A 54,388-nucleotide genomic window follows, 5' to 3' on the forward strand; every position below is an offset into this window, starting at 1 on the left:
CACCAAAAAAGGTTTCTCTTATAAATGTTTACTTCTGGCTTCTTAAGTATATATAATCACCAATTTATTAACTTTATAAAGAGATTTGTTTTTGAGAATGACTATTTTTATTTTATTTTGTTAAAAAATGCCACATTCCAAATAAATGATTTTTAAACCACTGGAAAAAAACAAACACTTGATTGTCCGTCATACTGTTGGAACTCAGCTAGTGTTTTTTAAGCTGACTTAGGTTTTTGAATGGCAATAAGGGGTTGTTGACCTTACAAACCTAAGAGTCACAGTCACCAGGTAGTTACGAGTAATTGCCCTGAGGCAGAGATTGATATTCCACAATGACAGAACAAGCAGATCTTAATCAATAATGTCCATAAAGTCATGCAAACTATAATCCACCAACCTATGGAAAAGAATATTCTGTAGTTTGTTAATTTGTATTAGGAATATACTGTATAATGAAAAAGAGTGGTTGTAGCCAGTTTAGAAGGTTATCTGGGAAAAGTTGTTTAAATCAGCAAAAAAAGAGAGAGAAGATATTCTCTTTATGTAGAACAATCATACATTCCAAATACATCTAAGACAATTGTGGTTTATGCATGTTACCTGCCATTATTATGATATCAACCTTTATTCACTTTGAAAATTCCTATTTTGGATGATAAATTATATGATCAGTTTATCCTTAGGAATCAATGATGATGAATGGTTGGAGGTGAGAGTGACCCAAGTGACCCTTAACTATCTTCTACCACCCTCTGTCCTCAGGATCCCGGCCATTTTGATCTGCCATGATCACTTTCAACCTGAGCAGTTATAACCCAGGACCCTTCATCCTGGTGGGGATTCCAGGCCTGGAGCAATCCCATGTGTGGATTGGGATTCCTTTCTGTATCATCTATATTGTGGCTGTGGTAGGAAACTGCATCCTTCTCTACCTCATCGCAGTGGAGCGTAGCCTTCACCAACCCATGTTCTTCTTTCTCTCCATGCTGGCTATGACTGACCTCATCTTGTCCACAGCTGGTGTTCCTAAAACACTCAGTATCTTTTGGCTTGGGGCTCGAGAAATTACATTCTCAGGGTGCCTTACACAAATGTTCTTCCTCCACTATAGCTTTGTCCTGGATTCAGCCATCCTGATGACCATGGCATTTGATCGCTATGTGGCCATCTGTTCTCCCTTAAGATACACCACTATCTTGACCCCAAAGATGATCATCAAGATTGCTGTGGGCATCTCTTTTCGAAGCTTCTGTATCATCTTGCCAGATGTATTCTTACTCACACGCCTCCCTTTCTGCCGGACACGCATCATACCCCACACATACTGTGAACACATAGGTGTTGCCCGGCTTGCCTGTGCTGATATCTCCATCAATATCTGGTATGGCTTTTGTGTTCCCATCATGACAGTCATCTCAGATGTGATTCTTATTGCTGTTTCTTATGCTCTTATTCTCTGTGCTGTTTTTCACCTCCCTTCTAGAGCTGCCCGGCAGAAGGCACTTGGCACTTGTGGTTCCCATGTCTGTGTCATCCTCATGTTTTATACACCTGCCTTTTTCTCCATCCTCGCTCACCGATTTGGACATAATGTTTCACGTACTTTCCACATCATGTTTGCCAATCTCTATATCATTATTCCACCTGCCCTCAACCCCATTGTCTATGGAGTCAAGACCAAACAGATCAGAGATAAGGTCATACTTTTATTTTCTACCAAAAGTATAGAATAATGCACAATGGAAAAGCTAGGATAAGTGTGTAGTGTATTAATGTAGCAAGACTTATAAAAGCAAACACTATTGAAAGTAAGAACTGCCAGCAGGCACTTTTGCATAACAGGAAAATGGTATGACCTCTATAAAAGACATGATTCTATGTAGAAAAATTATTTGATGAGTTGTTTGTTCATGGAAATTTTACTGCGAATGATCAGGAAAAAGAAGATGAAAACAGAGAGCTGAGTTATTACAAATGAAAAAAAAATTGAAAATTGAGACTTACAGTATTGGAGAAAGAAAATGTGTTAAGTGATATAGAGACACAGAAGAACAGAGACTAAAAGTAAAAATATCAATCAGAAATTTTTATTTAGGGGATTAGTAGATGGATTTAGGACATTTGTAATAATATTTTATTCTAATTAGTTTCAATGTTATGCTTCATTGTAAATCCCTTTAGATGTCCCATCCCCCTGCACACAAAACATTTTCAATACAATTATACTATAAGCTATGATTTCTATCAGCGGTGTTGTAATGGAAATGAGAGAAGTAGTGTATTTATCAATGCCAGGGGTATTGGCACTGGTGCTGGGACAGTAGAGTAGCTTCCAGGCTCCAAGACACATTGAGGAAATGAGCTTCCCAGTAGGATATAAAATAGTTAAAGAGCTAGGCAAAGAACTGGATTTATCATTGTGGGTGCTTAAAAAAACCTTGGCCCCCTTCCTCATTATACATAGATGAGACTTCAAGGTATTTCATTTGAACACTGAAGTTAAAAATGCATTCCATTGTCCAGAGGACTAATGGAGCTCTTATCTATAGAATGTATTTTCTTGATTGCAAGAGAAAGTCAATTAGAAGACACACTTCTGCAGTGAGGAAGGGGATAGGGAGGGCCAGACTACAATAAAATAACATTCATGGTCAGATGCATCCAAATGTCACAAGCATTAGAAGTGAGCAAATACTATATGCTGTGATAAAAAAGATATAGAGTACTGCCTATATATATAATTTGGAAATTTTTTATTGAGTAGATACCATATTCCAAACATTATTCAAAGGATTCAGAATATGAGGTCAATAATAATGAAAGAGAATCTTCCCTGCTTCTATGGAGTTTATATTCTGGGAAGAGTAACAAATAAGAAGCAAGAAAATAAATACATTCATTGTTTTAAAATAGTAATATAACCAATAAGAAATAAAGCTGAGTAAAGTGGTGAATAAAACTGGATGAGAATAACAAAGATAGAGAGACTAGGGAATGCAGAGGCCCTGGGCTGGAAACAGGTGACATGAATGAAGGACAGAAGAGGCTGATGTGTCTGGAGCAGTGTGAGATGGGAATATGAGATGAGGGGTGAAGAGGAGCAGGGCCTGATCTTGTGGGGATGGAATCAGCCAAATCTCATTCTTGGAAGAGGAAACTGAAGAGCACAGAATAAGAATGGCTTTTCCAGGCACACAGTAAGAAGTCATACATGTGGAGTTAGAATAGAATCTCTTACCCCCTAGTGCAGTGATATTCCTTCCCATTCAATGCAGCCTCACTCTTGTGAAACCAGACTATACAGGAAGGAAAAAAAAATACCAGAGCCCGTTTTTTTATTGTTTTTGTGGCTCTAGTTGTCTTAAATTAAGCCACATTTGACTAACCAAGGATTCTGCTTTCTGTGCCAACTTGCTAAAAATACTCACAAATATCCAAAGAGATTATCTCTTATTCTCTTGTGGTTATTTACATTTTGCTGAGAATGTGAATTGGCCAACAGCTGATATTTTTAAAGTTTACTGAAGGAATAATAAATAAATAGAGTCTGGACCAAGATAATTTAAAAGTACATACATCTTTCATTCTGGTAGGAACTCAAACCCATGATTATTCACCGACACGCACCAATGGCTTCCATCAAAGCTTATACCTAGAAAAACAACAAAGGAAGGGATTGTCTCTTGCACTGTCTCCATTTCCTCCTCCAACCCCTGACTTTGGCTAAGTTATCCATTATTATTTTTCTACCCTTCCCAGGAGAGTTTATTTATTTCTCTGTTTTTGTGGACTCTTTGCTGGTAACTCTATATCTCAGTTTTTATATATGATCTTCCTTATAAATTTCATTACCTGCTTTCCTACCTCAGGGGATTGGTACTAGGATTAAAAAACACTCCACTGTAGATGAATATGCTTTGCAGATTTTAAAATGTGATTCTAATGTTAGTTGTTATGTTAGTATATTTACTAATTACCACTGTCATTCTCATCTAGGACACATCACATTTACTAGTATATCTGAGCCATCATTATAATTTAAAATTCTCCTACTCCACAACACAGGGAATAAAGTCAATAATATTGCAATAACTATGTACGGTATCCACTAGACTTATCAAGGTGATCAGTGTAAGTTGTATACATCTAATCACTATGCTGTACACCTAAAATTAATATTGAGTGTCAAATGAAATTGAAAAAACTAATAAAATAAAATAAAGTTCTCCCTCCCCTTTACTATTTATAGAAGGAAACAGATCAGTGTTCTTCCTTCAAGTTTAAATTTACTACCGTAGCTTCCAATGACTCTTTCTGGTGTGACTAGTTGCAAATATTCTGTCCCATTGTTAGATCATGAATGAAATTACATGTTTTGGTTCAGATTCAAAAAGAATAATTATACAAAAATCAGCAGGTAATTTTCTCACTCATAAATTGCCTCATCCGATATCTTTTCCTTGTTGTGAATTCCACATCTCTTATATTAGATGTAAGCTAGTAAGACCCTATCAGTAAGAGAATTGACTTATCTCCCCATCCCAAGAATTTAGAACTAACTCTATTTATAAAAAGTAGTGATCATGAATATGTCCCTCATACCCTCTCTTCTAGATTTTCCACATCTAACCATTCTTTACATCTTTAGCCACACTCACTCTGAGAACTCATTTGCCCCCATCTTGGCCAGATACTTGTACTTTGTACCTAGACCAGTTATTGCATATATGCTTAATGTCATATGCTAACAACAATTAAATATAGTTATTGTGTTCAGAAGAATAATGTAGGGGTATTTAAAATGAGTAACAAAACAGATTAACACTTGCCTTAGAAGAAAAGAGGCAGTTCGAGGTTTTTAATGACTTGTATCTGCCATTTTTTAAGCTTATATTATTAAATTTACAAATAATTTATGTCATAATTTTAGTCTAGGAGCATTCACAAAGCACCTGTTATATAAAAGAAAATACATATAACTGGGTGTAGAGATATAAAGCAAATACACATACTGCGAACAATCAAGTGGTTTATAGTTTAGCCCCAGGAGGAAATCCACATGTAGATTTCTTCAGATTATTTTACGTTTGCAATGACTGGGGTAGAGTATTAGGGAAGCACAATTGAAGCCTAATCAACCATTTCTTGGAGTCAAGGGAAGCTTACTGGAGGAGCTCATTTCTGTGATTATCTAGAATAGCACAAAAACTTTGAGCTCTAAGAATAAGGGGAAGAGAACCTGTCACCAGAGGGGATTGCCTGAGACTGGGTGAAAAACCATGTGTTTCAAAGACCTGCAAGTCCAAGTTGATGGGGGAAACCATCTCTCGTGATGATGGGATTGTTCAGGGGGTTGTATGTGTTGGGCAGTGAGAAATGTGGGAGCTCAAATCTAGTCTTTAGTGGATGTAGGGAACTGACCAAAATATCAGTAGATAATGTCTGTAAACTGTCTCATAGCTTGATGCTATTGTTGGCACTTGAAAGCTAATAATTAATCACACATTCTCTACTTCTTGTTGCAAACTAATTGTAATATAGGCATAGGAGGCAGACAGATGGATATAAAAATAGTATTCTGATAGTATTTAATTCAAGAATGTGATATGACTGTATATTCAGATTGGCTATTTATTTATTTATTTATTTATTTATTTATTTATGCTTTTTACTATTTTATTTCCAACTCTTAACTTTGGAGGATATGCACAAGAGTGAGTGAAGATTCACAGTACAATCACACTAGCTCATTTTTTTCTGCAGAAGGCAATCATTGGTTAACAAATGTAGATATACATATCTGTGTAAATATGTAGAGAAAGGCCTTTAGATGAGTTCTTCTCAAGCTATCAATGAAGAAAAACCACTTTTTTAATTCACAAAAACTATAGATTAATACTTTCACAAAATACAATAAAATAAAATAAATAACTAGAAAAATAAAATTTAAAAATAACTAGTACATACAAATCTTACTTCTATTACTATATTCAAAAGGCATAAAATACATTACAATATCTAAAACTCAGAATAAACACAGAAAAAATGAAAGACTTACAGAAATGGTACATAATGTTTCTTGAAAGTGCACGTAGGCGATTAATGTAGAGAACTCAGGTGATATCATGGCATTTTGTCATTCTTTAATTATAGTTAAACAAAAATATAAGTGGCTAGTAAAAATCTCATACTTTTTGAAGTAACACCATGTATATCATTATTAGACATTTTTAATGTATCAAATAAACTTGCATCTTTCTTGGTAATTTATCTAACCATTTGGATTCATGACGATGCTACTTGTAGGCATTAATTGATAATTGAATCATTTCTGTGTGTTTGTTTGGTTAGGTTTTGCTTTCCTAGTATAAATACTAGACAAACCTGTTTCAAAAAGCTCAATTAATAGAAATGGCAGAAATAATTCTAAAACAATTTTATCATTTTAGGAACATTTATTTTTATCTTTTATTTAAAATTAGGCAAGCAAATCTATATTTTTACTAGTCATGTTCAATGTTTATTAGTAGCCATTTCCAACAACTTATCTTGCTCCCCGACCAGGAATTGAACCCACAACTTAGGTATGTGCCCTGACCAGGTATCAAACCTGCCACCTTTTGGTGTATGGGAATATGCTCCAACCAACTGAGCCACTCGGCCAGGGCCAAATAATCTTTCAATGAAAGAAATAGAGTTTAAATACTTAAAAATCTTTGTGAGAATTTTGTTTTGACAGAAAATAAAATTAAAAATATTTTATTAAATTTATATATATTGCAGATGCATAATATATATATATCTCATCACTTATTTTATTAAAAACTATTGTTATTTTATGAATTTTGTCATAATATTATGAAGGAACTCTGAACATCCAAACTCCAACTTCTATATGTACTTTCAAAATTTTTCCACTATTGAAAAATATTTGCATGAAAGTATTAAGACTATAAAGAATACCAAATATAGTCAAATAAGAGAGTATGTCTATCCAATTTACATCCTTAAAAAGTGGGGTCAAAAGGTTTATTATTTTCCAGAAACACTAAAAGTACATTCCATCATTTAAACACCTCAATAGAGCTTTTCTCCATAATAACCATCATTCTTCATCAGGTAGTAACGGTTGTTTTGGGTCTCTTTTCATGCTGTCACACAATAAAGAGAATAATCTTGAATTTAACTCATTAATTTTTATAATTCCATATTCTTTCTGAAAAACTAAACATATTATTCAATTTATCGGACTTTTATTTTTAATTACAAGCTTTTTGGTTTACATGCTGATGTAAGTTCCTTATAATCTTGGTAGTTACTGCAGGTTTATCTGTACCTATCACTGTTCCATTAGAACATACTTTTACACCAAACTTAAACTCTAAACTACATTGGTTGATATTGTATCCTTCAGAGTTTTATATACATTCAGTCAGTGGGGTTTGTCAGCAAAAGTGTTGAAAGTATAACTCTTCCTTCATATCACTGTCACTCTGAAATCACACATATGATAAAATAACTATCAGGCTAGTAATACCTGATAGTGCATTTATCAAGTTGCAATAAAAATACTTTGCCAGCTTTATTTACTTATTTGTCCTGTGAGTTGGACTTCCATATCATTAACTTGTTCCTAAATATGCAAAGTTGTTTTTAGAAAATGGGCAGCCTCATTAGGGCAGGAACCCCCACAGAAAGTAGCGCAGGTTGGGTTCCTTACTCAAAACCCTCAGGAACAAATCATCACATTTGCACAGTGGGCTTGTTGTTTGTGGCCTCTGGGCCATATCTAAATAACTGCTTTCACACACTCTAGATTATACTGTATACACACGTACTCCCCAAGGAAAAGGCCAACATGAGAAGGACTTAGACTACTCTAGAATATTAAAGACACATGATTACAATAGCATTCTAAGTATCTTTACCCTTGAGGACAGATGACAAATTATAGGCAAGCTAACAGGACAGGGGTGCCACATCAGCAGGGCCAGGTGTGGGAGTAGCCAAGGACAACTCTGCTCTACACAGTGTGGCTTATGGAAATAGGGAAATAGATTGGGGTGAGGGGAAGCCACTGGGATCGAGGTGCCTTTGGGACATTCAGACAACTCTTGAAAGGTCTGGCATTGTGTAAGATGTTTTTTGGTAAATTGTGAATTCATTCCATGATAGTGTAACCCCTCTGATTTTATTAAAATTAGGTCTAAATACAAATATAAACTGGGTGACATACTGTGAAACATTTGCCATTATCACATTCTATTTATTATGCTCCTCGAAGTCAGGGTGGGGAATTTTTTTCTGATAAGGGTCATTTGGATATTATAAAGGGCCATTTGGATAATTACAAAATTATCAACTTAGAAATTAGCCCACTATATTTGGTCAAACATTTAGTTAACTCACCCCTAATGCCTTAGCAGGGCCAAACCAAATGATTTCACTGGCTTTATCCCACCCATGGGCTGGATCTTCCCCACCTCTGCTTTTAGAAAAAAAGAGTAGTTTTTTTTTAAAGGAAAGAATGATATTGTGAAATGGTGTCTTTTATTAGGGTCCAATAGTTACCCCATGTTGGTCCAGCCAGTATGTCAGATAGGCAGAATTTGTCCTTAAGCTGACTCTTTCCAAGTCACACTACCTTGAATAATGTGTTCATTCTCCTGAGCTCAAGGTGCCTTGCTAGGTGCTTTACTGTAATCATCACAAGCACCGTTTTGGGAAGATATACCACTCCTCATCATACAAAGGGAAAAACACACACACACTAAAGGTAGAAGAATTAAGGTACTTGCTTAAGGCTATGCAGTACTGGAACCTTATTCAAACCCATGTCTGCTGGATTCAAAAGCCCAGGCTCTTTCCATGAGTTGCTTTGTTTCTTTAAAAGGCTAAGGAGGCAGAAACAATACTAAATCATAATAACTGTCCATTTCAATTGGGTTTGTCCTTAGAGTAAAATACATCTCCATCTGAATTTGCTGCTGTCACCTCAGTGACTCTGAAGAGACCTCTCTGTTCAGTCTCTACCTTTCCCCAGGTCCTGAGTGTGTCAGGTATATACATCCTGGGACCAGTAAAGTCAGCAGAGATGACCACAAACATCAACTAATTTCTCATTTACAGTTCACACCTGCCATTAGTAGGTCCTCCATTCTGCCATGGGCTCAGTGTCCATGCCCACCTGAGGGACTCAGAGAAGAGACCCATCAGTCCTTTTCACCCGCACCGGCTCTCTCCCAGCTTATCACAGGAACATCTTTGGGTTTTCTAGGTCCCTGGTGCACTGACTGCTGAATGGACAAACTGGAGTGGCAGAGACTGAAGCAGCATTGGTCAGGGAGAGGCTGGATGCCCATTGTTCATCTTCAATCCCATCTTCACAGCATTGAGGTGAGAGGCTCCTGTCACATCAGAAGGAATTCATCAGCCAAGATCAGTCACATGCTAGATAAAGTTTGGGGCTCCAGAAAATGTCTCTCCCCCATTTCATACCTGAATTTATTCCATATTGAGCCAAACACTGAAGGTCCTTCTAAAAGTGACCATGCTTGAAGAGATGCATCAGGAAGCCTCATTGTCCTGATGGAAAGGAGTTGAACAGACTTACTTTTTGGGGAACAACTTTGGGGTGCAAAGGAGACCATGGAGTGGAGGGTTAAGGTGGCTGTTAAGTTTGAGAACTGGGGCTAAGGTGTCACCACTCCCTTCCTCAGAATCACCATTCCTGGATCAGAATAACATGGATTGGTGAGGCTGGGTACTGGGAACAGGGAATAGAAGACAATGCTACCAAATTCCCCCATTTCATTTAGGTACAGTGTTGTACTCAACCTACTTTTCTTGGGTGTTGGGCAAAGCAAGTTTTTTCTTTGGTCTTATCTGATCAAATCTGAATCTTTCAGCCCACCTTTTAGCCATTTTTTTTCCAAACTCAAGATCATTCTGCTTTCAAATAACCTTAGTTTAGTCTCCAACTCATCTTATTTTTTAAAGATATAATAAAAGATTTTTTATCAGATTATGAAATTGAGAACTAAGAATTTAGTGAAAAAGGACTGGGTTCCAGGAGTAATAAAAGTGCTAAGGATAATAATAACAACACTGTTTAACACATGTTAGGCATTTCCTGTGTTTCAGGCATTATTGTGCCCTATGGAATTGCTTTACATACTTTATTTTATTTATCCTTACAATAGTCCTGTAAAGTAGGCATATTTATTATTATCCTGAATTTAGAGATAAGGAAATTGAGGCATAGAGAAAAATTGACTGTCTTGTCCAAAGTCACACAGTTTATGTGTATCAGAAGTAGGATTTCAACCTTGATAATCAGTCTTCAGAGCCCGCTCTGGATCTTAACCCCTGTGCTTAAGTGAGAATAAACAGAAACAAGAAAAATATAACCTTGAATTACATTTCCCTCTCACACCTACCTCCTCCTCCAAAATCAGGGCGGGGACCACATATTCTGTTTAAATCAAAGTTCAAAGTGATTAATCTATTTCATCTGAAATAATATAACAAATCCAGACTGCTGTCTGAGTTCATTTCTTTTAAAAAAAATACTTTTATTAATTTCAGAGAGGAAAGGAGAGGGAGAGAGAGATAGAAACATCAATGATGAGAATCATTGAACAGTGGCATGTGCCCTGACTGGGAATCAAACCATGACAGCTTGGTTCATAAGTTGATATTCAGCCACTGAGCCACACTGGCCTGGCTGAGTTTATTTCTTGACTTTTTTTTTTTTTTTTTTTTTTTTTTTACCAATGCCTTCTTTTTCCTCCATAATGCTTCCTGGTGCATTTAACATGTCCTTTGATGTTCTACTCTTTCCTGGAGGAAACACCTTCTCCCTCAGGTCCCTTAGGCAGGATACAATATGTGAGCCATTTTGAGTAGAATGTCTCCGAGGAGCCACAGGCCCCCTGAGAAGGATCAATGGAAAAAGAAGAGGGAAGTGATGAACTCTGGCTTGTAACCCCAGGGAGAGGAGGTGGCAGATGGTGGGAGACTATGACTGGTTCATGCAGGTCTGTTATACTACCAGTGGCCCCAAAAGCTCATGCCAGGGAGAAGGAGTATGAATGGAGTCTAGAATGAGGGCTCCCTCAAAGTGGGAGTGGAAAGTCAAGGCCAAATAGAGCTGCCAAATCGGTGTGAGCTGTAAAGGCAGCTTCTCCTGTCAAGAAGAAAATTGTTGCCGATTTAGGAGTTAGGCAAAAATTCCAGGAGAGGAACTAGTCCTGGACTGGGACCCAGGAGCTTTTGCTCCTGGTCCCATCCCTATGTGATCGTATGTGTTCTGTACATCAGTTTCCTGATCATAGACACGGGCACATGATAGTGTGACACCTTTGAAGTACACCACCACCAAGAAGAAGCTTCAGGACTCCAAGACACAGCTCAGAGACAGTCCTGTCCCTGGGAGCTCAAAGAGATCAGAGAGCCTACCTTACTTCTCCCTCAATGTGTCCTTTGCTGAACTCTGGCCTACAGAGGAAGCTGGGACAGCTTGGAGATGAGGTGAAGGACTGGGCAGGCAAGGAAAGCAAAGCAGGCAGATAGACGATGAGAAGGATTCAGCTGTGCTTATAGAGACCAAACACAGAACAGAGGCTAAGGCTAGAAGGTGAGAAATGGGTCCTGGGTTATTTCTCCTCCCTGTCATTTAGCCTATGAGAGGAAATGGAAGGAGCAGAGGTGGGGGCTGTGAACATGGAGGAAACAGGGAGTTGTTTCTGGAATTCTGCCAAGAGGAAGTGTGCTACTAGGGCCCTCATCCTGAGTACAGAACTTTCTTCCCAGGCCCCTGCCTGGGTACAGTTGTGCTTGCCCTGTGGTTTTGGGAGAGAAGTTCTCAGGCTATCAGGGATTTGACATACCCTCCTTCTTTTGTAAAGGCTGGGCCTGCCCTGCGGTCCTGACAGAATGTTCTCAAGCTTCAAAGGAGCCCACAAGGGCTCCCATTGTGAGAGTGGCCCCATGACTTGGTGAAGCCTCGTCCTTCAGAAGGAAGCTCTGGTTTCTAAACCAACAAGACTTCCATGTAGAAAAGTCTAGCCTGGCTTATTACCTGACCCTACTCCACAAGAGTTGAAGTGTGGGGATGTGAGAGAAGGCCCAGAAGCAGTGCCACAGAAAAAGCTAGAGCACACACAGAAGCTTGATAACATCAACCAGGGCCAGAGACCCTATTCATCTGCCCCAGCTTCCTCAGTGCCCAGGACCAGGTTAAAATACCAGATGCTATATCTCATGAAGTTCAAGGACATAACTGTGGTCTTTAGGTGAAGCATAAAAAGCCTTCTTCTAGGCTGTTTTTCACCCACTTAAACTCAGATAAGTAAGGTCCTCCTGCCTCCACCATTTTAACCTGACCACCAATTGCACTGTTACTGTGGCATCTGAACTGAACCCAGTTGCTTCTATTGCAGCCTAAACTGGATGCTCTGTTGTACTCTCAGTGGAATCAGAACTTTCCAAGACTGAGTTCTGCATAATCCAATAGTTTTCCCATGGACAAAAGACAGAATGAAAAGAGCCACCAAGTTGAGTCAGGACATGAATATCTATACTGGTCAATGGAGAAATTAAGTTTTTTAAAAGTATTTTTTTTATTGATTTCAGAGAGAAAGGGAGAAAGAGAGAGAGAGAAAGAAACATCAATGACAAGAGAGAATAATTGATCGGCTTCCTCTTGCATGGCCCACACAGGGGTTCAAGCCTGTAACCTGAGCATATACCCTGACTGGGAATCGAACTGTGACCTTCTGGTTCACAGGTCACACTCAACCACTGAGCAACACCAGTCAGGCTATGACTCAGGTGCACAGAGCTGTGTTACATCAAAGCTGGGGCAGAAGGGGGGGGGGCGCGGGGGAGGGAAGTCAGAGCATAGGGGCAGCTGGGAGAAAGTATTGTGTGACACTAAGCAGGGACTCCATGTTTGCTGAATGGATGAAGACAGAAGGGTCTGGGGAAATGTGAATAAAATAGAGCAAAGCTCTAGAAACTGATCTGGTTTCTGAGCTGGGTGGTTAATACCTAAATAGGGGAGAGCTGTTGGTTGTGGAAGGAAAGGCAGTGGATAATACCGTGGCTTCCTCCTTGAGCTATTTCCCCACTTATCTCAGACACTGAGCCTTCTCCTGCTTTTCCAACTAGTACCACTAGCTAGTTTCAGCTTCCAAATAATAGGAAGATGACCCCAGCACCAGTTTTCATGATTCATGTTTGATCTGTTTTCCCACCATCCTTCCCTCCATCCCCCCTATCCTTAAGTTCTAGTAGCACCCACCTAGACACTGAATCTGGATAGGAGTCCAATTTCATGCAGTGTAGGTTTTCCAACTCATTTCTTACCTCCCTGATCTATGTGGTTCCTCCAGACCCCAGGGTTATAGCCATACCAGGTCAGAGGAATTGGAGAATAAATCCCTGTTCTTGGGCAGGAAATTAGAGGGTGCAAATCTGTAAAGCAAGATTAGGTATAATATCTCATCAATTATTTCCCAGCAAAGCACAGGGCATGTCTCCCTAGAGTCATATATTCACCTAAGCTCTCTGACCCTTTCCCTAAAAGAAGTGTAGGTTTCATATGCCTTTCCCTATCAGGTATTACATGCTGGGCAAGGGACCCTAAAGCATGGGATGAGTAAGCGAGGGCCTTTATGCTGAGTGCCCTTAATATCTGAAGTTGGGGCTGCAGTGAGAAGTTGGAAAGTAACCAAGGATTTAAACAGTGGAGTTACAAAGACCAAATTCCTCAATGGAAAAATAGGGGGTGACAGAAAATCTGACATCCACCTTTGCATTTGAGTAGGTGTGAGAAATACTTAAGAGGCATAGCAGCATCAGAGACACTAATCTGTGACTTCTTATCCAGGACTCAAAGACCCAAACTCTTCCTTTTCTGTAGGAAGCCCAGCTGGGAGACCAGGAGATTGAAGGTTCAACAGGCTCCTGTGGCTGTTTAGAACTAGGAGGAAACTTTCCTGAAGGACAGAAACTGCTGGCTGCTGGCATCAGGAGCTTGGATAGAGGACTACATTTAAATAGTGGGGTAAGATAGAAATGTTTAAAAACCTATAACCATGGAGGAAACAGATTTCTAGGGGTGAGGCAGGGCACATAACAGAATCTACCAACCAGTACAGTGTAGCAAGCCCCCTAGATATATAGTTTGGTCCTCATCCAAGGGCACATGGTTAAGTTAATGGCTCTGTCCTCAAGATGAAGCAGGTAGAGTTGCATTTCCTCCTAGAGTATTTCCTCCCTCAAGGCTGAGGAAAATACTATAATCCATCCTGAAAGGGACCCATTCCAAGGCCCCCACAGAATGTATCAGGTTCCCCTTAATCTGTTTGGACAGGGTGGCCCAGCAGGACAAGGGCAGATCTCAGCATGGGGATGGATGAGAAAGACCCTGTTAGTAGTGAGAAACTCATTTTCACCCCTTAATTGAAGGCACCAGTCTGTCGCAACCCTTCTCTCCCACCCCTACTCCCATACCTTCTCCACACCCTCTCCCAACCTCAGTTTGTTTAGATGTCGAAATCTGTGCCTCCTCCTAGTGAGACTATTCACTTGGGCCAGAGATAAAAGCCTGGGGAAACTCAGAGGTCGTAATCAATCCTGCAGCTGATGCAAGATGCAACCGGTCCCAACTCTTCTGACTACTCTACTGATGCTGCCCTTGGTTATCCAAGGACAGCCTCAGGTACAGGTGGTGGAGGGATCACAAGGAGGGAGGGAGGTGATTCTGTGTTTTTGACTGGCCTCCCTCATTGCTTAGATTCTTTTCAAGAACCCCAGGTTCTGGGAGAGAATGAAGGTAGACAGGGATGGATGGAAGAAGGATGGAGTACCCTGCCTGCTCTGGATCCCTGGGCTTGGGCGAGCATAGGGTGAGAGGGGAAAACAAGGGTGAAAGTGAGTGGAAAGAATTCTGGGCTATCGACTGTTTTTCATGAATCTTTATTTTATGCAGAAGTCTGACACCTTTGCCTGTGCTAAGGATGCTAGAGCTAAGGAAGGTCAGCCTGGGCTGTTGTAAGAATGTGACCGGTGCTCCATTATCACCCAAAGCCACACTATTAGGTTGGAGTTGCAGCAGGATGAAGACAGGGCCAGATTAACTACCAGGGCCACAGATGCTATGTGTGGGACTATTCAGAGAAAGACCAGGGACATATCTTAATTCTTGAAGACTCTGTAAAGAAACCTCAGCTGGTGCCACAGGCCTAATCAACAACTTTGGAAGGAAACTTCAAAATGGGAGTGGAGATATGAACATAGGGGATCATAACAATAATAGGCTAATATGAGTCTTAATAAGATGCCTGCCACCCTTAGATCTATAATAACTAACTATAATAACCATTGGCTAGTAAGAATCTTTACAAATTAATCTCTACATATATTTACAGTTCTTTTTTAAAAATTCATCTTTATTATTGCAAATATTACAGATTTCTTCCATCCTCCCCCCCCCATTGACCCTCTCCACCCCACACCTGATCCCACCCCAACCAGGTCTTCACCACACTATTGTCTATGTCCATAGATTATACATATATGCATATAAGTTCTTTGGTTAATTCTTCCCCCTCCCCTCAGACCTGCCCTCTAAAATTCATCAGTCTGTTCCATGCCTCTATGTCTCTAGATATATTTTGTTCTTCAGATCATTTTGTTCATTAGATTCCACATATGAGTGAAATCATATGGTATTTGTCTTTCTCTGACTGGCTTATTTCACTTAGAATAATATTCTCCAGGTCCCTCTATGCTGTCTCAAAGGGTAAGAGATCTTTCTTTTTTACAGCTGCATAGTATTCTATGATATAAATGTGCCACAGCTTTTTTATGTACTCATCTACTGTACTTGGGCTGTACCAGATCTTAGCTATTGTAAATTGAACTGCTGTGAACATAGGGGTGAATATATTCTTTCTTATTGGTGTTTTATGTTTCTTAGGATATAAAGTAAAACATAAGTATTCTCATTTCATACAAGGGCACTGGAACACAGAGAGTAAAGTAATTCACCCAATGTCATGGAGCCAGGAGTAGATTCAGACAGTCTGGCTCTAGAATTAGTGGGTTTATAAATAAGATAATAGGTAAAAGGGCAAAGACCCCAAAATTATGTCTCTTTTATTTCTAGAACCTTTCCCCCTCACTCTGTTTAGCTGAGGCAAAGCAAATGCCTGCCACCCTCATCCTTTTGGCCTGCATTGCTCACCCACCCCAACCCAGCTGGGAGCTCTGCAGCTCCCTTAGTACATAAGCACAGGATGTAGAATAAGCATGAGACCTTTGGGCAACTTGCAGCCTGATCACTTGTTAATTATGTGACTCAGCATATTCTTTTTAAAAATTCTCAGAACCTCTGGGTTTTAAATTATAAAATGTGGATAACAAGTTCTACCTGGTCATGTTCTTGTGAATGGTGAAAGCAATCTAGTCTCTGGTGCCCCATGGTGCTGCTGATATTTTTTATTTGACAATTTGGAATTCTCTGAACCTGCTTCTTTAAGACAAAGTAAAATTGTGGGGATCTACTAAATCTCTATAGTGGGGGTACTGCCCAGAACTGCAGCCCCTAAACGGGTCCCCTGACAAGTCTCTTCAGAGTTGCTTTCCTCTGTCCCACAGAACATCCAGGAAAGGTCAGCTTCCCAGTTATGGGAATTGCAGATCAAGCCAGTATATGAGGTAGGGTGATGGTGGCCCTAGCAAGAGGAGCTGGAGAAGACTGTGGTTTCCGTTATGAGAAGTCAAGGAAAGAGTCACTCAAACCGATGGCAGAAGAATGCCCACACAGTTAGGAACAACCTCTTGTGCAGGGTCAAGAACAACTTCTTCTTAGGCACACCAGAGCAGGGTCAGCCTCTTCTCCTGTCTCATGTTGCCTAAAAGCACATTGTGCTCCAGCATATATGCTTAATGTACCTGTAACCATCATTTTGCAGGTGATAAGACATGTGCCAGGCTCCATAGATAAAGATGGCCTCTGCTATTGTGTGATTTACCTGCCCAACAATGTCATCCCCTTGAAACAGTTGGAACAGCTACAGCATGCAGCCCAAGAGCTCCTGAGCAAGTATGAGCAGGAGCTGTCCAGGGTGAGTGCTGGGGCTGTGGCTGGGGCTGGAACACAAGGTAGCACAGGTGCAGCCTCTCCAGAACCTAGCATGAGGATGAGCTCTGGTGGTAAAGAAAGAGCTGAAGGAAGCACAGCATCATCTTTGAGGCGAATCCTTAGTTTAAAGGGAAAATTGGGCACTTTTTTGGGATCCCCAGGAGTAGTAACAAAGAGGCTTATATAGGGAGTGCTTCCTACATTAATGGGTGACTTTGTGAGTATGGATTCACTGGGAGATGGGAAGAGGATAGAGAACAGAAAAAGTCTTGGAAGTGGGATGACTAGTGCAAAGGAGGCAGGAAGTTAAAATAGGGGCAATTGGTGGAGAGATGTGTGGGCCACGTTAGTGAGCTTGGAAGTGATGCTGTAAGTAAGGATGAGTAAACAGAAATGTCGCATCAGCAGTGTGGTGTGGGCAGTGTTTTTTTGAATGGTCATTAGTGGAGCTCCTGGGTAAGGTTGATGGATTGGGCCAGACTGGAATCTAGAAGTCAGGTCATTCATTCACTCACTAAAGCATTCCTGAGAGTGTATGGCTCTAAACAGAAAAGGAAAGAGAGAATCAGTGTAGTATAGGGGAAAGACTTATTTTTTCTTGCAGTGAAAGGATGATTTCATTCTCAGCTGTGAAATAGAGATAATGGTAATGTTCACCTCAAGGGTTATAAATAGAAGCAAATAAGGTGAGGGATATGAGAGAATTTTATAGGCTGTGAGGCACTGGGAAGGCATGTAAATAGATGGAAAGAGCCATAGCTGTTGAAGTTTGGGAACTGCCTGTCCATCTCCCACCGCCTGCCCAGATAAATGAGTATGCACGCACCATTGAAGACAATGACAACCAGATCCTAGAAGTGAATGGCGCCCTGAAGTCCAGAAATCCTATTGCCCCTGCTGTCTCCTATGAGTCTCCAGCCTTCAACCTGCTGCGCCTGGAGCTGGAGGGAGCACAGGAGTTGGTGGCCCAGCTTAAAACTAAGGGAAGTGTTAGAGCTGGGGACATCCTCTACCAGCTCCAGAGCCAGGTATGTGAATAGATTTAAGAATCTCTCTCTCCTCTCTAGCCTCTAGATAACTGTCTTATCTAACTGCAAATTTGACAGTTTCCCAAATCATTTCATTCTGGGGAAGAAGACCCTAAGCTGAGAAATGTGGGAGCTTAAGAACACGCAGTGACCCACATCTCTGGCATCTCATTTCCTCAGGTGGCTAATGCCAGCCTCACACTCAAGCTTCTGGCTGACTCTGACCAGCGCAGCTTCCGAGCTCTCCGCCAGGAAGTAGATGTCCTTCAGAGCCGTGTGAGTGAATGTGAGAGGGAGAAGGAGCAAGAAGAGGCTTCCAGAAATCCCGATGAACCCCTGCCCCCAGGTGAGGCCCCAGACTAAATTTCCAAAGATCTTATTTCCCCAGTGACAGGGTTGGGCATGTAGGGTTGACTATTGTGTACTGAGGGGTGGACAGTAAAGATCTTGATATAAAGTAAGTCTTTTATTTCTGTGGTTGGTGTATCACTAAGGTATGTAGACCGAGATTGCTACACTCTTACACAAGGGCATAGCCAGATACATAGATGGGAAAAAACACCTATAATCAGACATACATACTAGTCCATTCATGCACAATCACATCTGCTTATACATGGACATACACTCAAATGCACACATGGTTATTACACTTTCATACTCTGCTCTCTCTGGGTCATGTGCCTCACACTTATATCATATATTGCCTGCTCTCTTTTCTAGGTTCTTGTGCCCATGGAGGGCTCCAGAAAGTCAGCAGACCCATTGTGGTGCAGCTCAATTGGAGAGGCTTCTCTTACAAGGCAGGAGCCTGGGGCCGAGACTCAGCACCCAACTCATCCTCTTCCCTCTACTGGGTGGCTCCTCTGCGTACAGATGGCAGGTGAGTCCAAGATGATTTCTCTTCTGCTACCAGGTTCATTCCAAATGTTCCCTACGCTACCCTATCAGGCCTCATCCCAGATTCTTCTATTTCAGACATGCCCCTGGGCAAATGTAGTCTAGGCTTGACAGGTTACCTCCTAGTGCTAAGGATGGACCAGACTGCCCTAAATTTCCTTCACAAATTCACTGTCTGAAATTTCTAATCCCATGGTAATCCAGAGCTTGTTCTATTCCTAGCTTAATCATATTTCTACAACAAACTCTTCTATATTTGGGCCTCATAATCCTAACTTCTGCTCAGAAAAGGTTCAAAGGATAAACTTGACCAGACTTGACATGTGGAGTCAAATATATCCAAGTTTGAGTCTCAGTACTACCACTTAGGATATGTGACTTTGTTTTTAAATATATTTTTATTGATTTCATAGAGGAACTGAGAGGGAGAGTTAGAAACATCCATGATGAGGGAGAATCATTGATTTGCTACTTCCTGCATGTTCCCTACTGGGGATCAAACCTGCAACCCAGAAATGTGCCTTTGACTGGAATCAAACCTAGGACCCTTTAGTCTATAGGTTGATGCTCTATCCACTGAGCCAAATGAGCTAGGGTTAGGATAAGTGACTTTGTGAATTAACATCTTAGAACCTCTCAGCCAGCTATAAAATGAGAGTAATTAAATATATGAGAATATCATATGAGATTACATAGAAAAGTGTGGGCAACATAGTAGATGCAGATAAATATTTGTGAAAGAATGGCTAAATGAATCAATGAGTAGATGAATGAGCCCTTCAATAAACTGGCAGTCTGGCAAGGAAAACAGACACAAATCATAGACAAGGTCTTTAAAATCAGTATACATAGAAATGTGATATAGGCTCACCTAAGAAGGCAGTTATAGGAGGGAGAGGTGAACGTGGGCTGAACCAGTGGTTGAGGAACCCTCGTTGAAGCTTATCTCAGAAAGATAAGCTTTCTGCTGATAATAATGCTCCCTATTTCTACAAGTATTTTCTAGTAGACAGAACATGCTTTTGCTTGTTAAATTGTCTCAAAATCTCTGTAAGTCAGGACTTACTGCCCAATCTTAAGAGATGGCAATACTGGTAAGTTGGGAATAATGTAAAGGATTTTCCCAATGTGACCTTCTGGGCATAAATCTTCCTGAATCCAGCTTCAGAACTCTGTCCTATTACAGAACACCTGTGTCTCAAGAGCAGGTGGGAGGCAGTGAAGTATAAGCAAAGGAGATTATCCATAGAGAAGAAAAAGTAATAGCTATCACTTGTTGATTGCTTACTTTGAGATGAATACTCTAGTAATTATATTATTTGCACCATCTTACTCCTGACAAGGAGGTAATTTTTTTAAACAAATTTTATTTATGAGTTGATTAACCAGGAACCAATTACTTAACCTTCCTGAGACCTAGTCGCCTAGCCTATTCAAAAGTAACTTCGTCATAATTAAACTAGCGTTCCGTTGCAGGAAGAATCCTGCAATAGGGTTTCCTGCTGCATTCTACCCCGCCCCGCCTGCTCTCCTCCTTTCTCCCCTGCCCTGCCTTCTCTGTCAGCCCACCTGCTCTCCTTCCTTCTCCCCCAGCCCTGCCTCCATTCCTCCCTCCCTTCTGCTTTGCTCCCTTCTGCAGCTCTTGGCTTTTTTCTATGCTGTCTTGATATGCAAATTAACCGCCATTTTGGCTGGATAATTTGCATACCCATCCTGATTGGTTGGTGGGCGTGGCTTAGCTGATGGGCATGGCTTGGGCGTAGCGAAGGTGCGGTCAATTTGCATACTTGTCTATTATTAGGTAGGATGAGATAATGTATGTACAGTGCCTATTGGGCATTGTTGCTGTTGATGTTATTATTACTGTTATTTTTTTTCAGTTATTCATTCTCATAGCATATTGTAAGTAAAAAGGGAAGTACTAAAAATCAATTCTGTTTGAGTCCAAAGTCCCCCCCCCCCCCCATTATTAATTAGAATGCCAGCCTGCTCATTTTTAATAGCACTTTGTTACCCTGCTTCTTTCTGTCACCTGATCATTCTGGTATGGTTGTTGGCCTAGGTACTTTGACTACTACCGACTGCACAAGTCTTATGATGACCTGGTACTGCTGAAGAACTATGAGCAGCGGAAGATGGGCTTTGGTGATGGCAGTGGCAATACTGTGTACAAGAACTTCATGTACTTTAACTACTACGGCACAGGTGAAATAGCCAAGGTGGACCTTTCTTCCAACAGCCTGGTTCTGCGGCGCCCATTGCCTGGTGCCACCTATAACAACCGCTTCTCCTATGCTGGTGTGCCCTGGAAGGACTTAGATTTTGCCAGTGATGAGAAGGGGCTGTGGGTGCTCTATGCTACAGAAGAGAGTAAGGGCAACCTGGTTGTGAGTCGCCTCAATCCCAGCACCCTAGATGTGGAAGAAACCTGGCGCACCAGCCAGTACAAGCCAGCCCTATCAGGGGCCTTCATGGCCTGTGGGATGCTCTATGCCTTACGCTCTCTGAGCACCCGCCAAGAGGAGATCTTCTATGCTTTTGACACCACCACAGGGAAGGAGCACCATCTCAGCATCCTGCTGGATAAGATGCTGGAAACACTGCAGGGCATCAATTACTGCTCCTTAGATCACAAGTTGTATGTCTATAATGATGGCTACTTGGTCAATTATGACCTCAGCTTCCTGCCACTGAAGCATAGGCTACCAACACCACCAGCCAAAAGGCCATATGAGGCTTGAGCTCCCGCAAAAGCTGTCAAACCCATTAAGTCCTAAGACCCAATGGGAAGAGCATCTGTAGAAGTGTGTCCTCCTCTTGACCCTCCAGGTGGACCATTCCCCAAAATGGCCATTAGCCTTAATGATTGGTGGCATTGATTATATCTAGTTAGTCCTTTATACTTTATATCTCAATCAGCACATTAAAGTTCTCTTTAATAATGGTCTAGTTGGATTTTATTGGAGTTTGATTGGGAAACAAAATATGGGCTGGAAAATGTTACCCCCAACCCTTTACCAGAATCCTGGAATTGCATGAGCTGGACTTAAAAAACACACCACACCTCATATTCTGTATTTTGGAAACTGTGAATCCAGCTCCTACAATTGTAGGACTGTCTGAGCTAGGTTTAGAATTATTTCAGGTTGAAAGCCTCTTGTTCCCCTGTAGAAGATCAGGGGAGCTTGTCATTAGGGTGGGGTGTATAAGTTCCCTTTCTTATTCCCAACCACCTGTAGGGTACCTGGGAAAAGGGGGGCAGTGTCTTGGTGTGATAATGTTTCACTCTCATGAATAAGTCTCACTTTTGAGTGTAAGTTGGGGAGAGTCTTAGGTCTGAGTCCTGCTCTAGGAAGTGCATGATAGCTGAGCATGAGGCAGGCCTGTGACACCCGTTGTCTGGGACCACCTACAACACCTACTTCTCCTATGCTGATGTCCCTGGAAGGACTTATATTTTGCCAGGGATGAGAAGGGGCTGTGGGTGGATTGGGGTGGCGGTAAAGACATTCTCAATAAAGAATATCCTTTAGTTGATAGCATGAAGTCTCCTAGACAGCTGTCTATAGTTTCTTTGCTTATCTTTAACATAATGAGAACATATGGGCCAAGCTTCTCTGCTTGTTGCATCTATCTGCATGGTGCACCTGCCCACTAGGCAAGTGAATGAAATGTAATGTTTCAGACCCTGAAGTCTTCACAGTTACACAGACATTAGAATAGTTCACACACACTGCCTCATGCTTATACTTCATACATATACATGCACAAATATTTATCCAATCAGATATATGCATTATCATGTTTATGTATACAATATTTCCATCCACATCAAACATTAACATAGACATACATATGCATTTTAACCTATCCACCAATAGAAAATTCATATGCTACCAGAATAAAAATTAATCACCATCCTCAGTTTCTTGCATGGAACTGAGAATATGGCTTTTTAGTTGCCTAAACCTGTCTTGTTAGGAATTTCACTGTTAACCACTCTCACTTTCACTTCTTGGTTTACAGACATCTCTTTCCCTAATGTTTCAACACAAAGATAGAGATTTAAGACCAGGCTAGAACATTGAAACAAATCATTCTAAGAATTCTGCTATAATAACATGTAGAAAAGACCAATTAATAAGTGAATTAAAAGTACTTTGCAAGGAGCAGATCATTAAACTTTAGTTTGGAATGCCCCTAGTGGGAGCCTCCCTGGCTGGCCCTGCTCCTGCTTCTAGGATAGAGAAAATCTCCACCCAACCCATGCCCCCCAATCTTCTGGAAACATTTTCAATTAAGTCTAGACTCCCAAAATTTATATACAGAGAAAAACCTGAGATCCTTTTTTACAATACCCCTTTTCTGAAGAAGTTAAGGACTTTGTTCTTGACAATTCTCTCTTCTAAGCTCCAACTCTTTCCACATTGTTAACAAAAGCAATAAACTTCTTCTTCTTCTTCTTTAAATAAGCTTCTTCTTATAGGAGAGATTCCATTCCTACCCACAGGTATGTATTTTATCTGTGGCTTTAACAGACCCAACTTTTCATACTATAAGCCTAGTATTCCTACAAGGAACTCATACATAGCACCACATATTCCACATAACCAATCTGCTCTCTTATTTACTTTTTTATTAATTCCACCCTGAGAACTTTGATCCTAATTGTATATAATAAAGAGCTGCCATGACCAGTTTGGCTCAGTGGATAGAGCGTCGGACTGTGGACTGAAGGGTCCCAGGTTTGATTCCAGTCAAGGGCACGTACCTTGGTTGCGGGTACGTCCCCAGTAGGGGTGTGCAGGAGGCAGCTGATTGATGTTTCTCTCTCATCGATGTTTCTAACTCTCTATTCCTCTCCCTTCCTCTCTATAAAAAATCAATAAAATATATTAAAAAAAATAAAGAGCTAATATGCTAATTAGAACAGACAGTGGACCGACCTTCTGGAACCACCTGCTGAAACAACCAGTGGGCGGGGGGCAGGGCCTGTGAGCCTGTGCTGCCAGACCAGCTATGGTGGTTCCGGCACCCCCCCTTCTGCAGAGAGGGCAGTATGGGCCTGGTCCTGGCACCCACCCCTCCCTTCCACAGAGGTGGCAGGAGAGGCAGCGGCGCAGTCCCAGTCCTGGCTCCACGCCTTCCATAGAGGCGGCCACAGGGGAGTGGGCCTAAGCCACAGTCGAAAATCCCCTGAGGGCTCCTGGACTGTGAGAGGGCGCAGGCCAGGCTGAGGGACCCCCGAGTGCACAAATTTTCGTGCACCAGGCCTCTAGTATTTTTAATAATTTTCTTATTTTATTTCATTATGTAGACCTGGAATCCCTAAATATGCCCCCCTTTCCCAGTTAGTCCTGGCAGAGACTATGAGGCCAGGGTTAACATCACAATACGCCTTTTCTAAAGAAGTTATGCTCTTGGTGGGTGGGGGAAGGGAGGGGCAACCCTGGAATGAATCATCTTTAGTTAGCCTATCTTGCACCAAGTATGAATCAGTAGCCACAACAGACCTCAGCTGGGACACATTTAGAGAACTGGGGTGGGGATAGAACATCGCAAAATAGGTGGCCCCAGCCTGATCACTCATCCCTTTTGGGGTAATAAGGAAACTAGCCTGCGGCCTGAGAACATAACATCTGAGACAGAGGCCAGCGATCTTTCCTCACCCATCCTGCCCCTGCTTCCACCTGCTCTCCATCTGCCTTCCCAATAAGGTCCATGCCACATGTCATCTCTCAAACATCTAGGATGGCCCAGCCTGGGCATCCTTCAGGTCTGCCTTCCAACAAGAACATCTCTTTAAGTATCATTCAAGTGACACTGAAGACACCAGGCAAGCAAGACTTTATGATAGCTAATGACACCTCGGTGAGGCAGTCCAAGGAGAAGCTATCAGCTCTTTTTAAATGACAAATGGATCAACTAGTGCTGGTCTTCATGGGCCATATTCTCAAAGACCATGACACACTGAGCCAGAAAGACATCCTAGATGGCCACACCATCCACTTGGTCATCAAGTCTAAACGGAGTTCCAGATCCTTGGTTCATTCTTCCCAGAACCTGCTGAGCAATGAGCCCTGTCACAGGGACAGAAACACCAAAGAAAAAAGCAGTGGGGCATACATGCCTGCTGGTATGAATCACACTCTAGTGGAAGCAGCCCTCTATGTGGAGCCTGATGCAACCCAGATGCATACCCAAGACCCAGAAGTGGGTGATCCCGAGTATATAGCACAGATGCTGGAGAATCCTAGCATCCAGTGGCATCTGTTCACCATGGACCTCATGAGACAGTTCATTCCAGAAATGCAACAATTGATGCTGCAGAACCCAGAAGTCTCACACATCCGTGACGATTCTGAGAGCCTATGGCAGATGCTGGAGCTGACCAGGAATCTTGCATTGATTCAAGAGATCATGCAGATCCAGCAACCTTCACAGAATCTTGAGCATCTACTGAACCCTCAGTCACAACTAGGTACACATCAATCACAGGTGGAGACAATACACTAGGTCAGACCTATGCTAATTCCAATGACCAAATACCCAATAGCTCACAAGATCCCTTTGGAGGCAACTCTTTCACAGCTCTCCTGAAGGGACAAGTGCAAGAACAAGTCCAATTCTCACCCCCATCTTGACCATCATCACATGAAAGGCAGGGCCAGATTCCACAATTCCCTATAACCCAAGACATCTATACTAGTTCTTGTGGCTTATCTTCAATTACCTCAGCAAATGCTACCCCCAACAAAGTGAATCAAAATTTTAGGGCCAATACTGCCACTAACTTCACCAAGGGCCAGAGCCATACCTGGGACATTCAGCAGCCAGCTTGGGTGCCAGCCTTACCTCACATAGAGCTCACTCAGCAACCTCAGACAGAAGGTAAAGATACCACCATCTCTCTAAATAGGTCTGACCAAATGTTAGAGGATGATCTCCAGCTGTTGGAAGAGCAGACACATTTTCCCCAGATCATAAAAAGAATGATTCAATTTCTTTTGAAGAACCCTTACCTGGCAGTCCAGATGATGTTCATGAATATGTCCCAACTGAATGAACAGTGGAGGCAGCAGCTGCTCACCTTCCTGCAGCAGATGCATCTTTCTGACATGCTTATAGCCCTAGCCAACCCTAAGGCATCACAAGCAATATTGCAGATTGAGCATGGTCTGCAGCTGCTGGTCACCGAGGCTCCTATTCTTCTGCCCTGAATTACACTTTACCACTGAGGCTTTGGCTATCTTCTTGCTCCCAGCTGCAGCTACCCTGACACAGTGCTCTGGGCCTGGGATATGCCAGATGTGGCTTATCCCAAAGGGCCTGAGTGCTGCCACAAATCTGGAGCAGCCATGCAGAAGCTACAATCTCTAGCTGAAGATGCTGCCCACCTTCTATAAGCCCCTGAAATTCAGCAAGCAACTGGAATATCTTCAGGCCATGAAATTTGAGAATCACCACACCAATCTGCAGGCTCTAATTGCCACTGAAGTGCTGCTATTTGCAAGCTCAAGAGATCCCACCATGCCTTCTTGTTTCCTTGTTACCTGACTGCTGATCCATTTGATCACCTCATCAGTTAGTTGGAGAAGTCTTGGAGTAGGAGAAAGCAACCAATACTTCCTCTACCTAATAATTGACCATTAGCCATGGCTGGAATATGTGTCAATAAAATGGCTATACCCATTTGCACCCATCTGAATTTGACTTTGTTTCCTTCACAAAAAAGGCATAAATCTGGCCCTGGTCAATGTTTCTCAGTGGTTAGATTCCATCAAGGGAAGTACATGGGTTGCAAATTTGATCCCAGGCCCCAGTCAGGAAGCGTGAGGGAGGCAACCAATCAATATTTCTCTCTGTCTCTCTCTCCCTCTCCTTCTCCCTCCCTCCCTTCTGTTGTCTCTAAAATATGCTCTGGTGAGGATTAACAACAACAAACAAAAAAAGATACCTATCTATGTGTGACATCTCAGTCTCACTTACCTACATATATAAACACACATCACACCTATCTTAATATAGGCAATCATAGTTGCACACATAAAACCACATGCACAGATATCACACCATGCTCACATACCCAAGAACATTCCTATGTAGCCTCAGACAAATATGTACACGTTCACAGGTTCACATAGCTGAAGATTCACATATATAGGTACAAACTCAATACACAGATATGCACAGGCATGTGCATATACAGATACACACAAATTCCTGGAGACACATAAACTCACAGATAAGGAAGGCGAAACATACAAAAGGGGAAAACACTACAGATAGACTCATATATTTAGTCATAAAGACTTTCTTAGTTTCTCAAATCCAAATTGTTCAAATTTCAAAGTGGAAAAAGAAAGGACTGGTGGCCCAGCGTAAGAAAAGTCTACATTTCAGCCAGGTTTTATTGAGTATTTATCCTCCTAGAAGTCTCTTACTAACTGCCATTTTTACAATCATAGGGCTTTGCTGAACTGTTTTCATTCTCTCTTTAGCCCAGAGAGATACAGCTGCTGCCAGCCTCACTCACTTTCCACCTAAAAAAGCCCGGGCTCCCCTGTGACACGACATTTTTCAACATCATCTTCAGCATATCTAATTTTTGCCGCTTGCATTTTCTATGGTTAGCGAAGGTTCCATCTCCTTCTTTTTTATTTTTTAATATATTTTTATTGATTTCAGAGAGGAAGGGAGGAGGAGAGATAGAAACATCAATGATGAGAGAGAATCATTGTTTGGCTGCCTCCTGCATACAACCCACTGGGGATCAAGTCACAACCTGGGCTTGTTTCCTGACTGAGGATGGAACTGTGACCTCCTGGTTCATAAGTCAACACTCAACCACTGAGCCACGCCAGTCGGACCCTTCTTTTCCTGTCTCACCAAGAGTATCTCAGTCAACTGGTATGGAAACAACTGTAGTTCAACTACTCAATTATTAAATTATTTAACAAGCTCTTGCCATAACTGAGTAAGTCAACTATTGTTTTAGGCATTGAAGAAATAGCAATGACAAAACAAAGATTCATTACTTATGGAGTTTATTTTCTTTTGTGATGATACAGTATTCAACTTATAGACATGTTAGGTGGTGATACATGCTCTGAAGAGAAATGAAGCATGTTAAGCTGTTCTATGTAGGGAATAATCAAGACATGACTCACTGTAAAGATGACAGTTGAGCAGGAGTCAGAAAACATCAAGACTTAAACATGCAATTCCCTGGGAGAAGTATGTTCCAGGTAGAGAAGGCTGTATAATAAAAATAAAAACCATCAAGTAGGAGTGTCCTAGTGTTTAAAGAATAATAAAGAGATCATGTAGCTGGAGTGAATAAGAAAATGGGGTCGGGGAATGACATCAGAGAAGTCATGAAGAGATTTTTAGGTCTGGTGAGGACTTTGGATTTTACTATGAAAACCACACCCGGCTGGTGTGGCTCAGTTGTTGAGTGGCAACCTATGAACCAGGAGATCACGGTTCAATTCCTGGTCACAGCATGTGCCCGGATTGAGGACTGGATCCCCAGTGTGGGGCAATATCCAGTGTGGGGAATGCAGGGGCAATGGATCAATGATTCTCTCTCATCACTGATATTTCACTCTTTCTCCCTTTTCCTTCCTCTCTGAAATAAATAAAAATATTAAAAAAACAATAACACACAAACAAACAAAAACCACTGCTAGTTGTTTTTGTGATAAAGCAAGTTAAAGATACTAGTGTCTGAATTTAGGGTGGGAGTGGTGGAGGTGGTGAGAGTTTTCCAAGTCTAAAAATGGAATTCTGGCTGTCCACTGAGGACAATGCTTCTCCAGCAGTGCTGGTTGCTTGTTTTATTCCCTAAGGACTCTAAGTGGGATAGATGTCCTTCTTGCATTATCTTTTGCTTTCTGACCACAATTCTGTAGCTTCAAAACTAGTCTAAATCTGTCAATGATTATTCTGGCATAGCACTCACCTACCAAACTTACCATGGTCTATCCAACTCTGCCTAATCTCTGTGTAGGCAAAGGAAAGCAGACAACTGTGCTGACTAATGTCATCTAAGTATCTATATATATAAAAGCCTAAGCAACCATTATGATCGAACAACCAGAACGACTGGAATGACCGGTCGACCAGTTGCTATGATAAGCACTGACCACCAGGAGGCAGACACTCAATGCAGGAACTGCCCCTGGTGGTCAGTGTGCTCCCACAGCCAACCTCCCATGGCTGGCTAACCTCCCATGGTCCCTCCCCCTGGCCGGTTCCTCCCCCCACCCCCGCCAGTGGCCAACCTCCAGTGGTCCCTCCCCCTCCTATCCCTCCCTCCATCCTGCAGTCCCCAATCGATCGGGACTGAGCAAGACAGCCCTGATTGGCCCTGATCTCTGGCCAGGCTTAGGGACCCTACCCCTTGCACAAATTCATGCTTGGGGCCTCTAGTATTACCAAAGGTCTTAATTGGTCTGTTAGTGATACTTCAACATTTTTCTACTCCAATATTACTCCAGAATCTACATTAGTATAACTTGGAGAGTGTGTCAAAACATGAATTTCTGAGCTCCATTCCAAGAGGTTCTGATTCAGTAGATCTAGAGTAGAGCCTCAGTTGATGCTGATGCTACTGGTCTGGGGAACCAAACTTCGAAGCCAATGCCCTTAATCAATACACTATCTTATTATTTGCTCATTTCAACAAGAAGACAAAAGTGATCAGAACTGACTTACACCTGTGTCCATCACTAAATCGACCATCGAATTTGCTTCTGTACTCATATACTCTGCTCTTCATCCTGTTGTATTGAATAAACTGTCCATGCTCTTAAATCAAACTCTCCATTTATCTACTTGACAATTTATTCTTGAAATTATTTTCTCTTTCTCATGCTTCATTTTGTTCTCATTGTATTGCCTCCATCAAAATAAAAATATGATGTAATATTCTAATCTTAAGAATAAAAATCCTTTATTGTCACATTCCCTACAGCCACCATCCTTTTTTTCTTATTTACAATGTTTTTATTAGATCCACTTTTTAAAAAAATTCATTTGCTTTTAAACCCAGTCCAACAGGTTTCCTGTACCCACCACTTTTCCAAAACTTGTTTCATCATGGTCCTAATTTTCTCTTATCAAATCCAGTATCACTTCTCAGTTCTCCTTCCACTGATTCACCAGGATCATTTGACACCTTTGGTTACTCTCTACTTTTTGAAACTCTTCACTTTATCTCTCTCTGCTTTTTTTGACTTAATGTCTTATTTCTTCTAAATATCCTTTGTTGAATTCACTTAATCTTCCAGACTTCTAAATATTGTAGGCCTATAAGTCAGTCTTTTTACCTCTATCCCTTTTCCTAGATAAACAAAGCTTATGATTCTAAATACTTTGTCAATGTGGATGAACTCTAGATTCATGATATTGAATTACCTCCCTACATTTGCACTTGTATATAAAATAGATTTCTTAGATATAGGTAAAACTGAACTTTTATTTAATTTTCTGTGTAACAATCATATTTCCTCCTTTTTTCCCCCCCCTAATCTCAATAAGTAGCCAGTCAATTCTTTGAGTTCTTCTGTAGGGTAATAATGATTTTTCCCTTCTCATATTTTATCTTCTGCCTATCAGAAAGTCAATACTTTGAAAATATATAAATAATTTGTAGCTAATGTTGAATCAGAGAAATGACTGGAACATACAATGCCAGGAAGAAGGTTGACTGGGGATTAGCTGAATTTGAGTCTTTATGGGGACACAGAGGATTGAGGAGTCTTTCTTAGTTGTTCAATCCAAGTGAGTCTCCACATGCCACATACCAGCACATGTGGAATCAGGACTCTTGGACTCAGAAAGAGGATCAATTAAGGTCCCTCACTATGAAAAGGGTAATTGAGATAAGGAAATGGAAAAGTTAAAGGTTGGGAGAAACAGTTCCCAGGGATCCGTACCTTGGAGAAATCTCAAACTCCATTTTATGAGGCTGTGATGTCAGTGGTGAGGTCACAGAGGTGAGCTGATAGAGTGGGTTCCAGCCCAGAAAGCTTCAGGGGTGGCTGTTCAGCAAGATGAGGGCGGTTTGGAGCCCTGTATAAGAGGAAGGACGGGGTCACAGCTGATTGGTATGTATTCCCCAAATTGGATCCTTTTTCCTTGCCCAGTTACTCATCCATTGTAGCACTCTTTCCCATGTCTTCAGGTGTTCCTTCCCTGATACCAACATCTCTCAAACCCATAACCCTCCCAAAGCATCCTACCCCAGAGACCTCATTGACCCTTCTATGTGGACCCTCTAGTTTTCCCACCTTGACATCCCAGGTCCTCTTTCTGCTCACTTTCCTAATTTTTCCACTGCTCCAAAAGATGATCTTGGTCTCCCATTCCCATCCACCAGCTGTGTCCCCACAGACCTGGGCCTTCTGCTGCCCCCCATGGCCAAAAGCGGAGAGGCCCTGCCACAGGGCTGTCCAGCACCAGTCCAGAATCCCCACCTCATCAAAGTGACAGTGAAGACACCCAAGGACAAGGAGGATTTCTCAGTTATAGACACTTGCACCATCCAGCAGCTGAAGAAAGAGATATCTCAGCGCTTTAAGGCTCACCCTGATCAGCTGGTCTTAATCTTTGCTGGCAAAATCCTCAAGGATCCTGACTCACTGGCACAGTGTGGAGTGAGAGATGGCCTCACTGTCCACCTGGTCATCAAGATGCAGCGCCGTACCATGGGCACTGACTCTCCAGATGCTTCAGTCCCTAGTCCAGCCCCTGGATTGCTCCCTCAGCCAAGCTCCATTTTCCCAACAGACGGGCCATCCACCTTTAGCTTAGGTGTCCTCACAGGCCTCAGTGGGCTGGGCCTGACTTCTGGTAGTTTCCCCGACCAGCCAAGCTCACTGATGTGGCAGAATGTATCTGTGCCTGAATTTGTGGCTCAGATCATTGATGAGCCTTTCATCCAGGGTCTGCTGTCCAACACAGGCCTGGTGCGTCAGCTGGTTCATGACAACCCCCATATGCAGCAGCTGATCCAGCACAACCCTGAGATTGGGCATATTCTCAACAATCCTGAAATCATGCGGCAGACACTGGAGTTTCTACGCAACCCTGCCATGATGCAAGAGATGATGCGTAGCCAGGACCGGGCGCTCAGTAACCTGGAGAGCATCCCCGGTGGCTACAATGTGCTTCGGACTATGTACACAGATATTATGGACCCAATGCTTAATGCGGTACAGGAGCAGTTTGGTGGCAATCCCTTTGCCGCTACCACTACTGCTAATGCTACCACTAACAACAGCCAACCTTCAAGGATGGAGAACTGTGACCCTCTTCCCAATCCCTGGGCTTCCACAAATGGAAGCTCAGGTGGCAGGCGGGGCAGGTGGCCTGGGGACCAGGACATATCTGAAATTAGAAATAGGGCTCCTAACATTCTTGGTAGTTTAGGGCTCTATGACTACCTCCAACAATTACATGAGACCCCTCTGTCCCTGGGAACCTACCTGCAGGGGACTGCATCCACCCTCAATCCAAGCCAAGAGGCACCGCCACCAGGAAACCGAGTTCCCCCAACCTCATCTCGAGTTCCCCCAACTTCATCCCAGAAACCTGAGTCAGGCCATCCACGCCCCAAGGAGTCAGTAGCAATCAAAGGCAAATCCTCTTGCCCAGCATTCTTGAGATACCCCACAGACAGTAGTCCTAGACAAAACGGAAGCCAAGATCGTTCAGGGAATGGCTCCACTGGTCACAGCACCAGCATGCCTGATCTTATCTCAGGGCTGGGGGTTGCTGCCAACAGGGCCCCATTTGGTCCTTCACCACCGTCCCCAATGGTAGCTACCTCTGGAATCCCTGATCATTCCTGGATGCCACCATCAGCTTATTCAAGATCTCTGCGACCAGATAGCATGAATCAGGCCCCACAATTACAGGATGAGATACGCCGGCAGCTGCCCTTGCTGCTGCATCTTCAGGCAGCTATGGCAAACCCTCGTGCCATGCGTGCCCTACTTCAGATTGAGCAGGGTCTGCAGGTCCTAGCAACTGAGGCACCTCACCTCCTACTCTGGTTCATGCCTTGCCTAGCAGGGCTGGGAAATATGGCAGGAGAGGCAGAGCCTGGAGAGGGCACCCTTATGTCTGAGGCTCCTCCACCAGCCCCAGCTCCTGAGGTTTCCCCAGAACAGGGTTCTGTGGAGCTAGGCCTCCATTCCAGTCCCATCCTCCAGATACTGCAAGCCCTGGCCGGTACCAATTCCCAGCAGCTGCAGCCCGAGACTCACTTCCGGGTGCAGCTAGAGCAACTGCGGGCCATGGGCTTTCTGAATCCCGAAGCCAACCTCCAGGCCCTCATTGCCACGGGAGGTGATGTGGATGCTGCGGTAGAGAAGCTGAGGCAGTCCTAGGAGCCCAAGTTCAGACTGTATCTTTTCCTCTGTGCCCTTTTCCCCATATTCCCCGCCCCACTCCCCCCATTATTGAATGCAGCCGCACTATGAACTTAATTTACTATTATGCCCTTTACTGCGGAGACAATATCATTCCAGAGTCAATGTGGAAGAAAGAGGGCCACAAACAGGGTGGGGGTGCTTTGAGTGACCCAACCATCCCTGCCACTGCACAATGATGGGGCCCCGGTGTGAGCTCTGCAAATGCTTGTCTTGAGATGCAATTACATCCAATCTCCAGCTGCTGCCTGAGTCTGATTCTTTGTGGGCACTGAGAAAAGGGGAACATGTGGAACAGAGGTGATGATTAGAGCTATGTCTGTATGGATATGAGGGCATGAAGGGAAACTGAATGTTTGAAGCTAAAACATTCAGAGGCATGGAAAATAGAGCAGGGAGAGCTGAGGCATTTTTCTTGGTGTCCTTCCAGAGGTGCCTCAAATTTTGTGTCCTGTAGGAGCTGCCACCATGTACTCTGTTCTTTGGTGCCTCTACCACCAGTCTGAAGAGTGAAAGTGGGCACCGTTTCTTATTTTTATTGCTGCTGAAGACTATCCCATGGGTGGCTCTCATTTTCTGAGTTCAATGCTGATCCCTGAGTGGACAGAGATAGAGCAGGATTGTGGCTAAGCATCTTCCATCTCGCCAGGTTTACAAAGTTATCGTCCCTAGTGACCAGATTCAGGGAGTTGCTGTCATCGACACAGGCTATGTGTGCCCTGGATTTTGTCTTTCTTGTAACTTCTAGCTCTGAAATTGAATACCTATCCTGGCCTTAGCATTCACTATTAGAAATTCAATATGAGTAAGAAATATGATCCTGCCCTCATGAGTTTATCATCTGGTAGCAGGAACTATTCAAATTGGGAATAATTGAAGAGTGCTCATTTGTAATTACAAACTATGATAAATGCTATGAAGAAAGAGAAGGGGAGTGTGAAATAGCATAATAGGTTTGATCTATTCTGGGAGACAGAGAAGACTGCTGTGAGTATATGCTCTAAGCTACTACCTGGAAAATAAGAATGAAGTAGGTAAAGATTTGAGAGGGGAGAGGAGTATTCCAGCAGAAGAGTCATTATATACAAAGGCACTGGGGTAGGATGTATGTCACACATGGGAAGGGCCCAAGGAATCTTGGGCTAAATTTTAATTTACATTCAAATGCTTCCTGTTGCCCATGTACTTCTAGGGTGAAAGTGTTACAATTCATAAATCAAGCGAGTAAATCATGCCTTCCAGTCCCCATACACATGAATGTGCCCATGGACTCACACTGGAAGCACACTATGGAGAAATGTCCCAACACGCAGTGCATATTCACAGGTAAATACACTTTCACACAGGCATGCCTATGTTCACGTGTATAAGCACACACACACACACACACACACACACACACAACACAGTTTGTTAGAGATTTACCACAGAAATGGGAGTATAAACCTTTAAAAAAATTAAGTCAGGGAAAGAAAAGTGTCTTTGGTAGAGGACACCACTATGGTACAAGTGGCCGTGGTGTGTTTAAACATAGGGCTCCTAACATTCTTGGTAGTTTAGGGCTCTATGACTACCTCCAACAATAGAGACTCAGTGTTGGAGGTCCTTTCAGGGACTGGGAAAAACAGAACTTCTGCCTGGAACTCAGGATACTTGGACCAAACTCTCTTTACTTTTTAGCTTGGAGACAAAAAGAACTTTTGGGTACACTATTTTAGGGTTCAATCTCTAGGAGGAGCACCAAATTTCAGAACCCCTTTATCACCCACTTTGCTCCTCATCAGTGGGAAAGTTCTTATCCAGATCAAAGGAACTGTAGTTTAAGATGGTGCTGGGGAAACAAAGATAAAAGTCTTGCCTCTCTGTTTCCTGAAAGTAACAAGCCAAGTAGTGCTCTGGGGCTGCCTCTGAGTGGAGAAGATGTGCATGCACGATATCTAATTTCCATCCTGGGAAAATCAGTTAGGTATGAGAAAAAAAAAGGGGGGGGAGGGAAGGGAAATAAATGTTGCTGTTCTCATCTATCTATGGGAAAGAGAAGCATAAGGTTTCATATGAAGGAAAGTGGGAATTTGCGTCTAAAAGTCCTGGGAAGTGGACTCATTTTTTGTCCATATCCTTTTGAGAGCCCTCTATAGTTGATGAGATGGTGAGAATCCTTGCTATAGCCTCATCAGCGACTGAACTCATCAGCCCCATGGCCCTGTTCCATGGTGAAGGTGGGGAACTTCCAGGAGGAGGAGGTTCCAGGGGCAGGCACAGTCACTGTTCCCCATTAGCAGCTAACATAGGGTTTGGTGCATAGGAACACAATTAGTAAATCATTCACTGAGACAACATTGAATGGGGAGTGAGGAAATGAGCAACTGAATGAGAAAGTAGTTGAGGAGACCACGTAGATATGAATCAAATAGAGCATATCACAGGGCTGGAGATTGTGTTTGTGAAAATAAAAACTGTTGGGGTTTGGGAAGAGAGATTTCTGTGGGCTGATGTTACTGAAAGAAAAGGCCTCCAGAGACATCCCATGTGCTGATTCTTAGTGCTCCAAGTAAATATCGGCTCCTTGGAATGACCGCACTAGGATTTAGTGTGGGTGAGGAATAGAAAAAGGGTCTGGTCATATTTGGCCTGGTGCCTGGACCCTCACAAAATGTGCCCTTTCTTTAAACAAAGAGGTTTTCTAGAAAGTAAAAAAAACCAGTGAAGTCTGATGATTTGTATTACAGATAGCCAGCCAGGTAGGTGTATGGCATTTTAAGAGAAAGGCACTATCCAAACAATGGAAAATAATTTTTGACATCTGTGTTCTTTATTTTCTTTATTTTTTTTTTAGATATTTCTCTAATATATGTTATAAATATATCTCCACATTTCCATAGATATTTTAGGGTTGCATTAATTACATTTAATTTTAATAATAGTTAACACTTTTTGAGGTTTTCCTACATGCTGGGTTCTGTTCCAAGCTTTTTTTTAAAAATATATTTTTATTGATTTCAGAGAGGAAAGGAGAGGGAGAGAGAGATAGAAACATCAATGATGAGAGCAAATCATTAATTGGCGGCCTCCTGCAAACCCCCCAGTGGGGCTTGAGCCTGCAACCCGAGCATGTACCCTGGACCAGAATCGAAACCGGGATCCCTCTGTCCACAGGCTGATGCTCTATCCATTGAGCCCAACCTGCCAGGCTGTTCCAAGCTTTTTACATCTGAAGCCACACGATGGTTCTTTAATGCAGGTCATATTATTATCCATATTTATCAGATGAGGAAAACTGAGGCATAGGAAGAGGAGAAGTGCATGTCTTTTAAAGTTATATAGCTTCTGCATAGTAGAGCCAGAATTTGAAATTAGATGATCTATTTCCAGAACCCACACTCTTAAACACTGCACTGAATGAGGTTAATGCTTTAATCTTTACTTGAACAAAGTGAAAGGGGCAGAGTTTGTGGTATTTCATTGAAATTTTGCACTCTTGACTCTTGCAATTATCTACACTGGACTGAAATACCTTCGTTACCATGTTCCTCAGATGAGTAAATCTCTATTTTAAAAATGTTAATCTACTATTACCACACTTCTTCCATTATTTTATTTATTTAGCTGGTTTTTTTTTCTTTAATTTTTTTCAATGACAGTTTACATTCAATACTGTTTTATGTTAGTTTCAAGTGTACAGTATAGAGGTTAGACAATCATGTACCTTACAAAGCAGTCCCTCTGGTATTTTCAGTACCTGTCTGGCACTGTACATAGTTATTACACTATTATTGACTATATTCCCTGTGCTATACTTTACCTCCCTGAACTATTTTGTGACTACCAATTTGCAGTTTTTAACTCCTTCACCTTTTTTTTTACCCAGTCCCTCAACCCCTCCCCTCTGGCAACCATCAGTCTGTTCTCTGTATTGAACTTCTTCAATTATTTAATAAAATATTTAATGAAATATTTAATAAAAGATCAATGCTTGACTCATTATTCCTTTGCAAAACTCCATTGTCTAATTTTGTTGATTTTTCTGAATACACTTTATAATAGATGTCAAAATTCAGAAAAGGACACATGACATTTTAGGTGGCTTTCCTTGACATTTAAAAATTAGAGAAACATTAGAGAAATGTATCAGAGACAGTCTTTTCTTTTAAAATAGGAAATATTTCCATTTAGTTTATTTATATAGCTTCTACATATTTGGCTTTATTTATACATAACATTATTTTGGTTATTTGGAGTAAAATTATTTTAATTATGTTTAGATATTGCTGTAATGAAACTGTGCTGTCACCAGTTACATTTTGATCTTTATTTCAGAGAGATTTTTCATTGATTCTCATGCCACAACCAAATGTTTCCTTGATAGTCATAAAACCCCCATTATTCTAATAGTTAAATCTCTTCTTTCCTAAAAACATAACTTGACTTGTTTGCTCAATTTACGTTTTTGTTTTTTTTTTAGTATTTTATTTTATTTTAATTTTTTTTCCTTTATTGATTAAGGTGTCACATATTTGTCCTCATCCCCCCCATTCCCTTCCCCCACCCCACCCCCCTGTTGTCCTTAACCATTGGTTAGGCTTGTATGCATGCACACAAGTCCTTTGGTTGATCTCTCCCCCCTACCCCCACCCTCCCCTACCCTCCCTCTGAGGCCCGACAGTCTGATCGATGCCTCCTCCTTTCTGGGTCTGTTCTTGTTCATCAGTCTATGTTGTTCATCATTTCCCCTAGATGAGTGAGATCCTTTGTTACTAGAAATATACTTATAAGAACCGAATGTGAGACGAGCAATAATAGTTATGCTGACAGGCAAATGAATCAGTTGTATTAAGTTTCTTTCTGGACCAACAGTTCTTTTGGGACCCAATTTCAATGTCCATCAGTTCCTTATGTCAGCACTGACTTTTCAGCTCTGGGTGGTGGACAAATGGTGGTAATGCAGGTCCGACTCCCTCTGGTTTGGTCTCGCCCGGACCCAGGGGCGCGCGGCCTCACCCGGACCTGGGACCCAGCATCACCCGGGCCCCGGGGCAAGTGGCCTCACCCGGACCCAGGTGCACGTGGCCTCACCTGGTCCCGGGATCCAGCCTCACCCGGACCCAGGGGCACGCGGCCTCGCCCGGACCTGGGACCCAGCCTCACCTGGATCCAGGGGCACACGGCCTCACCTGGACCTGGGATTCAGCTACACCCGGACCCAGGGGCGCGTGGCCTCTCCCGGACCCAGGGGCGCAGCCTCACCCGGACCTGGGTCAATTTACAAGTTTTAATATTTAAAAAATATTTAGATAACATTGATAAATAAAATAAGAATACAAAAATCAACAATAGTTCCACTACCCAGATGGCACTGCTAATACCATGATGGTATCCTTTTACATATTTTACAAAACTGAGATTATATTGTACATAATGTTTTATAGCCTGCCTTTCAACTTGATCATCTAGCATAAATCTTTTCCCCAACTTATTAAGTAGCCTTTTACAGTTCATTAATTTGATAAGTATTTCCTGAACAATTTTCATATGTCAGAAACTGTGCTCGGTGGTAGGAATATAATATTGAACAAGATAGATATGGTTCCTGCCTTAAAGAGCATATAATAATAGTGAGATAACAGACCTCAAACAAACAAATAAGAAATAGAAGTAAAAGCTAACACAGAGCACTCACCAAGAATTAGACACTATTCTTTAAGCTTATGCATATTAATATACTCAGTTCTTAAAAGAACCCTATAAGGTAGGTACTATTATTATTTTTTAAAATATGTTATTATTGATTTCAGAGGTTAGGGGAGCGGGGAAGAGAGAGAGAGATAGAGCCATCAATAATGAGAATCATTAGTCAGTTGCCTCCTTCATGCCCCCTACTGGGAATCAAGCAGCAACGCAGAAATGTGCCCTGATCTAGACTCGAACTCTGACCTACTGGCTCATTGGTGAGCGTCAACCAATGAGCAACACCAGACAGGCAGGTAGGTACTATTATTAAACCCATTTTACAGATGAATAAAGTAAAGAATAATAATGTCAAGTGTCTAAGGTTACACAGCTAGTAAATGATGGAGCCAGAACTTGGATTTGAACAGTGTCTCTAGAGGACACACTCTTAATCTCTATTCTATATCACTTTCTATTACATAAAAATTGAATTATTATAGATTTCATGCAGAAAATAAGCAAGATATGTTTCTAGTATATATTAGGGAAGGGGGATATATTTTTAGAAGGGTGGTCAGAGTGCATCTCACTGGAGGGAGTATTTATGCCAACATTTGAAGGGTAAGAGGAAGCCAGACACTCAAAGAGCTGGGTGAAGAATGTTTCAAGCATATGGGAAAGTATAAAATAGACCTTGAGTTTGGATAGAGTTTGACACATTGGAAGAAAAAGAGAAAAAGGGAAAAAAAAGACTAATGTGTTTCAAGGGGAACAAATAATTTTCCCTCTACCCTTCTGAATTCTTCTGGCTGGACTAATAAATTGAGAAAATGGCCAAATTTATCACGTAAGTACATATGGGGGTTCCCTAAGAACAGGGGCCTGAAGACACCTTGGGCAGTTGAGGCTTATAAGCCATTCTGAACTAAGGAGAAGGAAGCAAAAGTCTGGGATTTCCAAGGGAAAGTAGGCAACTCACAGGCAGATGAGAACAAGCATAGTCAACAAAGTCTTGCTGGGGCCACCCAAATACTGGAACATGGAGTCCAACCAACTTTGCGTGATTCCTCTCTGTCTGTCTCACATAGTTCATATTATGTTAAGGTGATAGCTTCATTTCTTCAAGCAGGAATTTATTTCTTTCTGAGTCTTTTGTTACTTAAGTTAGCCAGCTTAAAATAATCAATACCCTTTAAAACACATTTTGGGGTGAAAAACTTCTTCCCCTCAGTGTCCAGAGTGAAAAAAATAAGAGGGGAAAGTGTGTCGGACTGGCTGGTTTGGCTCAGTGGATAGTGCATCGGGCTGCAGACCTAAGGGTCCCAGGTTCAGTTCTGGTCAAGGGCACGTACCTTGGTTGCAGGCTCCTCACAGGTCCGGGCCCTGGTCAGGGCTCTTGCAGGAGGCAACCAATCGATATTTCTCTTACATTGATGTTTCTCTTTCTTTCCCTCTATCTTCCACTTCCCATAACAATAAGTGGAAAAATATCCTCAGGTGAGGATTAACAACAACAACAAAAAATAATAAGGAAAGTATGTCAAGGTGAGGTGGGAAAGACAGTGGAGTGCAAGATGGCACAGGGCTTTGTTGCCATGTACAAGGGTAGATTTTATTCTTAATTCATGTGGAGCATGAATGAGAGAGTGGCAAGGGTGGAAGGCATGTCCAATTGGAAGACCTGTGCAGTCATTCTAGCTAGAGATGGTGTTGCCCTGAGATTTGGTTTTCCACAATGGTGTATGTCCAACAAGAAGTGGACAACTGAAAATATATTTTGGAGAGAGAATTTATAAAACTTTCAGGTAAGTTTGGATGTGCAAACTTAAGGGAAGGGAGATGTGAGGGTTTATTAATTCAGCTAATACTAATTGAACACCCTCTCTATGCCAGGTCCTGTGCTAGGTGTTGGAGAAGGGAGACATTCTAGACACAAAGTCCTGCCTTCACAAAGCCAATACAGAGGGGACAGGCACCAAGCAATCAATATAATTTCAAGCAAAGGGAGAGGTTAAGAAGAAAGTAAGGAGAGTAAGAAACAGAGATCCACAGGTGGACTCTTTTTGGTTGGTCATCAGGAAGAACACCATTTAAGCAGAGATGTGATGAATAAAGGCATCACAATGAAGGTCAATGAAGGTCAGGAGCAAGAGTTCTCAGGTCAAAGGGGCATCAATTAAAATGCAGGCACTAGCTTGGCGTGTTCCAGGGACACAAGTAGTCTGCTGTGACAGGAGCAGATACTCAGAGATGGGGTCAGGGAGGCTGGCATGGGCCAGATTGTTAGGGCATTTTAATCTTGGTAAAGCATTTAGATTTAATTAAAATATAATAGAAAAATCTTTGATGGTTTTGGGTAAAGAGGTGAGATTAAGTGAGCTGTATTTTTAAAAGATCACATTCACTACTTGTAGAGTTAAGCCCTGACAGTGCTTTTTCTTTATTTGTAATGCAAGTGCCTGACTTGAGCTTTTATTTCCCAAACATCCACTTCAAAGGGGCATCCACTTCAAAGATTGCTGTGTCCAATAAACACATTTCCAGCCACAGGACTAGATAAGGAGCCAGGACACGCCCTCCACTCTGATATCCTTTGTTTTAAAGAGTATGGTTGATTTCCATTAACTGACCATTTGTCAGTGTATTTTTCTTTTCTTGCTATGGTTTAAATTCCTGCTCTTATGTTTTAAATCCACCAATAAAGAGTAAACCCACAAAACACTGAATGCCCCACCCTTGACCCCAATAAAAGCAAAACCCAGGCCTCTCTTTCTCTCTCTTTTTCTCTCTCTAGCTAATCTTGTTATGTGGCCCCAAAGGTGCCATGTAACTTCCAGAACGGGTAAATAATAAATCTGTCTCTTTCAAAGTTTCCTGAAGGCTATTGCTGAGGTCATATTGCAATCATAATAAGAACCACAGGGCCCACCCTCCCTAGTTTGGCACAGTGGATAGAGCATTGGACTTTGGACTGGAAGGTCCCTGGCTTGATTCCAGTCAAGGGCATATGCTCAGGTTGCAGGCTCAATCCCCAGTCGGGGGAGTGCAAGAGGCAACTGATCAATGATACACTCTCATCATTAATGTTTCTATCTCTCTGTCCCTCTCCCTCCCTGAAATCCATAAAAATATATTAAAAAGAAAGAACCACAGGGCTCATCCAGCCACAATGATGGTTATTGAAAGGCTGAGGCCAATACAAAACTGAGGGCCAAGAAAGGAGGCAGGGACGCCAGCTGGCAGACTATTGCAGTATTGAAAGCATTGAGGTAATCAGATTCAGGATACATTTTGAAGAAAAGGCCTGTAATATTTGCTGATAAATTAGACGTGGAAAGAGAACAATCAAGGATGATTCCTGTGTTTTGGGCCTGAACAACTGGTTGAATGATCATCTTATTCGAAGAGGGAAAGGAACTGGAGGGAAAGGCAAATTTGAGATTCTCTTCTGACATTAACTGTCTTGGCTGTGAACTTAGCTTTGATACAGAAGACTATGGAAGAAACAGGTTTGTGAGGAGAGAGTCAAGAGCTCGTTCACTGGTATATATTATTTATCATGACAGCAAAGGATTCTAATATGTGCTTGCTTCACATCCATAAATAAAAATAACCTAAAAATAAAAGGCCAAAGTGAGAAGCAACAAGGGTTTATTTGAGATAAAAAAAGAATTGCAATTCTGGGAAGCACTAATCCATTTGGAGGTGAAGTCAAGGGTATTATTGAGATAGGGAAAGGGAATAATTACATGGATAGAAGGAATAAATTTCTGTTGGTGTTAATAAGTCAAGAAAGGAATTTCTATAGGTGCAGTTAAGATAAGCTATTCTTTAGCTATACCTGGAGGTGCTAATTCCAAAGAATGCCTTTCATTTTCAGTACTATTTTCAGGGTGTCTGCTTTCCTGTTAGCTTTGCAGATGTTTTTTTTTTTGGAAGACAATGATTTTTTGTTTGTTTGTTGTGTGTGTGTGTGTGTGTGTGTGTGTGTGTGTGTGTGTGTGTGTTTGATCCAGTCCAAAGGTTATTGTGCCCAGTTCAAAGATTCCAAAGGTTTGAGGAGTAAGATATACCAGGCAGTTCCCCTGGGATGGCAGCTCTATTTATAATGGCAAACATCGAAACAGCCTGATGTATTATTTTTTTATAGTAAAAAGTATATAATTGCTGCAGGGATTAGACAATTTACCCTGGGGCCCACCTGCCTGGAGTGGTCAAAACAGTGCCTGAGAGAGTTCCTGTTTTCTGAGAGCCAAAATATGTACCTTCCCCAGTGACAAATCTCCTCTTCAAATATACCTTAAATCTAATTGTTAAGTCATAAAGACCTGAAATCAAACTGTTACTTTCTTGCAATTTTTCTTGTTTCAGTTTTGATCCTGTGAGAGTTGAAATCATAGTTTATCTTTTGTTCTTGGGGAACATCATACTGTCTTTCTTAGAACCAGGTAGATGGGTTACTCAGCTTTGTAGTTCTCAAAAATGCAAGCTGCCCGCAAGACCCCAATTGAGGCTGGATGGACTGGTTATACATGTCTTCATTCTGTTCATATAGAAGTGGGAGCCTGTGGTCTTGTGACTAGTTCATGGTCAGTAGATAGTCGTTTAGTGAGGATAGGTGACTATAATCAGTATTTTTTAAGCTGGTTCTATAGTTGCCGTTTCTACTCAGCTGTATTTGTTGATCCAACTCAATTGATATGGTTTTCAACAGTAAAATAGGCTGGGGCAAAACATGTTTCTAAAAAGAAATATTACTTTTTTCATATTTCTATTTAATTTAAATTGTAACCAGACAACCAATGGGTCCATGCTGCTGCCACCACTTGAGCCAATTAAGCAGAGACAGAGTTGAATCATATGAGTTTATTCCAGTATTGCTGGCAGTATGGGAGAGCAGCAGGTCATCCACAAAAATCTGCTCTGCACCCCACCATAATAAGCTAGCTGCTTATATTGGGTAGAAGACAAAAATTACAAGGGGAAGTAAGCAAAGGGTAAGCCAAATGGGCACTTTACAGGTCTGGATATTTGTAAAGGCCTGTGGGTATGCAAAGGCTGGAGGTTTTCAAAGGACCAGCATTTTTGGTTTCTGCAACAAGGTTGCTAATCTTTCCATGATAATAGGCAGCTGCCTGATGGGGAGGATGAGCTGCATTTCCAGGTGAGCTCCCAGGTCCCGTAACACACCTACCCAAGTTAGAATATGCCTCCTTTAATCAGAACAAAACAATCACAGTTAACAGAACATGATTAATATTTCTTACAATTATAGCTGGTCTCCAATATTCTATTTCTGCCCCTATCAAAATCATAAAGAGAGCCAAGCGAAGGCAGGTGGTAGAGACTTCTGCCCTTCCCCCATTCAAGTCTCAACTGTGACCTCATCACTGACATCATATCCCCTAAGGCTGGCTCTGGAGAAGGGCAGCTGCCACCCCTATGGGAGCCAGGTGGCTTCCGGGGTAAACTGGGAGGTGGAGTTTATAGGACGTGGGTGAGAGGACATCACTGAACACCTACTGGTCCCTGCCCCCAGGTGTGCTACAACTAGGATTCTACAAGGTCCTCAAGTAGCCCTGCATCTTCTCTCGAGGAAATATGGCACAGGCTAGGGAAGAAGCAGGGGACAGCCACCTGGTGTCTGGTCGAGAGCCATCACGTATCATCAGAGTGTCTGTCAAGACCCCTCAGGACTGTCAGGAATTTATGCTGGCAGAAAATAGCAGTGTCCGTCACTTTAAGAAACAGATCTCCAAGCGCCTTCACTGTGACATTGACCGGCTGGTGCTCATCTTCACTGGAAAGATCCTCCGGGATCAAGATATTCTGAGCCAACGTGGCATCCTTGATGGAACTACAGTCCACCTGGTGGTGAGGACCCGTCTGAAAGGAACTCTGTCCAGTCCAGGAACTCTGCCAGACCCCACCGGCAACTGTACCCGTGGTTCTGAACCCTCCACCTCAGAGAGTGCTGGGATGGTGGCCAGGCTGGTCTGGCTAGCCCGGAGCTCACCTGATCTGGCTGACTTCTTTGGCCAGCTGGCTCAACTCCTGTTGGCTGCGCCTGAGCCCGTGGTGCAGTTCTTGGAAGACCCTCTGGTTCAAGGCCTGCCAAGTGAGAAACCAGCCAATACTAGCCATGTTCCTGAATCCTCAAGGCCAGTACAGAAACCCGAGCCAGCTCTAGACAAGCAAGGGCTAGAGGCCTTGAAGGCAGTGTCAGGTGGTGATAATGCTATGCGTCCCATCTACTCTGACATCCAGCAGCTCATGCTCTTCACTCTGGCCCCACTGGTTGCTACCAGAGGCCACAACCCAGGTCCAGGACTTTGCAGAGGGGAGGCCAATGCTCACAGCAGTACTGACACCACCACTGCCTCGGTGCCTGTCAGGCCATTGGCACAGGAGGTCAGTGCAGGAGTAGTTGCCCAGGCCAGGGGCATGGCCTCAACCCAGGCCAATTCAGGGTATAGGGCCAGTATGCAGGACTCATACTCAGGCCATGATCTTTCCTCCCAGGATGGCCAGCAGCCCACAGGGAAAGCCACTCTAACCAGTCAGCTGAGACCCTCACCCTCTGCCTTGCGTAGAGCCATGCATGTCCTTCAACAAAATCCAGGTCTGCTACGCCAGCTGGCCACTGGCAGCCCTCTGCGACATCATATACCACTACTTCCCATCCTCACCAACCCACGAGCACTGCAAGCATTGATACAGATAGAAAAGGGCCTGCAGATACTGTCTAGGGAGGTGCCCAGTCTGGGCCCTGGTAGACCACATGGGGCTACAGGAGCCCCTGAAATGAGGGGGGCAGGTCAGGGTCACAGAACAGACCCTGTGCAACCCACTATGGCTGTTCTCCAGCTTCTCCATGCACTGGCCAACGCCTGCTCCCAATCTACCCAATCCTCACTATCCTCAACCCTCCCCACTGAAAGCAGGTACCAGCAAGAACTGGAGCATCTGAAGGCCATGGGCTTTGCTAATCGTGATGCCAACCTGCAGGCCCTGATGGCCACAGATGGAGACATCCATGCTGCCATTGAGAGGTTGCTGGGGGAACCAGATGCCTAAGTCCCTTCAGCTGATGCTCACCATGCCACCCCATGAGAAGGAGGTGGAGAAAGGGAAAGGGGAAGGGAGGGGAAGTAGCTTATTTTGGGAATTCCTCCTATTCAGATCATGTGCATACGGGAACAGTCCTTCCCTCACTCCCCAAGCCTGTTCTACATTAAAAAGATTGCTCGGATCACATGTGTGATGTCAGTTTCAAGATAGGTGGGCAAAGAGAATGTTTTGGGGAGGAAATGACCATGTTATATGGTCTTGGGTTTGGGCTTTATCTTCTCATACCCTTAATCTCAAGAGTATTTTCTAAATTTGAAAATGAAGTGGGGAAATTGTATTTTTTTCAGTATTTTTTTTCTCCTGCTCAGTTGGCAACCCAGTTCCTCACCAACATTACCATCATCACCGTGAGCCACCTCTATTCCAACTTGAGTGACTCTGAAGGAATCCTGGCTTTTGCTCCCCCAGGAAGCTATGGCTCTCTTTACAGCCTCTGGAAGCCACCCACTCTTTGACCATGTTTCTCTGTCTTTAGGTCCAGTCTCCTGGTATTACAGAAAAGATGTTTACCTTCCCTCTCATCTAGGGCTCTTCCTTTTATATCTTCCTGTGCCAGGATCCTGCTCTTATAAGATTGATGGGGGAACTAGAGGCCTAGGATCCTTCAGCTTCACTACTTCTGAAGGTCCATTCTCTTCTCCTATTCAGACTTCCTCCCTTTACGCTGCAAAATGCTTGACTCTGATGCCTTATTGATTACTAAATTTTATCTCTCTTTTTATCTCTGAATTCTGTATGCCCTTCCAATGATCATGTTTCACCAACCTCTGCAGTCTCTGATTTATCCCCAGTATGGTGCAGAAACTTTCTCAAAACTGTTCCTCATTCTTGATCTTCCCAAATTTTTCTATGGAATTTCATATGCTGACCTTTCTTTCATTTTTAAAAAACTTTATTGTTGAAAGTATTACAGATGTCCCCCTTTTGTCTCCCCATTGTCCCCCTCCACCAGGTTCCTGCCCTGCCCCAGGCCTTCATCACCCTATTGTCTATGTCCATAAGTAATGCATATATGCATATAAATTCTTTGGTTAATCTCTTCCCACTGTCCCACCCCCATTCCCGCTGAGATTCATCAGTCTGTTCCATGTTTCCATGCTTCTTGTTCTATTTTATTCATCAGTTTATTTTGTTCACTAGATTTTTTGTTTGTTTATTTTAATTTTTAGATTCAATTGTTGATAGGTATGTAGTTATTGCCATTTTATTGTCTTCTTCTTCTTCTTCTTCTTCTTCTTCTTCTTCTTCTTCTTCTTCTTCTTCTTCTTCTACGAATGTCCTTCAATATTTCATGTAATAGTGGTTTGGTGGTGATGAATTTCTTTAGCTTTTTTTTTTTTTTTTTTTGTCTGTGAAGCCCTCTCTCTGACCTTCAATCTATACTAATAAAAGGGTAATATGCTAATTAGACCAGGAGACCTTCCGGACAAATCCATGGTGGCGGGGCCGAGGCAGAGGCAGGTTTGGGGTGATCAGGTTGGCAGGGGGGCAGTTGGAGGCAAGCAGGCTGGCAGGGGGGCAGTTGGGAGCAAGCAGGCCAGCAGTGGGGGCAGTTGGGGGTGAGCAGACCAGCATGTAGAGTGGTTAGGGGCAATCAGGCAGGCAGGCAGGTGAGCAGTTAGGAGCCAGTGGTCCTGGATTGCAAGAGGTCCCCGATCCACAAGGATCGGGCCTAAACCAGCAGTCAGATATCCCCCGAGGAGGTCCCAGATTGGAGAGGGTGCAGGCCAGGCTGAGGGACACCCCCCTCCCCCCGTGAACAAATTTCAATGATAGCATTGCTGATTGTGGTTGTATGTCTTTGCTATTCATCACTTTGAATATTTTTTGACATTCCCTTCTGGCCTACAAAGTTTCTATTGAGAAATCAGCTGTCAGTTGTATGAGTGCTCCCTTGTATGTAACTAATTGCTTTTCTCTTGCTGATTTAAAGATTCTCTCATTGTCTTTAACCTTTGGCATTTTAGTTATGATGTGTCTTGATATGGGCCTCTTTGGGTTCATCTTGTTTGGAGCTCTCTGCACTTCCTGGACTTGTAAGTCTGTTTCTTTCACCTGACCTTTCTTTCTTTAAGCTGCTCCACTTAATCTATTTTATTACCCATTGTCTTACAGAGTGGTGCCTCCTGAGAGTATGTTATACCAATTCTTTCTTTATTCATCCTCCAAAGGGTGTGGCCATTTTTTTGGTTCTTGTTCTTACTTTTAATAGCATGGTTAATAAACCTGCATCTACTTGTACTTTCCAAAGCTTATTAGCCTTCCCTTTGGGTGTCCCAGAGGAACTTCAGGCTCAGCATGTCCAAATATAGCTCAGCATCTTTCCCCTGATTCCAATTCCTACTCTAAATTCTGTGGTCCCAATATCTTACTGAGTTCCATCAATACTCTCCCAATCCACCCATTATCCTCTGCTCTATTAGTGAGGTGACTTACGGTGTAGGCAGCTGGAGCATGCCTTATTTGATTTGTAATTTTCTCAGCGTCACACAGTTTGTGGTTGACAGGGATAAAGAAACCCAAGCTCTTTGATTCCAGAGTTTGTGCTCTTAGCTTTACACCGTCCCAGAGCCAGGATCAATCTGTTCCCATGAAGTCAGTGAGCAGGAAGTGTTTTCTGTGTGGCCCTGGCACAGAGGAAGGAACAACTTAGGTTTCCCATTCTTTAGAAGTTTAGAAACTCAGTTAGAGAGGAAAGCTCAGAGAACAATCCAAATCACAAGGATAAAATTACCTATGCTTACTTAAAATAAGCACAAATAAGATAAAATAATGTGGCAGTCAAGTAGGAGGCCGAAAGAGGTGGTAGGGAGAGTTTCCTCAGGGCTCAGAGGAAAGGATTTGTTTTTCTTTTTAAATTGTACATATGCAAGAAAGTGTGCGTATGTGTGTGTGTGTGTGTGTGTGTGTGTGTGTGTGTGTGTGTGTGTTGTAAGAGATATATGCAGACAGGAGTGGCGGGGGTGGGGGCGTGAATTCTCGTGCTGGGGATGGCTATGACACCGGGAAGAACTCAGCAGGGTAGTTGCTCAGGATCTCACCAGGGCTGAATCAAAGTCCAGTTCAAAGTCTCCTCAGTACACATTGAAAGAGCTAGACTGAGGGCAAAAAGAAACAAGAATATCCAATATGGCAGGATTCAAGACCACAACCTGAGCATGTGCCCCAACCAGGAACCGAAACCAAGACCTCCCGGTTCATGGGCTGACACTCAGCCACTGAGCTCCACCAAATACTATCAACTATCACCAGTTTTTATGGAGAGCTTAATTTGTCAGGCACAATGATGAACACATTCCTAATGCTGGAGTTGGTTAAGTGGTAGCCTCTAATTTATGCACCTGCTGGTAAATAAGAAAGTCAAATTTAAGTACAAGTTTATCAGTATACACACATCACATTTATTTCTATTATAAAACACTGGATAATATATGAGATGTCAGTACAAATGCATAACCTTAGGACTATTAGCCTCTCTAAATCACAGGCTCTTAATTTAAAATGCAGAAAATCACAACATATTTTTGAGCCACTGGGAGGAGTATCTGTGGACTTGTGCATTTTAGAATTGAGGTTATTAAGCAATAAAAAATATTTTAAAAGGCACTCGGACCCTGTACCATCTCCCTTGAGTTCTTAATAAGAAATTCATGCCTGAAAAGAAAAGGATCTCAAAATGGAAGATCAGAGAGGTAGAGAAAAATGCAGTTTTAATGAGTACTAGTCATAGCACAATCACTGTCTAAATACTTTAAAGTTGCTATATAGTTATAATAATGAGCTTGTGAAGAGATATAATATAAAAAGCCTTCAATAATTATAAATTGGCTAATAATATTTAGAGAGGTTATATAAATTTCTCATCTTATATTTATTTTATTGAGCATGTTACATTTTTGGCACTATTGTAAGTTTTTTACATCCATTAATTTACTTATTCTTCACTACAACATTAAGAGATATTGTCATTAACCTCCATTTAACAGTTTGTCAAACTGAGGCATAGAAAGATTTACCAATATGCTCAAGGCCACAAAACAAGTAAAAGAACCAGGATTCAAAACCAGACATTCTGACTTTAGACCTTGTGTACTGAATCATTCAAAATATTAGAACTCAGGTTCAATTTACCTCAAAAGTTCTTTTTTTTCTACTTGAACTCACAGTAGAATAACCCCACCATGAAACCCAGACTCCTTTCAGAACAGCAACTGACTTCTTCTTTAGCAATTCATAGATAGCTTTGAGACAAAATTAAAAATACAATCACCTTTCTGAACTATTCAAGGAGCCTCAGAAAAAAAAAGATACTTTAATTTGATTATTGATATCTCCAACTCACCTGGTCTTTTCTTTTTTAGATCATGCACGTATAATAAAGCATAGCATACTTGTATAAATTTAAATAACAGTGTTTAAAAACATTCTTCTCATGTCATAGGTCTCTGCACATGTAAATGCATCTAGATAGCTACCATTCAAATTTATTATTCTCATTTCCAACATTCCCTCAGAATTCATACTGAAATCTTCTTCAAGCGAAGCAGTCTTAGAAGTCGACTCCGAATCTCCTTGGTCCTAGCCCCATAGATGACTGGGTTGAGCACAGGAGGCACCAGCACATAGAGATTAGCCAGAAAGATGTGCACATGCTTGGGAACTCGGTGTTGGCCAAAACGGTGGGTGAGAAAGGAGAAGAAGGCAGGAATGTAGAAGACCAGGATGACCCCAAGATGGGAGCCACAGGTACTCAGAGCCTTGTGCTGGGCATCACGGGATGGAAGACGAAAGACAGCACGGAGTATAAAGCCATAGGAGATACTAATGAGAATAGAATCCAGGCCCATGGCCAGCAGGGCCACAGTCAGCCCATAGACAATATTGACAGTGATGTTGGCACAGGCTAGTCGAGCAATGCCCATATGCTCACAGTATGTGTGTGCCATGATACGGTGCTGACAGTAGGGCAGGCGCTTCAATAAAAAGATGAAGGGGGAGACAATGGCTATACTACGAAATATCCCAACAAGGCCAATTTTGCCTATGACTGTGTGGTTGAGGATGACTGTGTATCTCAGTGGGTTGCAGATAGCCACATATCGATCAAAGGCCATGGCAAGAAGAATCGAGGACTCCAGAGCATAGATAGAATGGACACAAAACATCTGGGCCAGGCAGCCACCAAAGGAAATCTCACCAGCATGGAACCACAAAATGGCCAGCATTTTGGGTACAGTAGTGGAGCTGAGAGCCAGGTCAGTGAATGAGAGAAGGCAAAGGAAGAGGTACATGGGTGCATGCAGTACACTGTCCATGGCAATCACCAAGATGAGGGCAGCATTCCCAGCCAGTGCTACCAGATACATGGCACAAAAGGGGATGGCAATCCAGATGTGGGCCCGCTCCAGCCCTGGGATCCCCGTCAGAAAGAACATGGCCGGGACACTGTCATCACTAGTGTTGGACGTTGACATTCTGCCTGGCAAATAAAAGACTCCAAGGGGTGATAGTGCACCTCTCCTATAACAGGAAGTATTTGGTTCATTCACATAAAATGATGATCCTTCTGTGACTAATCTTTTTTAGTCTGAGAAAAATATTTATTGGTATTAATGTGTTCAAGAATCTTAACAGATACTATTACATATAATCCATTTTTGTCATCTGCCATTTTCTATATTAAAAATTCATGTTTTGAATTCTATGTTCCAAGTACCAAGCTAAGAGTATAAGCGTTTCCTTTGTCTAATCCTTCCAGATTTGTTTCTCACCACAACCCCACATCATTTACTCTCTTTTGTTCACATACATCTAGAAAAAAATTTTTGTTTCTTTTTTTCAGTGTATGGTATTCCATTCCAAGGAGTCCCTTTTCTTTATTTTTTATTACCTTTTTAGTTTTAAAGTACCAGGCAAGCCTCCCAGAAGCCTTCCCACTCTAATTTAGTCCTTAGTCTTCTTTATATTTTTTATTCATTCACTACTCTGCAAAAGTCTGTTGAGCTTGGTACTCTGCCTTTACACAATTGCAACCTCCATACAACATGGCTCTGTCTGCACCTAGACACTTGGCTCAGTATTCACTAAAAGACTCAATTCTGATAACTCTTAATAACATACCATTGATGTCTGCCTTAATGTCATATTTTTAATGACTTAATCTGTGTTTGTAACATATCTGCCCAGATATATATCAAATGGCTGGTTTTTATATCTCACTTATAGTGCCTACAAAGAGGCTAGGCAACTTGAATATACTCAAATGCCTCATGATTAAATAACTACAGTGTTTTGATCATGCATGAAGGTACATGAAAGAAAGTAAAATATGTATCAGACATGCTAGCTAGGGAGACAGAACTGCTAACTATGATAAAGTCAGTTCATTGTATTGTACACTCACCAATGCAATTGTTGGATTAATGGCATCATCAAAATGTCAATTGATGATAGAGGCAGATTGAGGGAGTGAGTGGCGTGTCCTAGAATTTACCAACAGTAGACATCCTGGAAGAATGAATTATTTTTTGTTGTAGAAACTAATTATGTACATCCTCCCTCAGTAATATTATATACCTAAAATAATCCTCTGTGGGATGCCTGAATCCTGAATTTTAGTCCTGATTCTATCACATGAGTGTTATATGACTGGGACAATTCCTTCCCTTCTCAGGGAAGTCTCGATTTATAAAAAGCAAAAACTTGGTAGCTACAGAATTGTCACAGAAATGTAAATTACAGCATACGGAAATAGTCAATGATATTGCAATAACTCTGTTTGAGGCCAGGTGGTACTTGAAATATCAGAGGGACCACTCTGTAACGTTCATGATTGTCTAACCACTATGCTCTACATCTGAAACTAATACAGAATAATATTGAATGTAAACTGTAATTGGGAAAAAACAACAACAACAAGAACTCTGGAATTCTTATCTCAGCTTTTCTACTATTCATTATTTAGTATTGGTTAAGTCTCATGAACTTTTTGAGACTCAATTTTCTCATTTCTAAATTGAGAATGACAACAGTTGGCTTACTTATTTCACACAGCTTTTGTGTTTGAGAAAGAGTAAAGTAAGTGAAATTTAAAAGTTTGAATACCAAAAACAATGCCCTCCACATTTTTACAAACTCTTTGTCTCATAGCTGCACTTGGAAGTGATACAGAATATAATAATTATACTCACCTCTGTCTTGCCAAGAAGAAGTCCAAGTTCAGATAAGTGAACTGATGTAATCCAGATCACAAAGCCTATTACTGTCAGAACTAAAATTAGGTCTTAGATCTCATATTTAACATTTGGTGCTTTCATCTCACTTAACTGTCCATGTGTATGGCCAACACTTAATTTGCTACTTTTATTTTATTTTTTTGCAAAGGCACTCTAATATCGGTAATTAATGCTGCAATTACTTAACTCATCTGGATTCCAGAGACAAAGTGGAGCATCCCTCTGATTTGCCTGGAGACTTCCACAAATAGCTCCAGCCACTAGAGGAAGGAAGCTTGAGTGGTGGAGAGTGGAGGGTTGGAGTCACTATATCTGCCTTTCCCCCTTTTCCCTAGCCTATTCTTGCTTGCAAAGGAAGGTTTCAAATAGTTATAAGGAAGCTGCTACTCTGGGAGCCTGTATGGATGGGAGTACCAGGAAGATTAGGTACAAGCAAGGTTGTTTTTCATGGAAATGCATGGGGAAAAGACAGAGAGCCTGAGTACCACTCTGGGTGGAATAAGGCATCTTCCCAAATTTGTCTCACTCAGCCTTGTCTCTGGGTCACTGTGATAGCGAAGTTCCTCAGAGCTTCCTCTGAGACCTAGACTTCAATACATGAACTCTGAGTTCTTTCTTTCAACACAGATTTTTGAAGAATCTGATTTCAAGAACATACCTGTGTGAGTGATGGGTGTTTACAAGTTGAGCATGCTGAGGTTGGAGCTGTGACCCGTGTCATATGTGATTGTGAGGCTGCGTGGGAGAGTATGTGGTGGAGTAACATCTTGTACAGATGCTGTATACCTGAGTGAAATGGTTCATTTAGGAATGTGAAAAGTGTTTTTG

General features: G+C 42.1%; 6 protein-coding genes across 6 annotated transcripts; 5 read left to right on the top strand and 1 right to left on the bottom strand.

Annotated features, from left to right (window-relative positions):
* Positions 1 to 655: 655 nt before the first annotated feature.
* On the top strand, positions 656 to 1,736 carry LOC307109539 (olfactory receptor 52H1; the record flags this gene model as incomplete). The annotated part of the gene is made up of 1 exon (XM_079788349.1): positions 656 to 1,736. The coding sequence occupies exon 1, from the start codon at positions 789 to 791 to the stop codon at positions 1,734 to 1,736; it is 948 nt and encodes a 315-aa protein (XP_079644475.1). The 5' UTR covers positions 656 to 788.
* A 9,991-nt stretch (positions 1,737 to 11,727) lies between these two features.
* LOC307109257 (olfactomedin-4-like) lies at positions 11,728 to 21,827 on the top strand (the record flags this gene model as incomplete). The annotated part of the gene is made up of 7 exons (XM_079787970.1): positions 11,728 to 11,829; positions 13,931 to 14,074; positions 16,989 to 17,141; positions 17,965 to 18,186; positions 18,367 to 18,532; positions 18,910 to 19,069; positions 21,149 to 21,827. 7 exons carry the CDS (start codon positions 11,728 to 11,730, stop codon positions 21,825 to 21,827), a joined length of 1,626 nt encoding a protein of 541 aa, XP_079644096.1.
* Positions 21,828 to 24,807: 2,980 nt separating this feature from the next.
* On the top strand, positions 24,808 to 26,306 carry UBQLNL (ubiquilin like; the record flags this gene model as incomplete). The annotated part of the gene is given in 4 exon segments (XM_079788340.1): positions 24,808 to 24,996; positions 25,000 to 25,567; positions 25,570 to 25,727; positions 25,731 to 26,306. Coding segments are annotated over 4 exon segments (1,491 nt in total).
* A 5,134-nt stretch (positions 26,307 to 31,440) lies between these two features.
* On the top strand, positions 31,441 to 33,485 carry UBQLN3 (ubiquilin 3; the record flags this gene model as incomplete). Its single annotated transcript, XM_079788335.1, is given in 2 exon segments — positions 31,441 to 31,462; positions 31,465 to 33,485. Coding segments are annotated over 2 exon segments (2,043 nt in total).
* An 11,310-nt stretch (positions 33,486 to 44,795) lies between these two features.
* On the top strand, positions 44,796 to 46,271 carry LOC307109536 (ubiquilin-1-like; the record flags this gene model as incomplete). Its single annotated transcript, XM_079788342.1, has 1 exon — positions 44,796 to 46,271. The coding sequence occupies one exon, from the start codon at positions 44,796 to 44,798 to the stop codon at positions 46,269 to 46,271; it is 1,476 nt and encodes a 491-aa protein (XP_079644468.1).
* Positions 46,272 to 50,842: 4,571 nt separating this feature from the next.
* Positions 50,843 to 51,799, bottom strand: OR52D1 (olfactory receptor family 52 subfamily D member 1; the record flags this gene model as incomplete). Its single annotated transcript, XM_079788371.1, has 1 exon — positions 50,843 to 51,799. One exon carries the CDS (start codon positions 51,797 to 51,799, stop codon positions 50,843 to 50,845), a length of 957 nt encoding a protein of 318 aa, XP_079644497.1.
* Between the last annotated feature and the right edge of the window lie 2,589 nt (positions 51,800 to 54,388).

The sequence above is a fragment of the Cnephaeus nilssonii genome, assembly GCF_951640355.1.
Source record: "Cnephaeus nilssonii genome assembly, chromosome: 13".
In the NCBI taxonomy this organism is placed as follows: domain Eukaryota; kingdom Metazoa; phylum Chordata; class Mammalia; order Chiroptera; family Vespertilionidae; genus Cnephaeus; species Cnephaeus nilssonii.